The 72,089-nt window shown below is 33.4% G+C and overlaps 6 protein-coding genes across 8 annotated transcripts in view; 5 read left to right on the plus strand and 1 right to left on the minus strand.

The window, feature by feature from the left end:
• Window positions 1-9,183: 9,183 nt before the first annotated feature.
• On the plus strand, window positions 9,184-10,455 carry LOC21391096 (transcription factor bHLH30). Its single transcript, XM_010109382.2, has 2 exons — window positions 9,184-9,791; window positions 9,885-10,455. The coding sequence occupies exons 1-2, from the start codon at window positions 9,633-9,635 to the stop codon at window positions 10,392-10,394; spliced, it is 669 nt and encodes a 222-aa protein (XP_010107684.1). The 5' UTR covers window positions 9,184-9,632; the 3' UTR covers window positions 10,395-10,455.
• Window positions 10,456-22,010: 11,555 nt separating this feature from the next.
• On the plus strand, window positions 22,011-24,379 carry LOC112093817 (beta carbonic anhydrase 5, chloroplastic-like). Of its 2 annotated transcripts, none has more exons than XM_024173055.1 (10): window positions 22,011-22,236; window positions 22,348-22,493; window positions 22,585-22,649; window positions 22,742-22,885; window positions 22,973-23,021; window positions 23,112-23,231; window positions 23,321-23,374; window positions 23,633-23,715; window positions 23,845-23,947; window positions 24,038-24,379. In XM_024173055.1, the coding sequence occupies exons 1-10, from the start codon at window positions 22,218-22,220 to the stop codon at window positions 24,233-24,235; spliced, it is 981 nt and encodes a 326-aa protein (XP_024028823.1). In that variant the 5' UTR covers window positions 22,011-22,217; the 3' UTR covers window positions 24,236-24,379. The 2 variants fall into 2 exon arrangements, with proteins under 2 accessions (XP_024028823.1, XP_024028824.1); XM_024173056.1 differs by having other exon boundaries at window positions 22,014-22,236; window positions 23,118-23,231.
• A 1,186-nt stretch (window positions 24,380-25,565) lies between these two features.
• LOC21391098 (AP-4 complex subunit mu) lies at window positions 25,566-31,841 on the plus strand. Its single transcript, XM_024173054.1, has 13 exons — window positions 25,566-25,702; window positions 26,226-26,320; window positions 26,770-26,973; window positions 27,441-27,557; window positions 27,638-27,766; window positions 27,937-28,063; window positions 28,414-28,517; window positions 28,621-28,725; window positions 29,040-29,134; window positions 29,731-29,818; window positions 29,964-30,024; window positions 30,160-30,233; window positions 31,536-31,841. Exons 1-13 carry the CDS (start codon window positions 25,645-25,647, stop codon window positions 31,632-31,634), a joined length of 1,356 nt encoding a protein of 451 aa, XP_024028822.1. The 5' UTR covers window positions 25,566-25,644; the 3' UTR covers window positions 31,635-31,841.
• A 7,711-nt stretch (window positions 31,842-39,552) lies between these two features.
• LOC21391099 (AT-hook motif nuclear-localized protein 28) lies at window positions 39,553-40,989 on the plus strand. The gene has a single exon (XM_010109385.2). The coding sequence runs from the start codon at window positions 39,881-39,883 to the stop codon at window positions 40,784-40,786; it is 906 nt and encodes a 301-aa protein (XP_010107687.1). The 5' UTR covers window positions 39,553-39,880; the 3' UTR covers window positions 40,787-40,989.
• A 15,795-nt stretch (window positions 40,990-56,784) lies between these two features.
• Window positions 56,785-63,505, minus strand: LOC21391101 (ubiquitin carboxyl-terminal hydrolase 16). Its single transcript, XM_024173036.1, is given in 14 exon segments — window positions 56,785-57,002; window positions 57,005-57,232; window positions 57,234-57,278; window positions 57,280-57,652; window positions 57,743-57,804; window positions 58,154-58,366; window positions 58,483-58,567; window positions 58,806-58,963; window positions 59,197-59,317; window positions 59,432-59,594; window positions 59,676-59,761; window positions 60,593-60,681; window positions 60,773-62,213; window positions 62,864-63,505. Coding segments are annotated over 14 exon segments (3,453 nt in total). The 5' UTR covers window positions 63,145-63,505; the 3' UTR covers window positions 56,785-56,894.
• A 6,117-nt stretch (window positions 63,506-69,622) lies between these two features.
• Window positions 69,623-72,089, plus strand: part of LOC21391103 (universal stress protein PHOS34) — a 4,205-nt gene continuing 1,738 nt past the window's right edge. Inside the window, exons 1-5 of one of the 2 annotated variants that reach the window (XM_024173051.1) lie at window positions 69,623-69,963; window positions 70,069-70,172; window positions 70,273-70,391; window positions 70,883-70,982; window positions 72,085-72,089. The exon at window positions 72,085-72,089 is cut by the window's right edge and continues 213 nt beyond it. In XM_024173051.1, the coding sequence (XP_024028819.1) occupies window positions 69,753-69,963; window positions 70,069-70,172; window positions 70,273-70,391; window positions 70,883-70,967 (519 nt within the window). In that variant the 5' untranslated portion in view covers window positions 69,623-69,752 and the 3' untranslated portion in view covers window positions 70,968-70,982; window positions 72,085-72,089. The remainder of the gene's footprint in view (window positions 69,964-70,068; window positions 70,173-70,272; window positions 70,392-70,882; window positions 70,983-72,084) is intronic. The other variant, XM_024173050.1, reaches the window with a different exon arrangement.

A 72,089-nucleotide genomic window follows, 5' to 3' on the forward strand; every position in this document is an offset into this window, starting at 1 on the left:
CAATTATTATGATAATATTGAAACATTCGTGATACAAATTAAAAGATATCAAATATTTTATCATTATCAAGTGTCCTTAGATGTTAAAATCACACGCAATACAAATATGAAACTTCTCTTAATTCCTTTAAAGCAATGAGCTAAGCAAATTGAGGAATGCTAGAAATACTATTGGCGCCAAAACAAAACACGATTAAAAAATGGATAAAATAGAATGAGATTTATAAATGAGCTCATTTTTTTTTATTAATTACGATGTTTTAGTGCTCCCACGCATTTATTAATACTCTTTTGACTAATATAGTTATTTAATTAAAATAATATTAATTAATAATAAATAATAAAAATTTAGACTCATGCATTCTGTGGAGATACTTTTGCATTTTCCTTATAAATAGAGTAAAGTACATAATTTATCATAATTTTGTGTTGGTTTATTATTTGGCATTTTAAATAATTGATTCCATTATGGTTTTTTGTCTTCTCTTTATTAATTGAATGACAACTATTTATGTAATGTAAAAACATCTTAAGTGATATTTCTGATTTTTCCCCTTATAAATATCCACTACTCATTTTTAAAAAGATAGGCCTTCCACTTTTTTTTCGATAAAAAATCTTAAAATTTAGGCTTGCAATACATTTGTATCCCATATTTCAAACGTGCGTTCATATACCAATACGAAATTTTTGCACAAGACCTCATATTGTCGTAAGCCGGACTTGGCAGCTGCTTCAAAGCCAAATACGATCGAGCACCGTGGCCTTTTCTTTTCCTTTCAAAATCTCCATAACCACTTCGATTTGTGGAATCATCTTGCGCCGTATGTACGAAAAAAAAATTGAAATATGAAATTGCATAGCATATTATGATATTATCAATTTCAAATAGCACATATAGTTATAGTGATACTGGTAGGGCTGTGTGTTATGGGGTTGAGTTATGAGTGGCAGATGAGGTCATTTCCTATCCTATCCACGACCATGCCAAATGCAGGGGTCGAAACGTCATCCTCAGAACCGAATATGAAAGGAATTCCCTCAAGAAATAAAAACATCAGGGTAATTAGTATTATTGGTCCCTAAACTCTTTAATAGGTTAATCTTTTTTTTTTTATTTTTAATTTTAGTAAAAATGTCCTTAAACTTTGAAAACGTTAGCAATTACCTTTCCGTCTATTGCTTTTAAGTTTCTAACGGAAACGATCATGTACTCCAATTTAGAAGAGCATATTGGTAAAATAATATTAGATTATAATTTAAATAAAAAAAGTTGTAGACCTGATTTAAAAAATAAAAAATAAAAATGTAACTTAAAGAAACCAGAATTAGAGAGAGGGAGAAAGTTAGGGAGGGAAGGATATGCACAACCATGGGCGGAGGGATGCGGCATTGATCTTGTGACGGCATGGAGGGGTGACTGCAATCTCACGATGACAAAGGGAAGGGGACTAGATCTCGCGATGGAGGAGGAAAGCGCTTCGATCTTGCAGCGACGGGGAAGGGGGGGAAAGCAACTAGATCTGAGTGGCTGCTTCTTCTGGTGGCTAACGAGATTTGGTCGGCGGAGTTTTGGGTTCACGGAGATGTTGCCATAGCAATGGAGATAGGCCTTGTGTGATGGAGGGGGAGGTCGCGATGGCTTCACAAGGGGAGTGACCTCGGGGGTCATCGGGAGTACCTACTCTTGACGGTGACGGTGATGGGAGAGAGACGGACGGTGATGGTGGTAAAGGCTGTGGGGTTGACACCTAACGGTGGTGATAAAATTTGAATCAAACAATGCTTGCAAATATTCCTTTTATTAGAACAAAGCTTTTGAGACAATGGATAAGTAATAATGGAACAATTTAAGAAGAATGGGAAGAATTGTTTATATTAGACTAATTTAATCTCCAACAGACGACAAAGAAATTTGTAGTTGTAAACCACAAGTGAAATCCAAGCTCGAACAATCAACTCAAACAAACGACATATTCAGACAGCTATGATTTTCTTTTTTTAGTATAACACCAAGTTGTAGATTAACTATAAACATTTCAATCTCTGCTTTTAATTCGTCATTCACAATACAATAAATTCAGCACCCAATGATTTCCTTTTACTTCTTCTATATATCCCCTTCTGTCTTTGTTTTCTTCATTCGTCTTCTTCTTTTTGTTATTTTATTTTTCTCTTTTGGTGTTAGTTTTTGAGGATATTTGTATCCTTTAATTAAAAAAAAAAAAGAGTGACATGATGGTCACACGTAACTTTCTGTGAGAAATTTAACAAATTTATACAAATTTATACGTAAAAGTTTCAATTGCCAACATTTTAAAAGTTTAAGGATCGTTTTGACAAAATTAAAAAATTAAAGATTAAATTGTCATTTATAAAAGAGTTTAGAGACTAACAGTATTATTAACTCAAAATTATGATTATTATAATTGCCTCGTTACCTGCACCAACTGCAACTGCTAGTATATTACAGAGAGTAATATATAGCAGTATAACTGCATGCAAACGTCTTTTTGAATGATCGGTATAGTAGTACTCTGCTCTTCTTGTCGCTTCTTCTACTACCCATTGAGATGTTGACCTTTCTTATGCATTGCGCATCAACTTAATGTGGGGGTCCGACCAACATCCCCACTGTCACATGATTATCACTTTTTTTTTTTTCTTTTTAATACTTTTTTTTTTCCTTCTTTTTGGTTTTGAGCAATGCTACTTATCCGTTTTTCATTGGTTTTACATGCTTAATTAAGTTTGTATTTTTTCTTTGTGTATGCTTTTCTTTTGGGTTATTTGACGATATTCACTTGTTTATCGCTAGTTTTTAAATACAGTTTTTTACTTTTCTATAAGTAAATTGTCTGTTTTCAAAGTAAATTTAGCACGAAAATAAGATATGAGAGTACTAAGAGGAGTATAACTGTAAAAGAAAGCATATACTGTTTTTTTTTTTTTTTTTAAATACTTGTGAAAAGAAAAAAAATCTTAATTAAAAAAAGAGAGCCCGCTTATTATCATTATTGTTATTGGTTTTTTTAAACAGTTTACGGTGCCCAAAAAAAAAACAAGTTGGAAAACTTGTATGTCTACCTGAACAGAACAAAAAAAGCAGAAATTTGTTTGGACGATAGAGAATCATGCTGTCTGTTGTATAGTTCTGTATTTGTGTCGTAAACTGACCTGGAGGTTGTAATTATTTATCGTCTCTAAATATTTTTCTAAAAATGGTTATTCAGCGAATTTTTTACTCTTTTTTTTCTAAAAATAGTTTGTTTTGGTGAAACATGTGAAAATTTATGTTTGTTTTCTGTATTCGTTATTGATTCTGAATTATAATTCATGATTCTCTATAATATTTTTCATTCACAAAAAGAGCACACATAAGACGAAAATGATTCTTAATCATGGTTCTAAATCTATGAACCAAACATCCACTTACTTCTTGTTCATTTCACCTATTTGAGTTTAGAATTTGAGTTTTATTATAGTAAAAAGCTCTTAGAAAAAATCACATTTAACTTTTTTGTTATAATAAAAAATTTTCACATAAAATCACAACTCAATTCAAATTAAAAACTCGAATCAATGAACTAAATTAGTATGTAAAAATTCAAACCAAAATTCAGAACTGAGGTCTTTGTAAAAATAACTCAATTGAAAAGTTTTATTAGTAAAATAACTTTTTAAAAATTTTTATTTGTAAAATGATGACTTTTTACAAAGAATAATTAGATGGTCATTCTTCATAAAAAATAAAAAAAAATTATTTTACTAATTTCACTTTATTAGATAATCATTCTAACATATTTCTCCACTTTTAAATCAAACATTACTTATGACTGTTCAACAAGTCTCGATTACATTTACAGGAGAGTAATACAAAAACACTATAAAATATTCTTTGACGTGTTTTTTTTTCCTTCTAAACCGCAATTCAGAAAAGAAAAGGCAATTTTAGCGAATTAATTTAAAAAATGATGCGAATTGACGGCTGGAATTACAGCTATATGCACGCAATGACTTAAAAAAGTTACAATTATATTTCATATACTTTTTGTTAATAAGATATTCATAATTTACTCATTTACATTTAGAAAATGATCTGACCACATTAAAAAAAAAAAAACTGATGACTACAATAGGACAAAAATAATATTCATAAATAGAATGAAAAGAAAAAAGAATTTCGAACAAAAAGAAAAGCGAAAACGATAAACGACAGCAGCGATGAGTACACCCATGGATCCTATGACAAGATCCTTTTTTTTTTTTTTTTGTCGAAGTATATACTAGGGGAATATTTATGGCAAAGCTTACAATTTTGCTCAACAGTGAAACAGTTGATTTGAACTGTTGAATTAATTTTGTAAGAGTTAAATTTATATACGTTCACGTTAAAAATTTACAGTAAAGATATTCTTATTATATGTTATAATTAAAAAATTAATCAAATAAATACACCATTTTTACGGGCGGAATAAATTTCACTTCAACATGAAGACTTTTTAGAGAACGTTGAATTTATGAATTTAAAATTATAATTTAAAATAATTTTTAATTTATACATATTTTTTATAAAAAAAATATATTATAATGAGTTAAGATTCATAATTTGGATTATAACACGAATCGCACCATTAATATGATATTCCGACTATTTTTCACTGTGACGCTTTTTGATTAATTAATGCCAAGAAGCTATGAGCCTATCGCTTAGCTAGTGAATGCATGCATAAAACCTAATTTAAAGCAACGAGAGGTTTGTCGGCTAATGAGGAAGGTGCTGTCACTTTTGATTCCCTTGCAAAAGCTGTTTGGCGCCGCCGTCGACAGTGAGTCATCCTGTGACTCTGAAAATTGGTTAGTTGTTTCGCTTTCTCACCTCCCAAACACCGCCATTACCATTTATTTGCATGAATCCAACAATTTCTTTGATTTGTTTGTGTACTTTTCACATATCAGCACTCGAGCATTATTTAACACACACGATTACAGACACGCTTATATTTTATGATATGATCGTTAGTCATATGTTTGCTAATTGCAATTCTTTAAACAACTTAATTCATAGCATATTAGATTAAGAAAGATTATACGTTTCAATGGCTATGGTTATACATATCGTGGCTGACTCTTGAATGATCTCGTCAACCAATTGTATACTCTACACGAGACGTGACATTTTATGATCACTTAAATTATTACACATGATTGTCACTTACTATGGTTATTAGGATTAATCTCATAAATAATCTTTAACATTTTCTCTCAGTTTTATTTTGTCACTTGATTTTTAAAACGTCTGGTTCTTGAGAATTTACTTTCTTTTAAAGAAATTTAAGTTATCTAAGTGTAAAATATTTAATGAAATTTGGGTAAATTAGAAACAAAAATTTATAATATTTAAAATTTAGAGACTATTTATGAAAATTAACTTTTATTTTTTGTATTATGTTAGTTTGAAACTTAAGATGTTTTTATTTTTAATTTATAATTCTTTTCATAAATTTTATTGGATATATTTTTGTTACAATGAAAGTGGCGTTAATGTTGCCATGGTTTTTGATCACACGTGCTCCATTCACTAGCTCATGTGCTCCACAAAAAAGGTGAGCGTCTCTCCTCCACCAAAAGGAGAGGAGCCCGTGTTCTGTCAAGAAGAGAATATCAGAGCGTATTCTTTTCACCGTTTAGGACACAATTCAATTTTTTGAATTTAATAAAAAATATTATAGTAAAAAAAGTTGAATTTAAAATTTTATGAGAAAAAAACAGTAATAAAAGAATTTGAGTAATGGTTAAATTTAAGGATGTAGTTAAATTTTAAGTTACACAGCTTAACTCATTCTAAACATAAAATATAATTTAAATTGTGAGTTTATTAAATAAGAGTTTAAATTGTACTCATTGTTTGAACTGAGTTAAATTAAAGTCTCATTTATTTTATCGATTTGAGTTTAAAATTTGAGTTTTGTTACAGTAAAAAACTTTCAAAAACAGTAATATCAAAATTCATATAAAATCACGTATAAACTCAAATTAAAAACTCAAATAAATGAATTAAACAAATTCTAAATTAAATTAATAAAATAAACTATGCCCTTAATTTTCTCGCACGTGATTGATGACATACTAATTATAGTAGAAATATATTTCGAATCGCGTCTCCATTAAGGGAGGACAGTCAATTCCAAAGAAGGAATAAATCGTTTCATTTATGTCAAAGGCAAACTCCGCAATTAATACCGGTCATCTATTTTAAAATAAAAAATTCTCTCATTTTGAGAGATCAAGGCACACTTTTTTACAATATAATTTGAGTATAATTTTTGAGTTGAATTTGAGTTATAATTTGAGTTAAAATTGTAACTTGAATAATGTTGAGTAAAATTGAATAAAATTAAAACTTAAAAGAACGTGAACTTGAATAAAGTTGTAACTCGAATTGTCTTTTTTTAAATTTTTTTGATAAAAGAACATGCCATAAATAACTTTGTCATTTTCTTGCAGGCTACTGTAGTGCCGTAGGCTAATACCACGTTCGTGCCCCTTTTCTTTTACTCTTCTTCTCCTTCTTAGCTCTTGGCGTTAATTACGTTGTTGGTTAAAGGGTATGATCGGAGTTGTGAGGTTTTTGTTTTTGTTTTTTTGTTTTTGTTTTTTTTGCTGATCGGAGTTAAGATGTTTGATCGGAATTAAGATGTTCGATCGGAGTTGCAAGTTCAAAGACGTGTTTCTAACCTTGGACGAAATCTTGCACTTCATGCATCTAAATTTTTTCAGCTCGATATCCTCTATTTTTTTATTTACATTATATAATGAAGGTGTTGACATGAAAGTTGTAATGTTAAACCAATATATAGGAGCTGTGATTTTTATTTTTTATTTTTTGACCATTAGGAGCTTTGATTTTGAGTCGTGTTTTGTACACTGAAACTGTTTTGTGTTAATGTTCTTATTTATTTATATTTATTCTGTAATATTGCTATTCTTTTATGTCTTTTTTTCTTTTAGAAATTGAGAATATGAGATGGATCCAAGGAACCTATGAAAGTTGATCCAATATTGATCCTATAATATTGCTATACTTTTATGTCGTTAAGCACAAAAATATGACATGGATCCAAGGAACCTATGTAATTGGAGGATGTCGTAGGAATTGGCGCGTATGTACTATATACTATGTAGTATTGATTCTTGAACCAAGTTATCTCTTCATATATTTTTATCACAAATTTGTTAGGTGAAACTATGCAAAATCCAATATATTTTATAATTACTTCGAGAAATATGTTTTTGCAAGGGAATAAAAAAGAAAATTAATATGTTAAGGACCAGCAGATGCCAATTGGAAAACTATAGACACAATAGAGGATTTATTTTTAATCTCTCAAAAACTCAAAATGACGTTCAAGAAAAAAAAAAAAAAAAAAAGAAGCTCAAATTGACGTGATCAATTTTTATAATGTTTTAACTCAAACCCTTCATTATTTGTTTGAGGAAACCATACTGAGGTTTAAACTGTTGAATTGCATTAGAAACCCATTGAAAATGTACTCATTAAAAATAAATTTATACACACATATATATTTATATCTGTATATGCATATTCAATCGTTTTTATTTTATTTTTTTTATCTTTAATTATATTAAATATTATTTTAAAATCATTTTCATTTTTTTTTTCTCAAAACACGTAAAAAGTAAAAACAATAATAATTTCAAACACGGTATATATATCCCTCCTAAAGTATAACATTTAATAGGGAAAACAAAGGCAACGGAATATATGAAATATCAACTGCCATACGCATGTCTGTAAGCATCAGTATGTCCTAGTTAGTTCAATAAAAGATTAGCTCAGCAAGCTTTTCCAGACCATACACTCTCTGCTGTCTGCCATCCTCATATCACAATGAGAACTTGGCTCCCAAAAAATCTCTTCCTATTTTAGCCCCTTCCTGCATCCTCCTGTCTACCATACATTTGAACCATGACTAAAACATTTTTATTATAATATTTTTTTTTATACAAAAATTTAAATCTCCGTCTAAACTTTTTGTTAAATCCTATATACACGTTACTAAAAATTACCGACGACTTTCACAATAGATCCATGGTCACAAATTTAAGCGCTGGATAATTCTGTTGTTTAAGGATTTTAGTGTGAAGGTTTGCATACACCAATTTAATATGAATTTAGAGCGTCTAAACTAGGCTTTCACTTATCAAACATCACTACCACTCAGATGAGTTGGGGTGATACGCTCCTCACTATAGCATAGAGCCCGACAATAAGATCTTCAACAATAGGGTCTTTAACAAACACATCTATTAGTGATAGAAGAGCCCTTTTAACAGTAATTAAAAAAATGTACTAACGTTAATCATAAGACCGGCAATATGGGTCACGACACGACGATACGACTCGAAAACGACACGAATTTTGCGGGTTAGGGTTGAGAAAAAAGAGGTTCGGATCAGAATTGGGTCGACCTGAAATTGACACGAAAAATACGGGTCAATTTCGGGTTGGCCCCGCCTAACCCGAACACGACACGAAACTCGTAAAAAACTAAAAAATACATATATTTTTCATTTCATATTTTAAATTTTATTATGAACTTGTGATATCATGATAGTTATACTCAAAATCTTATACTATTATTTGCTTAATTTCAATGGATGTTATTGTAATTTAGTGTGTTATGAATTTTAAGTTATTTCTAATATGTAAAAAACTAAATAAAAGTATACAATTTTCGTGTCAATTTTGGGTTCACGGGTCAATTTCGTGTCACGGGTCATTTTCAGGTCGTGTCGTGTCAGCTCGTAAAGTGGTCGTGTCGTGTTCGTGTTGCGGTTTTTAAAAAATTTCGTGTCACGGGTCGTGTTCGGGTTGATTAAAAATTTTAAAAAAAATGATCACAACACGACACATGACACGAATTGCCACCCCTAGTTAATCACCTCTTTTCTAAACTTTTTTTTTGTTCACATAAAATAATATTGGAGATTTTCTAATATTAATGTGTTAATAAATTAAATTTTTTTTATATAAATTTAAAAGGGATAAAACTTAAGCTACTAGCAACCGAAAAGGTCTCAATAATTACACTAATCAATAAAGATTATATAAATATATGGAAAGAGAAACTACTACCAGTACTGCATTGTTTCCCTTAAGACACTTTATTACCACTGCAGTCAACAACCAGCTTTTGCTCCCAACACACACAATATCTCCTGACCTTTCTCTTTTTTCACTCCCTCTTCTCTCCTTCTATACTCTTTCCGCTGTTCTTTTTACCACTTTCCTGCTCCAAACTCCCTCCATTTTAAGCTTTGTCGCCGTACTTCTGAAATTTGTCGGCTCAACCCCATTTCTTTCCTTCATGTGAAGCCAGGACTTCCCTTATATAACCCTTTTCCTTCTTTTACCCAAAAAAGTTCTTTTTCTTGATAAAGAATAATAATAATTTGAATCTCTCTGGTTTAATTTTTTTTTTTTTTTTTTGGGTTATATATTGAACCAAACTCTTTAGTTTTGGTATATACACGAGAGTTAAGGAACCACCACAATTAATCAATTATCTTTTGGGAGCCCCTCTAGTTTCCTTCAAGAGGTCAACGGAATGGACGGCGGTGATTCCGTCGTGAGCTCGGCATCAAAGGCTGATTCCGCGAGATCAACGGGCGCATGCAAGAGCCACAAGGAGGCCGAGAGGAGACGGAGGCAGCGAATCAACGCCCACCTCTCCACCCTCCGCTCTCTCCTCCCGAACACAACGAAGGTTTCGAACTTTCTCTTTAGAAGATTGAAATGCAACGCCGTTTCCGGTAAATTCACTTAAACTGCGTGTCGTTTTCTCACTCTTGTTTCGCAGACGGATAAGGCGTCGTTGCTGGCGGAGGTTGTGGAACACGTAAAGGAGCTTCGAAAGAAAGCGGCTGACGTGGAGCGTCAGCACGGGGGTCTATGGTGTGGCGCCGCTACTGGATCGGAGCCCGAGGCGTCGCCGTTCCCGGGCGAGTCGGACGAGGCGAGCTTGAGCTACTGCGACGGAGAAAGGAAACTCGTGAAGGCCACGGTTTGCTGCGAGGACAGGCCCGGTCTGAACCGGGACCTGGCCCGGGCGGTTCGTTCGGTCCGGGCCAAGGCTGTGCGGGCCGAGATGACGACGGTCGGAGGGAGGACGAAGAACGTCATGGTGGTGCAGTTCGGCGGCGGCGGAGGGGAGGAAGATGTGCGGGCCCTAAAACGGGCTTTGAAGGCCGTGGTGGAGAATCGGGCTTCGAGTTCTGGGCTGGGCCAAGTGGTTTCGAGGAATAAGCGGGCCCGAGTTTATGGTTCAATTAATGAGGGTGATTATGAACTCTTATTGACTAATATTTGACTCTTTTTTTTTTTTTGGGATAATCTGTGATCGCCACCAGGAGAGAGAGAAAGAGAGAAGGACAAGAATGTATAGTTTTAAGTCTTTTTTTTTGTTTTTTGTTTTAAAAAAAGCGAGGTGAGGTTGAGCTTTGAAATATTTCCTCGATTTTCTCAATTGTAAGAATGTCGAAGGGTTTGTTGCTTGGAAGTTTGTAAGCTTAACCTTTAGTTTTTGTGTAAAACCATCGTACAAATTAAGCTACCGTATAATATACATTATATATAGAGAGATATGAGCTGGTATTTCCGCGGTTCAAGGTTTATTTTCTTAGGCTATCAAGTGCTTGTCTCTTGTGTGGTTGAGATAATCAAGCTTTATATGTCTCGTTCATTTCACCGATTTATTTAAATTTTTAATTTTAAATTTTTACAGTAAAAAGTTATCAAAAAATATCACATTTAATTTTTTTTATTACAGTAAAAAATTCTCAAAAAATATTATATCTCAACTTAAATTAAAAACTCAAATTCACAAAATAAACAAGATGGGAAGAGTTGATCCTTGGGAAAGCAGGATCCTTGCATATTGATGAACAATATGATCCTAATAATTGCTTTCTTTTCTACATTCCTGTCATTGATCTCCTATGAGTGCATTGCTACCATTTAAATAATAATAAAATAATAATTATGATGATGATGGTGATGATAATTTGACAAAAAATTGTACTGGCATCTGGGTTTTTGATGGTTTCTAAGGATTCAAATTATCGTGGCATCGTTTACTTCACGAATTTGAGTTTTTAATTTGAGTTAAGATGTAATATTTTTTGAGAGTTTTTTACTGTAGTAAAAAAAGTTAATGTGATATTTTTTGAGAGCTTTTTACTGTAGAAACTTAAAACTGAAAACTCGAATCGGTGAAATGAACGAGGCCTATTGTTTGGTTAAACTCCCAAATAACATAGTGGAAGTAGCTCCTTCCTTAGAAAGTGAGCTTAGGGGTGACAATTTGTGTCACGTGTCGTGTTTTGATCGTTTCTTTTTAAATTTATAGTCAACCCGAACACGGCCCGTGATACGAAATTTTTTAAAAACCGCAATACGAACACGACACGACTACTTTACGAGTTGACACGACACGACCCGAAATGACCCGTGACATGAAATTGACCAGTGAATCCGAAATTGACACGAAAATTTTATACTTTTATTTAGTTTTTTATATATTAGAAATAACTTAAAATTCATAACACACTAAGTTTCAATAACATTAATTGAAATTAAGCAAATAATAGTATAAGATTTTGAGTATAACTATCATGATATCACAAGTTTATAATAAAATTTAAAATATGAAATGAAAAATATATGTATTTTTTAATTTTTTACGAGGTTCGTGTCGTGCTCGGGTTAAGCGGGTTTTTCGTGTCAATTTTAGGTCGACCCAATTCTGACCCAAACCTCTTTTTTCTCAACCCTAACCCGCAAAATTCATGTCGTTTTCGAGTCGTGTCGTCGTGTCGTGACCCATATTATCAGCCCTAAGTGTGCTACTTTCAAAAACTCTTTTCTTATTACTTTTTTTTTTTACTTTATTATTCAACGCAAATATCTAACTTGACGAGGGAAGTGATAAATTATTTTTTTTAATGAATTTTCACCGTTAATATATAAATTAATAAAAAGGATTGTTATTATTAGTGCCTTATGAAATTTAAGCTTAAACTTATTTTTGGTTTGACGTTAAAAATTCTCACTTTACTTTTTAAATATTTTCATTTAACTCATTCTATTGTAATTTTTGTTAAAAAAGGATTAAAAAAAGTAAGTAATACAATTATGTGGTCCTTTTTTTAAAATTTATGTTAAAAACAAATAGATAAAAACTATATGGCCACACTCAACTCATTTTTCTGCCTAATTTTTAAAAAAAAAATCTTACAAAAAGATTTAAATGTGATAAATTTAAAATTCAGGAGGCGAAGTTAGAGTTTTTAAAATTTGAGAGACAAAGTGAAAATAACTTTAAAATTCAAGAATATTAGTGAGATTAATCCATTAATAAAATATATAATTGATTGAAATATAAAGGATGAGCATATATACTATTAAGATCGTCCCAGTAATCAATACAAATGTTGTTTTACACGCAAAATTTAAACACTGTCACTTTTTTATTTTTAAAATTATTTGTTATAAGAAAAAATTGAGTTATAAGAAAAACTTTCAAAATGGCATAATAAAGGGAGTTAGAAATTGATAACGGACTAATACTTTGTGAAATTGTTCGTGTTTCTTTGTTGCCTGTAGCAGCGCCAACGTCAAGTTGGTAAAAATTAAAATCTCTTAATTTTCACATTTCTATTATTTTTATGTTCGACAACTATACTTTTGATCATTTTTCCCCTAATAATAAAAATCGCGCAGTTCTTTTTCATTAGTTTACCCCCTTCAAATTTTCTACATGTAATATCAGTTAAGATGGGTATTTTAACCCTTTTTATGGCATTATGAGAAATAAATTTATGCGAATTATTATTGATAGCTTATTGTAATTATGCGTTGTTATATTTGTGAGCGAAATCATAAGGCTGTTAAATTTGTTATAAGCCATTTAATTACGTTTATGAAGTGTTCATATATTTAATACGTAATTTTAAATGATATAGTATAAAATTATGGTTCACAATCGGTAAATAAAAATGTATATGTATTATGATTGTAATTTTTTGTAGGTAAGAATATAACGTCTGTATCGAATATCGATTAAGAAGAGTTTGAAAGTACAACAGACAGTTCTACTGGTCATAGACACTACTACGACCGTACAACATATTCGTCTATCCAAAGGTCATAGGCCTTGTTTGGCAGGGTGATTTTTGAGTTAAAAACTCAAAAAAAGTAACTCGAGTTATAATTTTATTCGAGTTCATGTTCTTTTAAGTTTGAACTTGAGTTTAAACTCGAGTTTAAACTTGAGTTTAAACTCGAGTTTAAACTCGAGTTTGAACTTGAGTTTGAACTCGAGTTTGAACTTGAGTTTGAAACTAAAACTCGAGTTCAAGTTTCCCCTTCAACTCGAGTTCAGAAGCTCAAACTCAAGTTAATGAACATTATTTTTTCTATTCTTAAAAATACTATAACTTTTTCGTTTTAATTCTGATTGAGATGTTTTTTTTTTCTATGCATTGACAACGAAAAGACGAATAAAACTATACCCATATACCCTATTAAAATTTTTCATTAGCATTGAGTTTTTATTAAAATACTATCTAAAAACAAATTCAAGTTTTGACTTATTCAAACACAAACTCAAAAAAGATTCTTATCTCAAACCATAACTCAAATGTACACAACCAAACACAAACTCAAGTTACAACTTCAACTCAAATTATAACTCAAACTCAACTTAAAATCTACACTCAAGTTACCTAACTCAAAAACATCAAAAGAACAAGCCCTAGTTAGCTGGGTTTTGTACTGCCTTACTAGCATATCCAAATACACGCCTAAACAAAATGCTTGGGAAAAAAGATGAAAGATTGTAACCGTACGTTTGGTTAAAGGATCCGTGTTATAGTTCGGATCATAATTTGTGGCTCGTTATAGTATTTTTTCTCATAAAAAATATACATAAATCAAAAATAATTTTGAATCATGATTCTGAATCCATGAACCAAATGATTCTGAATTAGAAAGAGTAAATTGCATTTCTACACCTTAAATTATTCAGTTTTTAAATGTTACTCAAATTTTAAATTTTGGCAAACTATACTATCAACTTTAAAATAAAATACAATTAAAGTCTAATAACTAATTATGTTATCAAATTAACAGTTTAAGACACAAGATTTACACATAACATGTTTGAAAAATGACAATATTTACATTTCATGTGCAAATTCCTTGTGTTAAACCGTCAATTTGATACCAATCGTTGATTATTAGACCTTAATTGTAACTGATTATAAAATTAAGGTGCAGTTTATCAAAATTAAAAGTTGGGGATGTATTATGAAAAAAAAAAACAAATAATTTAAGGTGTGATGGTACAACTTAGTTTTTTAGGAAAAAAAGCAGGCTAGCAGTGGAGAAGCAAGCCAAGCATAATTTGTAGATTGAACAAATACTATAATTGGAGTTTAAAAATTTTAAATTTTCATCCCTTGAAGAAATAAAAATGTCTCGCTTTGCCACTGAATCGAGCCCATTGGCCTAAAAAAAATTGTGCTTCATATCCTATGTGGCTCTATCTTGTAAGTTGATATATGTGTGTTTCTTTTTTTCCCCCCTTGTGATAATAAAAAAGTGTGGTCCTTGATTGAATTAAAGTCATAATTGTTAGGAAACGCGAGTTTTTATATTGTGAGTCACATATTTATTCAATAATTATATTAAATTATTTAATTAATTAAGTTAATTAAGTTATATAATTATGAAAAGTCTAAATAGTTTCTTAACAGGGTATGGGCTAAATGGGTGGATACCCATATTGACCAAATTAAGTTTAATAGGAGTCCAATGGGACAGTATATAAAGAAACTTAGGTTATGGTCCCCAATACGTCAAATCATTCGGCCGTTTTCCTTATTCCCCATCTAGAGAGAAAACACCCCATTAAGGAACTAAGGAGATTTGACTGAGGAAGGCAATAATCGTCGTGCTCATAATCTCAGAGAATATTACTGGAGATTCAAGGCTGCATTAATGGAGACAAGTATTTGTTCTAACTTATTTTCTTAGTAATTTGGTGTAGTGATTCCTAGAACGTGGAATAAGAATTTAAAGATCCTACAAGTGGTATCAGAGCGGTCATCACATTAAATTATTGAGAGAATTTTCATCTCCAATATCTCCGGTTGAACATCATTTGATTGATTCATATGATTTTTCTTTTGTCTATGGAATTTGAGATATGCTTTATTTTGTTAAGAAAATCATGTATATAGATAATCATATGAATTCTTGGTGATTGATTTCGATCAATATTTGTTGAATAATTTTCGGATTAATTGTTATTCACAAAATTAATTATCTGAAAAATTGAAGATTAAGAAAATTTGGTAAAAGAATTAATTAAAATAAAGTTTTTTTTCTTCTGAAATTTTTTTCTCTTTTCGGAGAAGGCTACCGCCGGTGCTGCGGAATCAAGGGCACGACCATTGGGCCGCGCCAACGGGCAAGCCGTGGCTTGTGGCCATGAAAGGATGAAGACCAGCGGGGGCCAAGGCCGCCGCATAAGGAAATATAAAAAAAAAATTTATGGCCGGCAGCAGCATCTGCCGCCGCCGTCACTGTGGATAACCAGTCGCAGCCTTCTGGCTGTGCTGGTAACAGGATAGCTGCGGTGTACCACCACAGCTGCACACAGTGGCGGCCTGGCGGTTGCCATATCTGGTCAAGGGTCGCGACCCTAGGGTTGAAGCAACTCTGGGCTTCGGCCCAGAGTTGCCCAAAAAAAAAAGAAATACACGGGCCCATTTGGGGCCCGTGGCAAAAGAAGGGACCACAAGCCCAATTGGACCTGTGATTTAGCATAAGGGCCGTAGGTTATACGTGCGGCCATAAAGAAGGAATACATTGCTAATTTTGGCAATTTTGCGTTTACTTTAAACCCAATTTTGGAAATTTTAAGGAAATTATTACCCATTAAGAAATTAAGTACAAATTAATTAAAGATTTAATTGAATAAATTGAAACTCTGGTTCTTTATTTTGTTTTATTTGATTATTATTGCACTTAATTGTCTTGTATTTTGAAATAAATTGATTGAAATAATATTGCTGCCAAAGTAACCTCAGTTGTGGATGTTAATTTATTTTATAATATAAAGACGTGTTTGCCTGTTATTTATGCGAATAATGATCGACCCAAAGGAAGGTTATTATTTGGCCAAATAATGGGTATACCTGTGGTAATAAATATGTGACAATTTTAAAGCTCTCTATGTGAGTAATAGTCGGCCCAAAGGAAGGCTATTGTTTGACAGGATTTATTGTCAATATTTGATTACTGCGCGGAGAGTACCACTTACAAGCTAATATTCCTGGTCCAAAGACTAAATATCAGTGTTGTGCTAGGTATCTTGAAATGGGTCCACCTTGCTTCGAGTTATTTGTTTATGTCATGTATGCATTATTTGGTTTGATTATGCTTATGTATGACATAAATGTTGATTGTGAGTATATTTTATCTTGTTCTCTATTCAGTTTCTGCTATTGCTATGAATGTTTATGCTCAAGTTAACAAGATCCCAATCCTGAATGGGACGAATTTTAAAGTTTAGAAAGAAAACGTGAAAATCATTCTCGGATGTATGAACTTAGACCTTGCGCTCAGGACAGAGCGTCCCACTACTACTACGAAAAATCTAAACACGGATAAAATAGAAAAGTGGGACCGCTCTAACCGCATTAGTCTAATGATCATGAAACGCTCCATTTTGGAGGCGTTTCGGGGCTCTATTACTGAAAACACTAATGCCTAGAAGTTCCTCAAAGAACTTGAGCAATATTTTACCAGGAATGAAAAGTCAGAAACGAGTAATCTTCTGAATAAACTCATTTCCATGAGGTATAAGGCAAAGGGGAACATAAGGGAGTACATTATAGAGATGTCTAACATCGCTGGGAAACTAAAGGCACTAAAGTTAGAGCTGTCTGAGGATTTGCTCGTGCATTTAGTTGTCATATCTCTTCTTGCACAATATAATCAATTTAAGGTGGGCTATAACATCCAAAAGGAAAAATGGACTGTTAATGAGCTCATATCATATTATGTGCAAGAAGAGGAAATGCTTCAGCGAGATAAGACTAAAAATATTCACTTGGCATCAACCTCTCAGAATAAGAACAAAAAGAGAGCTATGGATACTACAGATGGAACACCTCAGCAGAAGAAGAAACTAAAGAAGCAGGATAAGGCATTCACCTGCTACTTCTGCAAGAAGGAAGGACATATGAAGACAGAGTGTTCCAAATACGCCGCTTGGCGTGTCAAGAATGGTAAGCTTCTCGCTTTGGTTTATTCTGAAGTTAATTTAGCTTCTGTACCTAAAGATACTTGGTAGGTAGATTCTGGTACTACTACTCACATAAGTATGTCTATGCAGGGTTGCCTGTGGAGCCGACTGCCAGATGATGCTGAAAGATTCATCTTCGTGGGCGAAGGCAAGAAAGTTCCAGTTGAAGCTACCAGAATATTTAGGTTACTATTAAAGACTGGTATCTATTTAGATTTGATTGAGACTTTTGTTGCACCGTCATTTAGACAGAATTTGGTTTCTATTTCTAGTTTGAACAAATTCGGTTGTACTTGTTCTTTCAGAAATAATAAAGTCAGTCTTTTTCATAATTCAAAAGTTATTGGTACTGGTTCTTTAATTAATAATCTTTATTTGCTTGATATTATTACTTCTGATAATGCAATTTTCACACTAGTGCACGAGGTGGAAATAAAAAATTAAATGAGAATTCTGTCACCCTATGGCACAAACGTTTAGGTCATATATCTAAACAGAGAATTGAGAGCCTTGTGAGTGATGGAATTCTTAGTCCCCTAGATTTGACAGACTTTCAAGTCTGTGTTGAGTGCATCAAGGGGAAACAGACAAATACAATGAAATTAGGTGCCGATAGGGCTACAGACGTCTTAAAACTTATTCATACAGATATATGTGGACCATTCCCTACGGCTTCATGGAATGGTCAACAATACTTCATTACGTTCATAGACGATTATTCAAGATACAATTACTTATACTTAATACATGAGAAGTCACAGTCAGTGGACGTTTTCAAAGAATTTAAAGCCGAAGTTGAACTTCAACTAGGCAAGAAAATTAAAGTTGTCAAATCAGATCGTGGTGGTGAATACTATGACAGATATGACGGATCAGGTGAACAACTTCTAAGACCATTCGTTATCTTCCTAAAAGAATGTGGAATCGTCTTGCAATACACAATGCCAGGCAAACCTGGCATGAATGGTGTTACTGAGAGACGAAACAGAACTCTTAAAGATATGGTGAGAAGCATGATTAGTCATTCTTCCTTTCTTGAATCACTTTGGGGAGAAGCACTAAAGACTGCAGTTTATATCCTTAACAGGGTTTCAAGCAAAGAAGTGGCCAAAACCCCTACGAACTATGGATTGGAAACAAGCCTAGCATTAGGCATTTACATGTTTCGGGTTGTCCAGCTGAGGCAAGGCCTTATAGGCCAAATGAACAAAAACTGGACTCAAGAACGGTTAGCTGCTACTTTGTTGGATACGCCGAACGCTCTCGAGGCTTCAAGTTTTACAATCCCACTATTAGGTCCTTCTTCGAGACGGGAAATGCGAGATTCCTTAGGATGTCAAGTTTAGGGGAGAAGATAAAGTAAGGAGTGTTGTCTTTGAGGAAGAAGATTTCGTTTCTCTTCCCAATATTGCTATTGTTAATGACCAGTCTGTAATACCTGCCATTGTTCAAGATGCAACTCCAGAACAAGACAACAATGAGGTTCCCCATGCAGCACCTATAGAGCAAATTCAACAACCTCAAGAAGTGCATTAAGGAGATCCACTAGAGAAAGGAAAAGTGCGATTCTAGATAATTATATCGTCTTTCTCTAAGAACATGAAGATGGTATGGGCTTAGGGGGAAGATGATCTGATCAACTTTCAATAAGCCATACAAAATGCTCAAAAGTGGATTGATGCCATGAATGATGAGATGAAATATATGAAAGCCAATGACATTTGGGATCTTGTCGAGTTACTTAAAGGAACGAAACCCATAGGTTGTAAATGGATATTCAAGACCAAAAGGGATTCAAAAAGTAACATCGAAAGATATAAGGCTTGTCTAGTCGCTAAATGATTCACTAAAAAAGAAGGCATAGACTATAAAGAGACTTTCTCTCCGGTTTTTTTTTGAAAGACTCTTTTAGAACGATTATGGCACTAGTAGCTCATTTTGACTTAGAGCTACACCAGATGGATGTTAAGACAACGTTTCTCAATGACGACATTAATGAGACGATTTATATGGTCCAGCCAGAAAACTTTGTATCTGGAGATTCAAAGTCCATGGTCTGCAAGTTAAAAAAGTCCATCTATGGTCTCAAACAGGCTTCCCGTCAATGGTATCACAAATTTAATCAAATTATCACTTCTTATGGTTTTGAGGTGAATGTGGTAGATGATTGTGTATATCACAAGTTCAGTGGGAGTAAATTCATCTTCCTGATTTTGTATGTCGATGACATATTACTTGCTAGCAGCGATATAGGCTTATTGCACGAAACCAAGAAATTTCTTGCTAAGAATTTTGAGATAAAAAATCTTGGTGATGCCTTTTTTGTATTAAGAATTCAGATACTACGAGATCGCTCTCAAGGTATCCTTGAGTTATCACAAAAGGGCTATATCGAAAAGGTTCTGGATAGATTTGACATGAAGAATTATTCATCATGAGATACGCTTGTAGCTAAGGGAGACATAGATAAAGGAAATGGAAAAGATTCCTTATCCATCAGCAATAAAAAGTCTAATGTATGCTCAAGTTTGTACTCGTTCTGACATAGCATTTATAGTGGGAGTATTGGGCAGATACTTAAGTAACCCAGAAATGGATCATTGGAAAGCAGTCTAATGGGTTATGCGCTATTTGAAGAGAACAAAGGATTACGTGCTCACTTATTGGAGATCAGACAGACTAGAGATCATCAGGTGTTCTGATTCTGATTTTGTTAGATGCCATGACAGTAAGCGATCCACGTCAGGCTATGTTTACATGTTGGCAGGAGGAGCTATTTCTTGGAAGAGTGTCAAGTAGACACTCATAGCTTCTTCTACCATGGTTGCAGAGTTCATAGCATGTTATGAGGCATCTAATCATGGGATGTGACTACAAAATTTTGTCACGGGGCTGCGTGTGGTTAACGATATTAAAAGGCCGTTAAAGATATTTTGTGACAATAAATTGGCAGTGCTATATTCTAATAACAACAGAAGCTCTACGAAATAGAAGCATATAGACATAAAGTTTCTTGTTGTTTAAGAAAAAATTCAGAATGGTCAGATTTCAATAGAACACATCGGGACAAACTCTATGCTTACAGATCCGCTAACCAAGGGATTAACACCCAAGGCCTTTCACGAGCACACTGCTCATATGGGTGTTATTTTATTTGAGGATACTATGGTTTAGTGGGAGTTGATTTTAATTATGGATGTTCTATCACATAAATATTTATTTGTTTATTTTCTGCAGAATGAAGAAGATGGATTTATAGTTTTATAATTTTCCCTCTGAATGTGTTAATTTTAGGTTTGCAATCTTGCATTATGTTTTGAAAATTACGGATTGATCTCATAAAGAATAAAGCAGGACCAGTTGGAAATATGCATGTTGGAGATCACTTGCATGTATTTCCATGCCACCTATACATACTCGATCTATGTCATTGAATATGTTGGTATGGTGACTATGAGAGGTTTAGTTGCATTTGAGGGTGACAAAAGCCGACATGATCTCATGCTAATATAAGATATGGACCAGATTGTATCTTAAGTGGAGACTAAGGATAAATAGCATACGGTTGCGTGCCTAAGGAATTATGTATGATATAATTATTTTAGGAATCATATGTTGCCAAAGTGGGAGATTGTTAGGAAACGTGGGTTTCCTATATTGTGGGCCACATATTTATTCAATAATTATATTAAACTATTTAATTAATTGGACTAATTAAGTGATCTAATTATGGAAATCCCAAATAGTCTCCTAACATGGTATGCGCTGAATGAGTGGACACCCATATTGACTCAATTAGGTTTAATGGGAGCCTAATGGGGCAGTATATAAAGAAACTTAGGTTATGGTCCCCAATACGTCAAATTATTCGGCCATTTTCATTCTTCCCCATCTAGAGAGAAAACACCCCATTAAGGAACTAAGGAGATTTGACTGAGTAAGGCAATAACCGTCGTGCTCATAATCTCAGAGAATATTACTGGAGATTCAAGGCTGCATCAATGGAGACAAGTATTTATTCTAACTTATTTTCTTAGTAATTTGGTGTGTTGATTCCTGGAATGTGGAATAAGAATTTAAAGATCCAACAATAATATGATAATTATCAACAATGATGTTTATCGCTTTCCATTTTTCCAATATGTAGAACTTCACATGAAATGAAAGTAGATCATATAAGGTCTCATTCATTTTACTGATTTGAGTTCTTAGTTTTAAATTTTTAGAGTTAAAAGCTCTTAAAAAATATGACATTTAACTTTTTCTGCTATAGTTAAAAATTCTCAGAAAATATCATATCTCAGTTCAAATTAAAAATTAGAATCTGCGAAGCGAATTCTCAGAAAATATCATATCTCAGTTCAAATTAAAAATTAGAATCTGCGAAGCGAACGATCCCTAAATGTTTACCATACTGTTTATACTATGGTTTTGACCAAGCTCTATTAGAATGCAAATGAGTGGTCCAATTATTAAAGATAAAACATATCCTTAGTGGCTTTCATTGTTTTTCTTTCCTTTATATATATGTGTGTGTCTAGAGCTCCGCCCATTTCATATTCCATCCATAAAAGAAAGAAAAAGTAGTAAACAAAGAGCATATTAAACCAACAGAATAAAGTTCCTATACGTATCCCATAAGTTTGGATGACTACTAAAAACTTGGAACTGGATAAGAATGCCCTTATGCCTCCACGTTTCATAGTCCTTCAAATTATCTTTTATTATACAATATTAACATCATTATAAATTTCTTTCTCGTACGGCAATAAAACAATTCTTGTCTACGTATTAAATACATAGGGGGGAAGACTAGAAATGATCAGGCCAATCCTCCGTAAGTAAACTGTTGAATTCCTAAGTGGTTTTATTTTTATTTTTATTTTTATTTTTATTTTTATTTTTATTTTTATTTTTATTTTTATATGTAATCCATTACAATTTACAGGCTCAAAAGCTCGTTGGATTATGCCTTACTTGGTAGCTCCAAGAGCTTCCTCAGTCTGTAAAGACCCTTTTCACTGCTCAACTTTTTCTGGTTTAACCAATTCCTTTCTGGGCCTTCCCAGAAGATGTTCTGGCTCAGATCACCAAGTAAGTTTTTGCGTGCTCTTCTTTCTCTTGTTTATTTATTCATTTTTGTGTACCTTTAATTTACTTTATTCGGTTTATATGTAAATTATAGAGAATGGCGAAGACAAATTTTGCACAAGTTGAGGAAACCCATTTCAGATTACTGCCTTCTATCAAGTGAGTTCATATTTCTATGATTTATTTTATTTTATTTTATTTTATAGAAGTAAAATAAAGTTTAACTATTTGTCTGGATTATCTATTTGCAGAAGGAACCCCATTCTGAGGTTTGAAGGTCCAAGTGATGATAACTCTGGACTTGCTAAAAGCCATTTAGGCTTTAAAGTTGGAAATTTGGATTCATTTGATGAAATGAAACAGAGGTTCCTGAATTTCAAGAAACGTGTATATTTGTAAGTAGCAGTTTAACTCCTTTTTAACTGGGGGAAAAAAAGATCGCTGTCTTGTGAATAAGTCATGTACTCTATTCATTTGAACAGGGAAGAATTGGAGCATTATCGTATACTTGCCGAAGTACAAGCACCTAAGGTACTACGTAATTACAATATTCAATTTTCTCTTTTTTTTTATAAAAAAATAATGACTTTGGCTAATTCTGTACAAACTCACGAGTTCAAGAAACAGTTTATGGTGATTGCTTGTGTAGACTCAAGGGTATGCCCTTCTAACATCCTAGGATTTCGGCCCGGTGAAGCCTTCATGATTCGAAACGTTGCAAACTTTGTTCCTCCACTTGAAGTACCTCTCTTCTATGCCTTCCTTAATTCACATCATACCTGGATTATTGAACTACGGAATCTTACTGCCTTAACAACTTTTCTTCGCAGAATGGACCATCAGAAACCAATGCTGCGCTCGAGTTTGCGGTAAATACTCTACAAGTAAGAACAACTTCTGGCCATTAAATTATCTTACAGTTGACTTGTTATGTTATGACTGTCAAAAGGTTTTTAAAACAGTTCACGTATGTGCATTTCGTATAATGAAAACCAATTGAAAATCATCTGATCTAACTAGTAAACAACCAAGCGCCGTAAATGAGTTGGAAAAATGACAAATGCTGTCAAGAACTTCATTCCAACTTTCTCTACACGACTAGACTTCTTGATTCAAAACTGTTTTGTCACTGATTTCATCAGGTCGAAAATATATTAGTCATTGGACACAGTAGATGTGCAGGAATTGAGACCCTCATGAACATGCAAGATGATGTCAATTCAAGGTCTGATTATAGAATTCCTGTGTCTAGTAATAGTTTACTTTTTCTTTTTTTAAATAGTAATAGTTTACCGGTTACTCTCTAATAATTACTTAACTATATATATATATATACACACACACATATATATAGCTTTGTTCACAACTGGATGACCAAAGCGAAAGCTGCCAAGTTTAAAACAAAAGTAGCTGCGCCACACCATAGTTTTGACAAACAATGTAGACATTGTGAGAAGGTGAGGCCTTCACAGGACTCCTACATTAATGTTGAAACATATTTCTAATTAATTTTACCATAAAGTTTAATCCTGCTCATTTTGTTACAGGAATCGGTCAATATTTCGTTGCTTAATTTATTGACATACCCGTGGATAGAAGACAGGGTGAGGAAAAACCAGCTCTCAGTCCATGGTGGGTATTATGATTTCTTGAATTGTACATTTGAGAAGTGGACTCTTGATGTCAAGGGTAGCGACATTGATGGTGGTAGATATTTGGTCAAAGATCACGCATTTTGGTCTTGATTTTGTTGCTTAATTTCTTGTCATACTGTGATGTGGAAATGGAGGTTTTTCTGGTAAGTAGGGGAACTGCATTGTAAACGGAGTCCAAATGTATTACAAAACAAATTCACACTTGTGTGGTGTAACTTTTTTTCTTCTTTTCCCTATTGTATATTGTTATTCTTTATGGAAAAAAAAAAAGAACACTAAAAGCATATGCTTCGTTTTTAAATTTCAACAGGTTGGAAAAAAATGGTATTTCAAGAAGTAAAAAAAAAAAAAAAAGATGTTAGACTCCAAGTTATATTGTAGGAATAAACCTAGAAGGTAAGCTGATTACTCCATGATTAATGTAGCCTCTGTTTATTTCACTAGTTTAGTTCAGTTCAACTAAGCTTGAACGGTGGACGCAGTTTGAATTAACACTCAGTTCAAATTTTATTTTCCATTTGAATTAAGTTAAACTGTCAAATTTAAAGTTTACTTCTCCTTAAGTTCAATCATTTAAACTATTTTTGAATAGTAAAAAAATAGAAACTCTCTTTGCTTTTCATACTTATTAAACACAAATTCAAATTTAATTATCTGTTTAGATTAAAATTTTAATTATATATTTAAATGTTAATTTAAACTATTTAAATTTTTTTTAAATAAAAAAAATTAAAATCAGCAAAATTTGAACTAAACAACTAAACAGCGGCGTTATTTACGGTGGACCAGTTCCACGTACGAAGTGCAAATAATATGTCGTTTTTTTTCCCCTGGAACGGCAGGAACGTTTAGGCAGAAAACGACCAAGTGTTCCTGAAATAGGTGAGCGACATCCAACTCTTTATCGTTTGTTTGAAGTGAAACTCAGAAAACGGGCAGATTTTCACGACAAACCATGCCATTACCGTAAAGTAAATGTCAAACGACATGAAACTTCCTTATGACAAACAATGTCGTCTTGATCTGAACGACAGAAAAATTAAAAAGCTTGAAACAGATAAAAAACTTTCAGCGAAAGGACATTTTCATTTTGTTTCGTTAAGCGGCAGGAGACTTGTGCAATCTTGTGGACAAATTATGTCGTTGCTTTGTTGATCTTAATCTTAACCACAAAAAAAAATTTCAACTTAAAACGACACAAAACTTTTCACAGAAATGGCATTATCATCTAATTCGTTAACTGCATGAGACTTCTATACGACAAATCAAGTCGTTTTACAGGCAACAAATAGCATTGACAAAAAAAAAAAAAAAAAAAAAAAAAAAACGGCAGGGGCTTCCTGTATCCGGAAGAGCAGCAACAGTGTGTTAGTTTAGTAGTCATGAAAAATATCCAATAAATCGAAGAAGAAGAAGAATCCAAGCGCCAGAGCTGAGGAGATAGATTCTGAAAAGCTCGATTCGAAGTAGCAGAGAGAGAGAGAGAGACAGCCATAACTATGATCTCGCAGTTCTTCGTGCTTTCCCAGCGAGGCGATAACATCGTTTTTCGCGACTGTGAGTTTCTTTCTCTTGAATTTCAATTCCTGATTGATCTCTGCTCGATCTAATTCTTTCCTTACCGTTGTCTAAATCGATTTTGTAGTTATGATTTTTCGCGCCGATCTATGTTTTCTCAAATGAATTATAGCTCATCTTTACTTAAAACCATCATTTTTTCAACTCTCTTAGTCAACTCAGATCCAGAATCTTTATCATTATTTTCGTTTTAAACCATATCTTTCTATCTATTTTGTATAATTGGTATTTGTATGATTTCTATGGTTGCTCTTTGGAAGTGAAAAGTGAGAAATTGGGGAAGAGGTTAAGCAGAATTTATATGTTGATTAAGGAGTGTGATTAATGAATCTCCTCGCATAATTAATCCTCAATTTCACTGATTCCCAAGCTAATTTATTGTTTTCAACCGGGAAAATGTTAATTAGTGGGACTTTTTTCGTCGATGCAGATCGAGGTGAAGTAAAGAAAGAAACGGCGGATGGGAAAATGTTAATTAGTGCTACTTTTTTCGTCGATGCAGATCGAGGTGAAGTAAAGAAAGAAACGGCGGAGATATTCTTCCGCAAAGTGAAGTTTTGGAAAGAGGATGGCCAAGAGGAGGCTCCACCTGTCTTTGTAGGTATTATCTTACCAAATAATGTTGATTTTGGTCAATCAAAAACTACCCTCTGGTTGCTCTTTACAGCGCTTTAAAGTATGTCTAGCAAATTGTAATACTTCCAATAGTCTTTTGATGGGAACTTGGTATTCTAATTTCCTCAATTTCCTTTGCTCTTTTTTTTTTTAATGGAAAAAATCAAATGTTATAAGATATAAATTCACGTGCTTAATATTTTATATTCAAATGAAGCATTTTAATTTCCAGTATACGTCTAAATGGCTATAGTATTCTCAAACTTTGCTTGGCTAAGAGATTTTAGTTCTACTAACCATAGGCAGAAACAGATTCAATAAGATATATAGCTGTCATAAAATTACTTACTGACATTAGATTGTGTTATAAAGTGCTCCATTCTTATATTTTCTCGGGTTAATTTTTTTTGTTTATTTGTTTCAATTGATAGAACGTGGATGGTGTCAACTACTTTCACGTGAAGGTTGTGGGATTATTGTTTGTTGCAACCACAAGAGTTAATGTTTCCCCATCTCTTGTCTTGGAGCTTTTACAAAGAATTGCCCGTGTCATCAAAGATTATGTCGGGGTTCTCAATGAAGATTCATTACGAAGAAACTTTGTACTTGTCTATGAGTTGCTCGATGAAGTCATTGTAAGCACCTATCTTTTGTTTTGCCTTCTTATGTTTGGTTCTTGAGCATATGTTTTACTTCATCCCAGATGTGCTAAGTAGTTTTTTGGTTAGAGTGGATTCTATAGGCCCCATTGAAATTTGTGCTGCTTATAGTCTTGGATCATCAATTGCCCTTTATCTTGGCATTTAGATCTAGCAAGATTTTGCATCTTTCTCGTCGATTAGCCGTTTTCCTATTTATTATAGCAATTGTGCTTTCCGTGACCCATATAAGTAGTGATTGTAAGTGAAAAAATGTGGTTGATTTGATTTGCTCTGAAATGTTCAAGAATACAAATCAGTTCCACTTTTTGTTTGACTGCACTGTTTTGTTTCCTTTTTTATTTTATCGGACACTAGTTACTTATTGTGTTATTCATTGATTGATACATAGAATTAGAAATATATTGGCTTGAATGTAGCTTGATATCATTTTCTTCTGACAGGATTTTGGCTATGTCCAAACGACATCAACTGAAGTGTTGAAGTCCTATATATTCAATGAGCCAATTATTGTTGATGCTTCCCATTTGTCTCCTCTTGGTCCTGCTGGCCTTTTTATGGTCTGATGCTGCCTATTTTGTTTAATCAGTTAATGTATATAAATGACTGTTGACTTATCTAAATTGTAATATGCTTGCAGCAAGGAACCAAAAGAATGCCAGGGACTGCTGTCACAAAGTCTGTTGTTGCAAATGATCCTGGGGGTAGAAAAAGAGAGGAAATATTTGTGGACATAATTGAGAAGATCAGCATCACTTTTAGCTCTAGTGTGAGTAGATGTCTCTACAGTTGACTCTAGTAGTTCTAATTATTTTGTAACAGTCCAAATGTATTGCATTTCCATTCTTTGTCTTTCTCAAAATCTATTAGTAAAGATTAGTTCTAATTAACTTTTCTCTGTATGTTTAGCGCATGACTTGTCATTTTTTTTTAAACCAGGGATATATACTGACATCTGAGATTGATGGCACGATTCAAATGAAAAGCTATCTTACTGGAAACCCAGAAATCCGATTAGCACTTAATGATGACCTGAACATAGGAAGAGGCGGGAGATCAGTATATGGTACTTTTCTTTATATAAGTTATCTGCTCCAATTGTGTTTAAGTTTACTTTCTGCAACATAATTTAGATAATTGATGTGCTTTTGTAGTTGTTGAGTAGATATATGATCAACTATGATATGCTGATATTAAAGATTTGGATTCGGAGAAAAATCTTGTTGTTCTTATGGTTGTGCTCTATGTTATAAATTGCTTGATCATAAATATGATGTGCTAGCTCTGTATTGTTTGATAAATAATCTTGCTGATTCTTGTCAAGATCTATTGTTCTTTTCCAATATTCTTGCGAGCCTTTTCTTTTTTTTTTTTCCTTTCACCATCTCATCTGAGAAGGCATTTCTTTCTCAACAGACTATAGTAGCTCACTTGGCTCAGGCTCTGTGATACTCGATGACTGTAATTTTCATGAATCCGTGCGTCTTGATAGTTTTGAGGTAGACAAAACCTTAACGCTGGTAAGTGAAAGATTGACATTATGAGATTAAGATCTTAATTATTTGCTACCTGACTTTTTAAAGCACTAAATAGATTTGGCCATACTTGTGTAATGTTTGCTAGGTTCCTCCAGATGGTGAGTTTCCTGTCATGAATTATCGTATGACCCAGGAATTCAAGCCTCCTTTTCGTGTTAATGCTTTGATTGAAGAAGCAGGAGCCCTTAAGGTGAATACTATCTCACCATTTTTTATTTTTTTAATTTGAAAGAACATATTCAGTGTGACATAAAACTGGACTATTGATACGTTGAGTGGCCTGGTGTGATGGTGTTATGGTCACCTTCATTATATGCCTCTTACGAGTCTAAATTATTCATTGCAATGCAATGTTCAAACTTAATATTTTATTAAATGATTTCAAGACGGTTAGAAAGATAACACGTTACTTACACAGGATGAAGGGATTGTTAAAAGATATAGGCCATATTTGATGTCATTTTTATTTATTTTTTATTTTTTATTTTTGAATTGCAATTGCAGGCTGAAGTGATTCTAAAAGTATATGCCGAGTTTCCCTCTAGCATTACAGCAAACTCAATTGTCGTGCAAATGCCACTTCCTAAATATACTATGAGGTAATTTATGTATTTCCTCGTTTATCTGTGATGTTGACAAGGTTAAGGTTTGATTTGCATTGCTTAGGTTCTGCTAATTAGGTAATAAGTTTCTAGAGTTTGTACATAGAACTTTTGTTTTAGGAATTTGAGAATGAACTAAGTGAAGCTAGTGGAACTAACCAATTACGTGTGAATTGTATATCAAAAAGACCTATTCTATAGTTTCATAGACGATGCTCTTTGGATCATCTAACCATTTTAGAAGGAGGTTTGGCCTTGTGGATTGCACGAGTAACATCCAGTTATTTAGACTATTAGTGGCTCTTGTGTTGATTTCTCGTGAAGAAACAGTTCAAAGTACATTTTGGAAAAAATAAAGGGAATTGTAGAGTTTTAAAGTGCATTTCTGAAGTAATTCAGACAGCAGAATATTGAACCACATATGAAGTAGACCATGTTTCTTGTCGATTATTTACTATTTCTTTGAAGGTAACTATTTGTCCCGTATCTCAAAAAAGTTTCATTTATTTGCATCTTGAATCCCAAAAGGAAAGCGGGACAATTTAATCGCAATATAAGTTTGTGCTTTACCTTTCCAATTTTTGTTATTTCAGAGCTAGTTTTGAGTTGGAACCTGGAGCTGTTGGACAAACAACAGATTTCAAGGAAGCAAATAAGAGACTTGAATGGAGCTTAAAGAAGGCAATATTTTCTAATCAATGCTTTTTTGAGTTTTCAATATTTATATTTTTTGTAGCTAATCAGATAGTGGGAAACATTATCCTCTTACTACATTTACTGTGCTTCACTCGAGAAAATGAGTACTGACACGTGCCATGAAAAACAGATTGTTGGAGGATCTGAACATACGCTGCGAGCAAGGCTAACATTTTCACAAGAATCACATGGTAGGTTTATGTTATTAGTTTAAATTAAACAGCTCTCTTGGTGGTTTCGTTTGGCTAAGTATATCTTGGATCTTTTATTTACACCTGTTCGTTATAATTTTCAATGTTTTTGTTATGTTTTTCACTCAAATACAGGTAACATAACAAAAGAATCAGGTCCCGTCAGCATGACATTTACAATACCAATGTATAATGCCTCAAAGCTTCAGGTAATGAACGTTTTTAAGATGACGTCTATCCAACCGTAAAACTGCCGATTCAAGTAATAGCTTAAATATAGTCAACAGTATCAGATCTGTTAACTACAAAATTGTATAATAATAAAAAGGGTTTTCAGCGCTTTTGATCCTGAACTTTTAGGGAATTGGCGAGTTGCCCGTGGACTTTTAGTTTTAGTAAATTATCCCCTAAATTTGATAAAATGTTGGAGCGGTTCCCCAAATCGATGAAGGATGTTAAAAATAGAGATGCCAATTGGGCCGGGCCGCCCATCGAGCGTGATGGCACGGCACGAAAAAATTTGGGCCGAGCACGGCATGGCACAAGATTTTCATGGGCCGTGCTAACCACGACATGAGGTGGTGGGCCGTGCCGGGCTCATAGTTTTAAGTAACACGGGTCTAGCACGACATGGCACAATGACAAGCACGAGCACAACATGAGCACGAGCACGACACAACCCATTGAGCACGATGGGCCGGCACAACGAATATAATTTTTTCTTTTGGTTTTTTTTTGGTTAAATTTTACGTTATTTTACTATTTATAAATTAGTACTTATGATGACATCTAAGATTTTTGCTCTTTTTTTTTGGCTTAGTAAATTTTTTTATTTGAAAGTGTTAGGTGATTCAATGGTTCAATGGACTGGCCTAATATCTATTGTGTCAAGCACGATAAAGGCACGAGCACATATGGGCTTGGGCCGGGCCGAGCCTATGATAGGTGTTCGGGCCCATGGGCCGGGCCGGGCCTATGATTTTAAATCTTGGGCTGGCACAAGCATGACACGAAGTTTCGATGGGCCAGGCCAAGCATGGCACGAAGCATGCATGGACCTAGCCGATCATGGGCCGGGCCGGCACAATTGACATCTCTAGTTAAAAATTTGAAAGGAGACACCTGTGTATGCATCATGATGTGCTATGTTGTCATTTGAAATTTGAATCTCTGACTTCAAACGAGCATGCGTGACAGGTGCAGGGGAGTTTTCAATTAAATTTTTACAGTCATCATCAATTTGGGGGCACTTTGCAACACTTTAACAAAATTTAGGGTATTTGTCAAAATTAAAAATTTAGGGACAACTCACCAAATTTGAAAATTTCGGGTGCAAAAGTACCGAATTCCCTAATTAAGAAAAGGTTAATAAAACCTAGATGTTTTGGACTGGTTTGATCAGTTATTCAATATATGCGCACGGACCTAGACGGGTTTTGCTCAACAACATTCTTCATGGATTGTTAAGATTTTGGAGAGCTAAATTGTGCTATCTATCTTCTTGGATGCAGGTGAAATACTTACAGATAGCAAAGAAATCTGGAACTTATAATCCATACAGGTGGGTGAGATATGTTACTCTGTCCAATTCCTATGTTGCTCGTTTGTAAAATGGTCAAAGCTTCACCTATTTGCCCTGCTTTTCTGATGACTTTCGCTACATCACCTATGATGATTGAATTGTATTTTTGATTAATTATTTTGGCCATTTGTAGTTGCTTTCCGTTAGCATTTTGGTCAACTCCTGCGGGAGTAGACTCATTCTTTTTTGTTTTTTTTTTTGGTATCCTACTGAAGGAAACTCTCTCACAAAAAAATGCGTGACTAATAAAGATTATTTCAAGCCGAAAAGTAAGAAAATTTTGTATTTAAATTTACTTTGACTCAATTGTGCCAAATATGGCAACTATGACCAGCCATTCCAACGTGCTAGAAGGTAATAACGATGTATTAGGGTAGTGATGACATTTCGTGATGTTGACTTTGACGAAGATGCCTGCCAAATATGGCATGCCAATGTACGAACCTGTTTAACAATGCTGTCTCGTAATCAAAGAGTGAAGACATGGTATTGTCAATTTTGATGTCTTTTTTTGGGTTTAGTTGGACGTGTTGATTTCTGAACAAGTACTACAGCTTTTTTCTCCGCATGGTATTGATCTCTTATTAAAGCCCTCGTCAAGTACTTGGGTTCAAATCTTGTTAATTTCAACGTATGCTGAAAAAAAAAACAAAAAACAAAAAACAAAATATCTCTCCCACTTGAGCAATTTTGACCTGATAAGGTACGTCTGGGATTGATTTATCGTCTCTGAGTTGTCTGTTCTAATGTTGTTGCCATCTATTGGGTTTGGACATGAGAGACGTGCTGAGGCAGAACTAAATGCCACTTCGGGCTTCGGATAACTTTGTTAAAGTGAACACGCAAAATTAAGGTCCCGTTTATTTCACTGATTTGAATTTAGAATTCGAGTTTTGTTACAGTAAAAAGTTTTTATAAACTCACATAAAGTCACATCTCAACTCGAATTAAAAACTTGAATCATCAAACTAAACGGGCGCTAAGTGAATAGATTGGCACAACGACTTGATATTGTGGTTCGGTAACTGTCTATATCTACGGGGCTACACCCAGACATTGAATTATCCACTAATTCTCAATGATTACAAACACCAATTTGACTTATACAAATAAAGACTCCTTCTTTGAATTTTTTGCTGTCGTGTAGAATCAACTAGATGACCTGATGCATCACTCATTTTTAAAACTGTACGGTGAAATCCATTCGTCTAGTAAGTCGTTTTCTCCCGAAAGCTTTAAATTCTTCTCCTGAAGAACGATAAACTGTTGAACTCCCTTCAACACTGCAAACATCTTCTCTCGAAAACTATTACTTCTTCTTCTGAAGAATGATAATGGGAACTTCTCAAAATATTACGCGTGAAACCCATAAAAGCCAACATAATGAATGATTTTGAGTTCTATTTATAGAACTTTTATTTCTTATCTTCAAGTTGGCACAATCTAATTCTATTTCAAATTATCTCCACATCTACATTATCTTCAAGTTGGTATTCGCCAAATTCAAATCTCTAGATATTATTTGGATAATAACCACAATTTAAATCTGAATTTACTTGGCATCTATGCAAGCTTCATATACCTTTTAAATTCGATTCTAAATTCTTCTAGAACATATCTTCACCATGCAAGCTTTCTCTCCCATTTAAATTTAAATTCACATCTCTAAAAATCTCCACGTGCTTTATCAAACAAACTCCACAAGCACATTCTCTTTTTAAATCTTCAAATTCAAATTAGCCACTCATTGACAGATTCAGATTTAGCAAGTTTTCAAATCCGATCTTCTAACAAAATATCTTCTCAAATTCAAATTCGGATTATGCAGTAAAATCTCCAAATCCGATACACTTGATCTTCCACGGTTGACAACCTACAGAATTTGAAATTTAATTTTCCTCCAAATCATATTCAGATTATGCATTGCAACTTCAAATCCGACTTGACTTGGTCTCCACCAAAATATCGTTCTCATTCAAATTCGAGTTCTACGTTAGAGCTTCTCAAAACCATATAAGCAACAGCCCACAATCTCCACGAAATCCGATTCATCTCCATTCGAATTATCACACAAAATCTACGCCTATTCCTGATAGAATCTCACCACAACTTCAAATAAAAATCAGGTTCAGAATCTCCACACAATCCGAATCTGACTCAAGTCCACCAAGAACTTGTTTTTGAATTTGTTTACCCATAAATGCCAACTAGATAAAAACCTTACACTTAGAATTTAGAGATTATGTTAGTGATTATCTTTTTTTTTAAGTATTAGTTATTAGGAGATAAATTCTTACGAAATTTATGATAAAAGATGTTAAGTGAGAACAATTTAAAATTTATGAAACAAAATAAGAGTTTTTAAAATTTAAGGGGCAAACAAAAATGACCTCAAAATTCAGAGGCATCGGTCAAAATAATCCCTAAAAAGAAAAACAAAAACAGAATATGCTCCTAAAAAGAATCTCTCTCTCTCAAAAAAAAAAAAACCCGACCATAAAAAATAATAAAATAAAAAGTTTATAAGCAGTTAAATTTTGAAGGACAAGCTATACAAACTCCTATTTAAAAGACATGCTTACAAATTTGGAAGGAGAAAGAATCAAATTCCTTAGACCTTTCTAGAATCTACTTGGTTTTAGAGCTAGCTTTGACGTAATAAAAACGATGTCCGCCTAGCACTAGTACTGATTAGTTTACAACTCCTTCAGATTACATGCATGGCAAGTAAAAAGAAAAAGAACCATTCCAAATCACTAGTATTATCTTTTTTTTTTATCTTATTCATTTGGCTTTGCTGCGAGCCCATGCTTTACACAGAGAGAGAGAGAGAGAGAGAGAGAGAGAGAGAGAGAGAGAGAGAGAGAGAGAGAGAGAGAGAGAGAGAGAGAGAGAGAGAGAGAGAGAGAGAGAGAGAGAGAGAGAGAGAGAGAGAGAGAGAGAGAGAGAGAGAGAGAGAGAGAGAGAGAGAGAGAGAGAGAGAGAGAGAGAGAGAGAGAGAGAGGGAGAGAGAGGGAGAGAGAGAGAAAGAGAGAGAGAATAAATAACATATTAGCATTAATGACTTCTTTTTCTTTTTCCCTGCTTGGAATGAGCTGCATTCATGACTTGACGAAACCCTCTTACGCTATACGGCCGATGATGGATTGGACGAAGTAGATTTTCTTTAAGAAGCTGTAAAATTTCTTCTTTTATAGAAACCAAGGAGAAGCATGACCTAGAAATTTTCACTTTAATTTGCTTTTTCTCAGGAGAAGGTTAAAAGCAACTTGTATATATATACATATATATGTTCGTTAAATTAAGACAACCCTTTTTTGTTATTCATCTCCCATAGAGCGACTTTTACAAACTTGGATCTCCCTTTTAAATTTAAGCTCTTCCTTTCAGAAATACTTGTAGCTAGGTATACCTAGGAGCTGTCTGATCTCCGATTCTTTTATGTATAAAGTTCTTAATTCTTTCAGCCTTAGGAATTGTAACTGCTCTTCAAATCCACCAATTTGGACCGACTTTTTCTTTCTCTCTCTTTCTTTTTGGGAGCCTAAATCAAGGTCGTACTTACTTATGGTCTAAAAAGTTAAAAATATGTATAATTCTTCAAAACACATGATATTCTATTAGTACATTCGTCAACAATCAAGATTTTTTTTTTGTTTTTTTATAGAGGTGTGAATTAAATCAAATTTTCAAACAACTATCTTTCTTTTTTCCTTAGCAAAAAAAAAAAAAAAAAAATATCTCTTCTTTTTTAGTCAAATGAACCAAGTTTTTAATTGTGTTTAACTCACCTCTTAAAAATGTCAAACATTTAAAAATGTCATGATTACACTTTTTAATTTATATTAAATGTTATTTTAAATATGATTTAACTAAAAAGTTAAATAAAAAATTTAAAAAAATGCCTAGATAAATATTTCAATCAAAGAAATACTTCAATTATTTTGAGAGTTTTTTAATTTTTAAGATTGATTTTATTTAACATTTAGTTTAATAATGATTTAAATTGTATTTAATAAAGATTAGCGAGTGTAATCTTTGTACTTAAAAAAAATTAATTGCGTCAAGGTATGTTATGGGTGTGTTTTTATAAACGTGAGAGGTGTTTTGAGTATTTACTTTTATAAATGGGTGAAAGTGATATTTTGATAAGACAAATGAAGGTTTTGGATTTATCCCATAAACTATTACAGCATTATGTAATTTTCCTTTTCATTTTCTAATTTTTAGGATTTTATAAAGCATTTCCTGTTTCACCAGAAAAGACAAATAGCAAAGATTTTTCTTTAGATATGGATTATAATAGTGTTTGAACTTTGAAGTTCTCAAAGTCATATATTTTCAATTCTATGCGAAGGCTTGAACGATATGTATCATTAATTTAGCAAAGCTCGTAGTAGTTGGTTAGTAGAAAAGGAGGTAAAGTGAGCAACGAAAATGGCTTTTACAATTCGTTGGTGGGATTTTTCTTCACGGGAAAGTAATTTGGAGAAAGTTTTGTCAAACTACAACAAATAAATTTGACTTTGTTGATAATATAGGTGCAATGTTTCTTGTGTGTCGAATCCTACAAATCATATCCCGATATGATCATATTTGAAATATTTAAAACACCAAAACGCATAGTCTTTCCTATATAGCCAAGAGAATTATTGAATTTGTAATGTCAAATTTACCTGATTTCTTTTCCTAAAACACCATATTATTGTTTATTTTTTTCATTGAAGTAATATATATTGTCAGAAATTAAAGAGATATGGTGCAATTAAAGAGCTAGATGATCATTAATATATGTGTTGCTATCACACTAATAATTCCAAAATCCAACAGTCGCTCTCATTTTATTTTTCTGACGCGTTTTTAGATTTAAATTAAACAAACTATTGACTGCCTTTTATTTGATTGAATGCAATTACCTGTAATTGGATTAATGAAGCCATATTTTTAACGTGGGCAAAGAAAACACTTGATGATTTTGACTTGACTTTTCACTCAAGATATATAAAATACTTTTATATATATCTTACACGACAGGTCTCATTTTTAAGTCGTGTTCACTTGCCAACGGAGTAAGAACCATGCAAACTACTGGTCTTCACTTCACTTAAAAACAAAAATAATAATAAAAAACAAAAATAAGAAATAAAATTTGATCACTTTGTTATAATTGGAAGTATTGGTCATGCAAGATAAAACTGCTTTTGCTTCATGAAGTCACTCTTTTCTCTTTCTATTTTGCTTGGGATTTAATTAACCTTTCTTTGAACTTTTCTTGTCAATTTTGTAATTTAGATATTTTCGGTGGCCACCCAAAATATCGTCAAGTTACTTACAAAATAAGTAAGGTAAAAAAAAAAATAAAAAATAAAAGCATATGTAATGGAAACTAAGTTTCCATGAAAGAGTAAAATTGGACAATTAATTGTTATAAGAACAAATATTGGCTAATACTGAACTTCAAAAAATAGGAAAAAAAAAAAAGAAGAAGAAGAATATAAAGGCACGAAGCTTGTTATTTAGCTGCCATACGTCACTATTGTGATCGCTATTTTATCACCGACTTATGAGTAGCCAAAAGGAAAATAAGATTATAAAACATTATTGTTGACGGTGAAAATTCGTCAATAGAAATATAATAAGTTTTATAACGGTTTGTACGAGTTTTTATGATCAAAATTACAGTTAAAAGTAGTTAAAAAGTAAGAATATACAAGAATTATAGTGGTTCATTTTTTATTCAAGTGCTACATCTACTGTGCGAGCTGGAGATAATTCACTACTTCTCAGAAAGAATTACACACTCTAATTATTCTGAATGAGATTTAAGGATTTTTCTACCTACAATCCCTTATTTATATCGGTGACCATCATCCCTACTGATTTTCTTATTTAATTCGGGGATATTTCTGTCATCTTTTAGGATAGTTTCTCAAAATATGGAAATTACAGTCAATCATGACGATTTCATTGCTTAAATTTTGTATATTTGAATTGCAAGTAGTAAATCCCGGGGCAAATCTGACATATATCTCGACTTGCATAGATTCGACTTCATAAGCGCTCTTAGAACCATCTTCGCCTATAATTGTTGGTGCAGTCGACTTCATGTTGTCTGCATCTCTTTAGAGCATTCGACCTCTTATATATGCCACACCCTTAACTAGCCATTCGACGTAGCGGCTAGGGTTGAGCTGTCATCGATTATTTAATACTCTCACTTATGACACATGAACCCTATTCAATGTTTATTTTAGGGTTCGAAATTTTATCCTACAATAATTATGTAACAAGGAAAGTTGTTTTTTTAGTTTTTTTGCTCAATATTATGAGACAATTTTCTTCGTCTCTTCTATTCAAAAAAATATTGCAACTAGTGGTAAATATCTGCTACTAAATCTTTGTCCATCAATAACATCCATTTTTCTTTGGTAATAGTACCTCTAAGTATAAGTTAGATTGTCAACATGTTGCTAAAATAAAGAAATAACAGTTCTAGCTTCTTGGATACGAGCATGTTTCTTAATTTATTTTTGCCCCTTCTCTCTCTTTTTTATAATTTCAATCTATTTCACTTTTTTTGTTTTTTGTTTTTTTTTGTTTAGATTTTTCCCCCTCCTCTCTCTTTGTATAATTTCAATCTGTTTCTCTTTTTGCTGCTTAGATAGTGCAACTTGAGATATATACAGCTTTCTTCAATAAATGAGCACACATGTAAAATCGGTTTCCCAATTACTTCAAAGCTGAAATCACAAGAGATTAAAATAAGAATATTAATGTTAACTTAGCCAACCATATCGAATTAAGACATGACAAAAAAGCAAAGGATTTATGGAGCAATTACCACATGCCTCCAACTTCCTTATCATCTAAAATATAAAGAGATTTAAATTTTTTTTTTTTTTAAACGCACACTTTACGCACATTATATTATCCCAAGTAAATTTTTTAGTTGATCGATTAAATTTTAACGTTCTGATTTTAAATAATTCATGTAAAGTAGTCTATTCATTAATCAAGGGATCAAAATATAATTAAATGATTAAAAATGCTTAAAATGACCCCCCTGCCGTAAAGTTTTCTTTAGAAAACCATTTTTTAATAAATGAAACTGACAATTAAACAAGACGGCACATATTAACTAGATGATTAGGGTCCACTTGGTGGTAGTCAATTAGTAATACTTATTATATTTATTGATTTCCAAATTGGAAAAAAAGCCAACGAACATCGACATTAGCAATTTTGGTTTAGGACAAAATCCAACAATGTGGTGCCCAAACCCGCATTTAGCAAAATGATTAGTACAATTAAAAGCTTTGAAAACTCCTTTAATCAAGGCTTTTTTTTAAAAAAAAAAAAAAGGGCAAAAAGGAAAAATAAAATGTCATGGTCTAGCTCATTGTTTAAAAGTATAGAAAGTTGAAGGAAAACCCTCTCGTCAAAGTAAGTGAGCCGGGATTTTGGACAAATTCCATTTCATCAGAAGAATTTATTAGAGCTATGCACTCAAACAAAGAGCAAGTTGCTGAATTGATATGTCCTTACCTAAAGAGAAGTCCGAAGTGAGAAAAACGAACAAAGAAGTGATCAAGGATTATTACGAATGATGATCATAGAGAGAGAGAGGATAAAATATTTAAATGGCAATCCCCCATGACCCAAAGCAAGAAAATCAACCAGTCATTATCAAATCCACTCGGTCGGAGAAGGCCCTCTAAAACAAAACATCATTTTCTCTTGCTCAAAAATTTTAATTAAGGAACCCCCCCCCTAAAGACAAAGGCGGTGTAAGCTTGAGCTACCCAATTCTTCATCCACATCCTCTCTCTCTCTCTCTCTCTCTCTCTCATGTGTGATGTGTGGACCCTACTTTACCTCAGCGGCGCCATTAGTCTTTACTTGGTTTCCAAGCTCACCCACCACCACCTCTCTCTCTCTCTCTCTCTCTCTCTCTCTCTCACTAGTCTCTTTAAAACGGCTTCATCCCATTAAATATAAAGAAAATCTTTAATATCACCCCTTCCCTCTTTCAAAAATCTCTTTCCTTCTCATCCCTCTTTTCTCTTTCTCCAAATCTTAACCCCATCCTTCCTTCCCCTTCTGCTTTAGCAACTTGTTCTGTTCCCCATTTTTTATTCATTCATTCCCCATAACACCAATCCCAAATCCTACCCATCACCCACCAATCACACAACACCTTAGATACATACCAAAACAATATATATATTATATATATATATATATTATTTAAAAGAAAAAGAGATAAACAAAACCATGAAAGGAGAATATCTAGAACCAAAGAATGAAACTCGCAACAATATGTTCTCTAAGCTTCAACACCACCACCACCACCAACAACTTCACCCTTTTGCCAATCCTTTCCAAGTGATCTCCCGCACCGAATGCCAAACCTCCGAGGAGGCTGACGACTCCGCCACGGCCCAGAAGCCCACCTCCTCCGATCCCAGCCCACACCCCGCCCCAGGAGACGGCGCCACCATCGAGGTCGTCCGGCGGCCAAGGGGTCGCCCCCCGGGCTCCAAGAACAGGCCCAAGCCCCCCGTCATCATCACCCGCGACACCGAGCCCGCCATGAGCCCATACATCCTCGAAGTCCCCGGCGGAAACGACGTCGTCGACGCCATCGCCACGTTCTGCCGGAGAAAGAACATGGGCCTCTGCGTCCTCACCGGCTCCGGTACCGTCGCCAACGTCACCCTCCGCCAGCCTTCCACCACCCCGGGCGCCACCGTCACCTTCCACGGCCGCTTCGACATTCTCTCCGTCACCGCCACTTTCCTCCCTCAGTCGGCGCCTCACGGTTCCTCTGCCCTCCCCAACGGCGCCTTCACAATCTCCCTGGCCGGCCCCCAGGGCCAGATCGTTGGCGGCCTCGTGGCCGGCGCCCTCCTCGCCGCCGGCACCGTCTACGTAGTCGCGGCTTCGTTCAACAACCCGTCCTACCACCGGCTTCCTGCTGCGGAGGACGAGGGGAGGAACTCGGCGGCGACGGCAGCGTCTGGAGAGGGACAGTCGCCGCCGGGATCTGGAGGCGGCGGGGACAGCGGAGGCCACGCGCCGGCGGACTCGTGTGGGATGTCGATGTACAGCTGTCAGTTGCCGTCCGACGTGATTTGGGCTCCCACGGCGAGGCAACCGCAGCATCCGCCGCCTTACTGATTGATCGTGTCATGGTCGTCATGGAATTAGTCTGACTTTCTTTTCTTTTTTTAATTAATTTTCGTGAATTATGTTTATTTACTGTGAATTTGGAGAAGCTTTTATGGTTTCCTTTTTTGGCATGTTTTAATTTCTTTTTGTTCAGTTTTTTTTTTTGGGTGTCGACGTATTAATATAGTGTTAGTGTTAGATTTGAGGAAAAATGATTATTAATTAATTAAATGCCCAGGGAGTTCGGAAGTACACTTAAGTGGGGTTTTTTTTTTTTTTTTTTTTTTTTTTTTTTTTTTTTTTTTTTGGGTTGTTTTTTTTTTTTTTTTTGGGGGGGGTTGTTCTTTAGTGATGTGATTATATCTATATATTGGTGGAGCATTGGTGAATAAATTGCTAGTAGCCTAGTACTAACTATTTCCTTTTTCTTCCTTTTTTGGGCTTCAAGTACTAGTAACTCAAAACTATATATGTATACATTGTTGTTTTTTGTTTGCGTGTGATTTGTGAAAGCATAAAAGAGATGTATAGCTCTTCTTCAATCATATACATGATACATCGAGAGTCATATACACATAATATATATAATATAGTATAATATATATAATATTTTAATGGCTGGTTGAATGGCACGTCAAAATCAGAAGACAAAACTTGTGGTTGGGTTTTGTTTAGGGGGAGAGGAGTAATTGGGTCGGTTGGGTTTTTGGGGATTGGCTTTAGAGTTTGGGATAAATATTATTATTCATGATTACATTTACGAGTCACTGTAAGAAGTCTTTCTTTTTTCTGCTGTTGGCTGTGGTGACAGTTTTAGCAGCATTACCACTGGTTCAAGATAATGCCTCATTGATTATGCTTTTGCTCTCTCTCTCTCTCTCTCATCTTTATCCATATCTGTTATTTTACACAGCTTAGCTTTGTTTCTTTATTTGGATAAAGTGTGTGCTTTGCCGGTGTGAATGTGTGATGAGGTTCTTTTCAGTGCTTCAAGAGGAGAGAGAGAGAGAGATTTGTTTTTTTTTTTGTTTTTTTTTTTTGAGTTATGGGAGCAACTTGGCTTTATTTAAAAATATGATCCGGAAACTCTATAAGATTAGAAGCCCCACTGAATTTCTCCTTTTTTTTTTTTAGGTGGGTGTTTTGGAGATCTCTCTCCATACTCCATATTGCTTTCTATCTCTGATCTAATCTGTACTTTTGGTTTGTCTCTTTCTCTGCTTCCCTATCCTTTCTTTGATGGGAAAAAAAGAAAACACAATTATTGAAAGGCAAAAGATAAACGCAACACCCCCTGAGGACCCCCGTCCCATCTTTCCATGCCCCTCTCTATTTTCGGTTGAGATTTTTACTTTTTTTTTTTTGTGTTGTTGTTGTTGAGATTTCTATTTGATTTGAAAAAATAAATTATGTCTGTTTTTAATAAATAAATTCATATTATATTTTAAAATTTTAACGTGATTTTAATTCAATTTAATGTTCAGGAAAAGTGCATTACTCAGATGCTACAGAAGGAACTTTGTTTTTAATTTTTAGTTTTCGAATTTGGATTTTAGAAATAGGAAGTTCCATGATTGGAGTTTAAGCTGTTCTACACCGAAGCAACAACACTCGTGCACAAACTTGGGCTCCTCAATGACCACCTTGTCGTATTTCTCCAAATGTTCCCTAATCACCACAAAAGTTATAATATATGGTCTGTTTATTCGAGTTTACAATTTGAATTTTATTACAGTAAAAAATTCTCAAAAATAATTTCATTTAACTTTATTACAGTAAAAAATTTTCATATAAAGTTATTGAGTTAAAAATTTAAATTAACGAATTAAACGGATTCTATATGTTTGTACTTAAAATAATGCGATAAACTAATATTCCAAGTACTTGAGTTTAAGCGTGGTCCTAGACTGCCTAGTTTTTGATAGAGACTTGGCAAATCTCTAGTGTTACTAACCAGATTTGCCGCGAGAAGTTTTTTGAAAAAGAAAGAAAAGAATGAAACTTTTATTTTTTTTTGAAAGTGTTATTTTATCCTACTGAACGGAATTGCTAATTTAGCAATTGAATTAATTTTTTAATACTTTGATCTATGAGTAGGAATAATTATGTGACACGCGTTATAAATTTTTAATTTAGATGCATAGTTGAAAAACTAATGTAATGATTAAAAGAGAAAAATTTTTCAATAGTATAAAAAAGCAGTTAGAGCTCTCCAACAAAAAGAAATGGAATACCCATATTGATTCTTACTTCTATGATCATTCATTTTTGTATTTATTATTTTGAAAGTTGCCCTCGTACTATGTAGAATAATACTGTTTAAAATGACTATTTAAGATGAGAGTTAACATATAGTTTAATGTACAAAAGATGCTTAATTAACGAAATTTAAGCTTAGTGTTATTCAAAACACAAGGTTTAAGGAACCCACTTTCAAAAGTAGATAGCAACAAAAGTTGGAGAGGAGAGAATTTACAGCTTACCTTTTTCCTCTTTTGTTTTTGTTTATCTTTTTATTTTTAACTTGGACGTCTTGAATTGGTGAAAAAAAAAAAAAAAAAAAAAAAAGGTATTGGAATCGTTTTAGTTCACTGTAGTGTGGTTCATCAATAGATAAGTGGTGTAAAGGGTGAGCATTTGATCCTTTCGTTGAATCAAGATGGTAAAGAATAAGCTAGGGAGTTGAAGAGTGGTAATTGCAACACTTTTTTTTCCCCCCCTCCAGTTGTCTAATTTTAGAAATGGGACCCGCACCCGCTTGTCAAGCAAATGGGAGTTTGATGACTCAATTGTCTAGATTTTCAAAACGGGGGGTTGGATAACTAGAAAATGGGAATTGGGGACCCAGTTATTCTCAAATTCTCAAAATAAAGACCCAAATATCCAAGGTATTGCGAACCTAGATACATATGAGCTAATTGCATTGTTGCATCCTAAATTTTGGTGTTTGACATCTTAAACCTGAGCTTTTAATGTTAATAACTAGGAGTTTAAGGCCCGTTCATTTTACCGATTCGTTTTTAAAATTTGAGTTTTGTTACAGTAAAAAGCTCTCAGAAACAGTCACATCTAATTTTTTTTTTTTTTGCTACAGTAAAAAGCTATCACATAAAGTCACATCTCAACTCGAATTAAAAACTCGAATCAACGAATTAAACGAGAATTTCAAACTATGTTACAATTGTGATCCTATAACTAATGATCGTCATTTGATGGATAGAAATTGCTCGAGATTTTACACAAATGCAAACACAAATTTTGGACTTTTATAAATTTTTTGCATTTTGAATCCTAATCATTCATTAATCGATTTTCGTTATTAATTAGATTGCATTGTCAAAAAAATATAAAATTTAGGATTTGGGGTGCAACAAATAAACTGACTATAAAATTAGGGCAATTTACTCACATAAAAACCCCTACTTTTATCCTGGAAGTTTGCCAGTGATATTTTTGCCTTGTTTTTTTTTTTTTCTTCTTTTTGAAGTGATTTTTGCATTGTTTTTGAAGTCACAAAGCTTCAATCATATGTTTTCCTCATTCACCAAAATTAAATAAATAAAAAAAACCACATGTTTCTCTTTTTTAAAAAGAAGAAGAAGAAACAAGAAACAAAAGATAAGGAATAAAACACACACACTCTCTCTCCCTCTAAAGCAATTCAGTATAAAAAATTGCGTTGCTCAGTTCACATAAAAAATTAGAAATATTCGCACCAAATGATAATTATCATTTAGAGTAAAGCCACTTCTTATCAATATCAACTTGTTTGCGCCCATTAATAAAAATAAAAAATAATAACTTGTTTGTGCGCACGAAGCTTCTTACATCATTTTTCTCTTCTCTTCTTCCGGTCTTTCCGGGGGTTTTTTTTTTCTTTCCCATCATTGCAAGCGTCTTGCATCATTTCTTTTAATGTGAACAGAGAGGAAAAATAACTGAAATAAAAAAAAAAAAAAAAACTACATCATCTCAATTATTAGAGAAAGTTAATATAATTACTTTTATAGTAATTTTGACTTTATTTGACTATTTTCTTTTTAAGAAATCTTTTAATTTTAGTTTTAGTTAACATATCTGGTCATGCATATGAAATTTCTATTCACGTAGAGCCTCATTCACAGTACTTTGTACCATTAAATTCCCTCTCTCGTTTTTCTAATAGCCATATTACTAAACCATGTTAAATCTCTTTTATCTTTGCTCCTTCTTTTTGTCTTCTTATTTAACTATTGTTTGGTAATATAACAAAGCTTAATACTCTATGCGCAACGATTATCATTTATGCGCAACAATTGTCATACTTGCGCTCTCAACGATTATCATTTATGCACAATTAACTCCTATGTCTTCATTTTCTCATAAATAAAAAAAGAGAAATAAAAAGTTCTGACAAGATTAAAATCTGATATGCGATCGTTCCATCTTAGGGGGCATATTAGAAAAAGTTGACATAGTTACCTTTATCAGTAATTTTGATTTTATTTGTATTTAGTTTCTTTTTAAAAAATCTTTTGATTTTAGACATGGATAACTTTACTTGCTTACTTGATTATAATCTTGTAATTTCTAAAATTAATTTTATAAATGCCACCTGAACTTTGTACTATATTTTATATGCTCCTGAATTTTGAAAAGGGTTCATTTCATCCTCTAAAATGCAAAAAATGGTTCAAAACACCTTATGAACTAATGTTAGTTGACAAAAAGTAATTTAGGGGGCAAGTTAAATTTAAATCAATAGTTCATTAGACATTTATAAAAATATAAGTAGTGTTACATCATCATTTTGTTTGTTTCATAAATGCAGGAAATATTTTAAACTAGGGACTAGGGTACATAATTTAGATAGTAAAATGAACCATTTTCAAAATTCAGGGAGTACGTTGAAATAAAGTATAAAATTCAGAGAGCATTTATAAGATTAATTCTTATTTCTATTTATATAGAGCCCCATTTATAGTCCTTCTTTTCCTAATTCTTGAGTGTACGTATATTGTCAAACTACGTTAAATCTCTTTATCTAATTGTCTTCTTCCTTTTATTTTCTTATTTAATTATTGTTACCAATCTTGTTAGCAACTGAAAGAAATATCGTTCAATTGCAGATTTTCCACCCAATATTATTGAAAACATAAGAAGTTAGAGGGAAATAAAAAGTTCATATACAAGAAAAATGCCAAAGAACTAAACAAGCAACACAGGGAAAATGAGAAACCGCCTCATCCGACGACAAAGTTCAAATTGCACTTCTTGATCAAAAGATAAAATGGTCGACCATCTCTATCTGAATAACAGGAGCAGGTCTGCAAAACTTCAGTTCTAGTATGCCCAAAGTGATGCCAACTTTTATCTTCCACTTTGAAGACATGATATCGGCGATGATTAGATACAATTCTTATGATATGTTTGGTTCACGAGTTTAATCAGTGATTCTGATTCTTAATTTAAATTTTGTGAGAGAAATTTATTGGTGGGAACTTCTTTTATTCAAATTTTTTGCGAAAGAAAAGTATTGTAGCAGAATCAGAATCATAGATAAAAACGTGTGAAACAAACGTACCTTAAAACTTCTTTCCATCTAGCTCTAAATTTTCATGACTTAGGATCATCTTATTAGGTCGTTCAACGACATCAGTAGAATCACATCAATTGGAACCACAAAGATTTTACAATTCCTTTCAATTGCTAATTCGATAGCTATGATAATTCCTTCCAATCTGCAAGAGGGATAAGCCAAAAGATCATAGTTAACATTTAGTTGCTACATTATTTATTTATTTATTTATTGCTATTATTTTTCTTGGCTATAGTTGCTAGATAATTACTTTCATAATACATAGTTTTACCTTTTTCTCCCAATATATAATATAACTAACGAAATTAATTCAATTATTCCAGCAAGTATATTGTCTAAATTGTGGTGGAGAATATGTGTATTGATGTGGATTGATCAATTAGAATCTTTTTTGTTTGAGTTTATTTTGAAGTTGTAGGACTTGATTATATGATAATAAGCCTCGTTCACTTCGTGGATTCGAGTTTTCAATTCGAGCTGAGATGTGATATTTTTTAAGAGCTTTTCACTGTAGCAGAAAAAGTTAGATGTGACATTTTCTGAGAGCTTTTTACTGTAGAAACCTAAAACTGAAAACTCGAATCGGTGAAATGAACGAGGCCTAAATGGTTCAGACAACTTTTTTTTATTGTACATCTATAACTAAACTGTATCATTTTATTTACTTTATTGTAAAGTGTTATTTTATGATTTATTTTCTAGAGGATAATAGTGTTAGATGAATATTATTAATTTTTTTCCAGCTGATTGTCATCGAGCTATTTCCTTCTTTTTTTTTTTTCTTTGAAGGATATGAAGCATTGTAATTCAATATTTTCATTTAACTTTTTTCTTGCAATGTAATGATATATACAAACAGGAGCATGCAGACACATAATTTTTTATTTAAAAGATCTTATTCGACAATGTGGTGGGTCATGCACCAATTAATCACCGTAATATTAAATAATTGATCACTATAATTCATATACATTGAACATACGTTATTGATAGGTACACGACATAACTAACTGATTGGAGTGTGATCCGTCCAGAAAGCAATAAAACAAAAGTGTGATCAGAAAAAAAAAATCATTAGGTCGAAGATAAAGAAAATATTCTTTAAACTAGTAGTGGGGCCAAAATTTCTCTGCAATATTAACTTGCATGGCAAACTTTGTTTTTGTTTTTTTTCTTCTACTAGACATGGCAAATCCGTTTAGCTATAGTGCTACCAAAAGTGGAACTGGATACCCCATATATATATATATTATAGTTGCAATATTAAATTCCATATATATGTATTCTGATTTAACACAAGTCATTCTAATATTATTAAGTACTTGCTTACACAATGATAGACAGCAAGATCTCTTTAATATGGGTCATCATCAGTGGTCCGAGTACTGAGCATGCGATCGTGCGTGTTTGTGTATAAGAACTATTATAACGTGGTAGATTGATCTAGTTACACATGACACACACACACACACATATATATATATATATTTTACATTTACCGGTTAGCTTAATTAATTCACAACAAAAAAATGGGAATGAGACATATACACACACTCTTATCCAGATAGAGTACTAGCTAGTTAATTTCATACTTCGAAGTTTCATTGGTGATTGATTACTTGGTAATAGTTTCTAAGTAATACCTAATAGTAGAGTACCTTTTCTTTGATGAAACTTTTTAATTGATGTTGTATAATATTTAACTTGCTATGGCATACTAAGTAAGCAATCATGATATTATTAGAGGGACACATAAAAGGAGACTTTCATAAAAATAGAATTCATTATAAAACTGTTGATATATAAGATCGAGAATGTGACAGTCATTAATCGTTTAAGGTAAGAGGTCTAAAAAATGGTAAGTTGTGCAGTCCAACATCAGTTGTGGAATAATATAAGTGTGGTTTATAAGGAAGAACACCACCTCCTAATAGTATGTGGCCTTTTACCTATTAGGGTGAAGCTCAAAAACAAAACCGTATGGACTCAAACCTAAAGCGGACAATATCATATTAAATGGATGTGTTGATCGTTACAAGAAAACTTTATTAGTAATTAATCAGTAAATCAATCCTCATGCACTTGTAAATGGTGAAGTGGGCAAATAGGCCCCTTTTGTGTTCTCTATTAATATAATGACACATGATCAATTATAATATTTTAATTGACATGATTTTTTTAATTGATGTAATATAATATTTTAACTGACATCATATATATTAAATAACGTATCATGTGACATTATAAATAAAAGTATATAGGAGTTGAATAACTCGTTTAAGTATATCATGTATTTCTTTATTGTTAGTAACGAAAAAAAAATGTATTTTCTTTATTAAACAGACACGAGAGACATGGTCGGTGATCGTGCGCAGCTATATGTCGGGGTGTATTAAACATATACAAAATGCTTCTTCCGTGATGACAAAGTGAAAGTAATTGATTCAAAGTCTATATGGTGAAGTGTCCTTAAATGTAAGCACCAAAATTTCGACAATTACCACACAACGACACATAGTCCTAAACAGAAGTACTTTATTTTCCGCAAAGCACAAAACAGACAAGAAAATCTCACAATATGATCTGCAGAAACAGCTAACATGCATGCTTTGCTTTGAATATAATAAATATTAAGTATTCTTCACAAACCATGGCGCCTCCATTATTGACTATTTCATAAAAACTCTCCTTTCAACCACCAGCTCGTAATGTAAACCATTTAATCATAATCATCACTACACCATGTTTCTCTGCATGACCCTTTTAATCAATGGTTTTATGAACCACCACCTTAAAATTTAAACTCTATGGGCAGTTCACATTTTCAATGTGCACTAATTGATGCATGCATATAATTTCATTTGGTTGCAATGATAATCGTATAAATTTTTTTGTCTTTTTCAATATTTCAAAAAAAAAAAAAAAAAACTTTACATGAGGCTCGGACACAATAATAGGTCTTTACTGTTAATTAATTTAATCAGGTGGATTCCACATATCAATGACACTAACAAATTCTCCTTTTTATCTCGCTTTTCCAATTTCAGGATTTTTTTTTTAATTTCAATTTTCAGCGATTGTTCTATCTGCTTATATATATTCGGCGCGTGCATATATATATATATATATATATATATATGAATTAATTTTAAAAATTCTTCCTGAACTATGACCCTTATAACACGTTGTCTTTTAAATTTTAAAAAGTAACATCCGTCCCCTCTTAACATTGTTCTATTAACATTTTTTCCCTTCTGTTACAATGAGTGATTGAATTTGTCACGTGTCAAGCACATGACCTATCTGAGGAGGGTAATTCTGGACTAATTCTGAAACCAGATCTCTTGCACAAAAATTTTCTCCACTATCAAGCCACTTTCACAAAATTAAAACTGTTTTGAAACCAACAATGAAATTAATCTACCAATGAAGAACAATAGAGCAAAAGAAAATCTAAAATACAAATATTAAAAAGCCAATTGCATATAATAAGTGAAAATAACAACCACAAAGAAAGAGAAATGGCTCAAAAATTAAAACTCAGAAATATCAAATAAGAAAAAAGGGGTAAAACAAGAGGAATTGGATAAAGGAATCCCTAACTTATGAAGATTATAACAAAAGTATTGCGAGGTGGAGAAGAAAAATGTGACTCAAAGTTTGCCCTATAATTTTACGAGAGAACAAGAGAAGGAGAAGAAGAAGAAGGAGTCTCGCGTTATCCAATGGGCTTAGAGAGAGAAAGAGACTCACACATATACCATAGAAATTAGAAATTGAAAAAAAATGAAAATTAGAAAGAAATAAAGTTAGAGAGAGATAGACAAGAGAGAGAGAGGGAGAGAGGATTTTCTTTATTTTTTTTATTTTTATATTTTCATAGGGTATAAGCGTAATTACACTTTTAATTCTCACTAAATAAGTGACACGTGTAATTTCTGTAACTCATTATAACAGAAGGGAAAAAATTATTAACGGAATAAAGTTTAGAGAAAATGAATGTTACTTTTTAAAATTTAAAGGATAAAGTGTTACAAAAGAGAGAAGTTTTGAAATTGATCATATATATATATATATCTATATATATATATAGACACACCTCATCATAATGAAGAACATTGTGGTTTTCAAATTAGGTAATTAACTAAAGTAATAAGATGGCATGAGGATGTTGCATTCATAAAAAAAAGGGGGTCTTTCCTTTGCCTTTCGCTTGCATTTCCAGCAAAGTAACAAAAAATATTAGATTCTAGGTGGAAAAAAAAAGAGTAACAAAACCCAAACTTTCATGGGGTCAAAAGTGACCAACCGCCAACTTGAGTAACGTTTTCGCAAGAAGCGCCAATACCAAAACCTCTGCAAATATATTTTGTTTTCACTTTTCAGTTATCAATAAATCTCACCACTATCTTATCGTGTTAGATCTTTTTCCCGAAATAATCGTTATATTATTGCTGCAAAAGTGCCTGGTGTGACACTAATCCACGTATAGCTTTCCAGCAATATCGAAATAGATACATTTGTTTCGATCGAGAATGCACCTATATATATATATATACTTATACATATATGCACGCATTATAAATTCTTCTACTAATAGTTAAATTAGGCATATGCATCCAAGAACAAATATTCTATCTAGCTAAACAAACGTGTTCTTGTTTCTTACGTTAAAGAAGCAGAAATACAGAAGGGAATGAATTACAACGTTTTATAATTCTAAAATGAGTAGAAAATTTCAACTTGTTTCGTTCACCATAGTTGTTTATTGTATAGATTTTTAGAGTACTAAGTATCCTTTTGTATAGTCCTTTAATATATAAAAAAAAATGTCAGAATAATGAAAAATAAATATATAGAAATTAATACAATATTGCATGGTTTGGATAGTAGTTAATGTTCTTATTCAATACAAGAGTTTCTCTAATAGGATCAGAAAAATGAATCTACTGGTACTTTCATTTTTTTTTAGCCATCAAATATGCATCAGATTTGTTTGTTCTAGATATTTTTTTAATCTGATTTGATTTTAACCAAATCTAACGGTTAAAAAACTGGTCATGTCAGTAGAACAGCCTACCAGAGAAACTCCCATTCAATATATGGTCTTATTATTACTAGGATTATTGTTACTGATGCCCCATGAACTTTAAGGTCATTCTCAGTTTGCCTCTTGAACTTTAAAAACTCTCATTTTGCTCTACAAACTTTGAATATTTTCCACTTAATTCTTCTGTAGCAATTCCTATTAAAAACATATTGAAAAAAGAGAATAACGCAATCACGTAATTTTTCTGTTTGAATTTTTGTTAAAAAGAAACATATAAAAACCACATGACCATACTTAACCCATTCTTTTTTTGTCTGATTTTAACAGGAATTACAAAAAAAAAAAAAATATTAAGCGAGAACAATTCAAAGTTTCAAAGAAAAAAGTGAGTTTTTTAAATTTAAAGAACAAATTGAAAATCACCCCAAACTTTAAAAAACACCGGTGAGAATAATCCTTATTATTATTTTTATCATCAATCCAGTCCATTTTTATTGTTAGCCACTAAAATTTATAGGTATACATCCAATTAGTAAATAGTATATATAAATTTTATTTTTCTTCAATACATACGTACGGTGGAAGATCTTTATACGGTCACGTGAAAACGTGATCATGAAGTTGATGTACTCTTTTTTTTTTTTTTTGGTTAATTGATCGTGATTTTGGTAAAGGACGGTCATGTCCTTTCTCGAAGGGTAATGGCCTCTTATAAACATGCCAAAGAAGATATACCCACAGGACACAACTTGTCCATATATGGTTAAGAAGCACGCACTTGTCCCTTACTTATATATCCCCATTCCATAACTTGTTCGGTTGCTTTATTGGACCACCATATCCAATAATAAATATTCTTTTCTTTTTTCTGCCGTTTGGCCTTTTAAAAAATAAAATAAACTGCCGATTGACTTTGAGCTCATGTGTAAAGAAAACCAATTGAGCATAGAATTTTGTTGTTTGAATAATGTTAATCCCAACCCAAAGAATTAACTTATATGTAACTATATATGTAGAAGGGGTGTTATGGTCGGTTTCATCAGTTTGAATGAGCTTAAAATTATATATATTTAAGCGAAACCAAAAAAAAAATTAAATCATATATAAGTAGGCCAGTTTGAATTTGTAAATCAAATAATTCTTGATGTAGAGAGATTTAAGTTGATCATACAAAACTAGCTTTTAAATTAAATTTTTCTTCCAAGTTTTTTTTTTTTTTTTTATAAAAAAAAGTAGTATATTTGTAAAAGAAAAACTAAAGAAAATTGAATAAAATACAACAAATGAGGGAACCTCTGGCTCTAGGGATCACCTAGCCGTAAATATTGGAACATACAGTATAAGTACTCGGTCCAGATTGACCAATTTATACATCCCCGTTCATGTAAACTTATAATTAATTACTTATCAAATTTTTGGTCAAATATGCCAGAAATTTAATGGATATATATGCATATGTCATGACAGTTTCTCAAATCAAACAAATTCTAAATCAAACAGTTTGAAACTGTTTTCACCCTTAAAATAGTACACTTTTTCTAGGTAATTAACATTAATCTATGAGAAAATCATTAGTTGCCTGGAAATTTACCACTAAACAAAAGTTGGAGGCTTGGAGCATCACGGACGTTATTCCTTCTTTCTGTGATGATGTTAGATTATTCGGAATTTGCATGCATAAAACCCTATCTTTTCAATCACATAGTTGCTGACCTAAACTAGCATATATATATAATGGTAGGTGACTAATTTATTGATGCCACAAATTCCACAAACTTTATACTTTTTATAGCAAAAGCCAATTATTACTGTTATTTTGCCTGAGTTTCTCTCCATTGTCATGAGTTAAAGTCACAAGTATTTAACACATATTCTTTTTTCCGTTCTTATTCGCAACCAGTCAACAACGCGTTATAGTGCTAGCTAGATGATTTCTGCAAAAACTATTAAGTGAAGAGACAACAAAATAAAAAATAACAAGAATAAATAAATTGGCATTAATCCCACATGATTATATTTGACTAATTAATCTAATTAGTGAAGTGGATAGTGACGAAGAAAAAACAAAGACAGAAATCAATTAATTACAGATCGATATGATCCCTTTAAATCAGGTGGCTAATTAAAATGGTTTCTTGAGTGCATGAACATGGACACCAGGAGACTCAAGTTTCTCTCTTTCATCAGCCGAAAAGAAGAAATCACTAACGACAAAAGCTAAAAAAAAAAAGAGAGTATTTATAATGAAATTAGCTAGAGTTTAAGAAACCCATATATATTCCACAAAGTGTGTACATATATAATGAATTTATGTTTGTCTGTTCCTGCTTTGTTCGACACTTCCACAACAAAAGGGATTGTGTTTTTGTACGTGTATTTGCGGCTGCTAATTAGTCATAATGACACTTTAAAATGATTTTAGTCTTTTTTGTTTTTTTTTTTTTACTTATTCAGTTCAAGTTATAAAAAGTGACTTATATTTTCAGGCATGCATGGTTTATTTTAACGACACATGCATGAGTAGCTAGCCAAGTTATGTTATATTTATATATTAATAATACAAAAAGAAGCATTTTTTTTTTTTTTTTTTTTTGCATGCAGTCAAAGAGAGAGGGAAAATGACGGTAATATTGGATTTAATTAATTTGTGATCGAAAAGGGTGATAATTTTGCTTGGAAGAACTAGAAAGTTCGCTTTATCTGGCAGCAACTAGCTGATGGGGAACATTTGGGGCCCATTCTAGTGTCGCAGAGTACAGAAGGAAAAATTGAGATATTAACTAAGTTTGGTAAGATTGAGATGGATATTGGGGCACCACTAAATGCTATGTAATATTATTTTCAAGACATGCATGCATGCAGAACCATAGCAATTAAGATTTATATCTGCCCGTAGCAGCAAAAAGATATAAGAAAAAAAAAATGAATTATGTCCGTATATATGTTTTTTATATTCAATATCAGTCTATATGTCCTGACTTTCACGATTATATCAGACTGGACTAAACTTGAATAAGAATTTAAAAAAAAAATAGATTAATGAATATTAATATGGGCTATTTGGCTATTGGGAGGTTGACATATTCATTATTATTATTATTTTTTTTTTTTTAAAAAGGAACGCGTTTTAGGTTGTCTTTTTCCAAGAGAATGATGATCTACTGACAGAGACTTAGGATTTATGAGATATATAGTCAAATAAAAACACTGCCAGTTTACTATTTATCTGTTTAAGATACCCTTTTTTTAGGTTATTTAAGATACCTGTTAAGTCCTTAAAAAGACAACCAATGAACCAAATGTTTTTTTTATTATTATTTTTCTATGAAGGAGAAAAATATTACTGTTTTCTGTAATTATGAAACAATGCAACTATCCAAAGATTCATTAATAATATGAATTAAAAGGATGACTGCTACTTCAAGAGCCACTAGTTATGTATACGTTAGGTTAACAATAATACGAGTCGACCTAAGAATATTGGCATGGTGTCCATTATTGATTTATTTCAAATTATCTTCATTTTAAAAGCCCAATGAATTCATTGCACTACCCAATAAAACTCCAGTAAATATGAATGCACATCTGCCAGGAAATGAAAATTGAAAATCATGACAGAGAAATTTTGGAGGCAGACAAAAAAGTCAGAGTCATCCGCAATCAAATTGGCAATCTCAAAATGACAACATGGGTCCACATGAGTGAAGGGTTGGGGTACAAGGCATCAGAGTGTCAAAGGCAAGAAAGATATCATTGAGAAAGTACACGTGTACGGCCTGGATTGTTCCTCAGTTTTTAACCCCCTCCCTTGGTTGCTTGGCAGCTGATGAGCTAGTGGTTTCTGATAAGAATTTCAAGCCGAAAGAAGTCTTCCTGTAAAAAGAAAAGAAAAAGGGAATAAAAAAAAAAGAAAAAAAAAAAGAGGAAGGAAACGAAATGATAGGGAATGTGAGATAGTTGTCCTGTATTGCTGATAGAGTAAGCATTTTGTCTAGTGATTGGAGCAATTTTTTCATCTTTAACGTCCCACTTGGTTCTCCTTTTTCCATTTTGTCTTTGATATCTCTATCTATACTCTTCAGTATATTTTGCTATGGGTGTTTGTTCACTTGTGAAGAAAGCATATATGCAAGAAGAGGAAACCCAAATAGACCTTTTGCTTTTCGGTCCTGACAAGTACTATTGGCAAGAACTGTTCGGTGTTCATACTTCACACATAACTCGGATATATACATGTACCGCATTGAGAATAATTCAATTTCTTACTAAAACAAAAACTGGTCAAGAAAAGTGGCCAAGTTGCAAGAGCTCTATCATCAATGGACGTCTTTTCCTTTTACTAAAAAAAAGAAAAAAAGAAAAGCCAAGGATAGGCCTTATTCAACGGTCCTGTTTAAGATAAGTATGCGATACTTAGGACTTGTTCGGTTGTATTTTTGAATTATGATAATTTGAGTGTAAATTTTAAGTTGAATTTAAGTTATCACTTGAGTTGAAGTTGTAACTTGAATTTGTGTTTGGATGTGCACATTTGAGTTATGATTTGAATTGAAAATCTATTTGAGTTTGTCTTTAGGTGGGTCAAAATTTAAATTTATATTTAAATAATATTTTAATAAAAACTCAATGGTGATGAAAAATTTTAATATGGTATATGAATGGAGTTTTATTCGTCTCTTTGTCGTGAACACATAGAAAAAAAATCATCTCAGTCAGAATTAAAACAAAAAAATTATGATATTTTTAAGAATAGAAAAAATATTATTCATTAATTTGAGTTTGAGTTTAAGAACTTGAGTTGAAAGAGAAACTTGAACTCATATTTTAGCCCTAAACTCAAATTAAAACTCGAGTTCAAATTCAAATTTTATGAAAGAACATGAACTTAAATAAAAATTATAATTTGAATTTAAATTTTTTTTGAGTTTTGATCAAAAGAACAATTATTCACTTGCAATGTGAAGTGTGAGTTTTACTCGAGCTTGTGAATGAATTTCAGCTTCAAAAGTACAAGCTCATTTTAATGGCGATAGTCCATAATAAACAAATAAATAAGTATTTGTACCGTAAATAAGCTTATCCATCATTTTAAGTTTTAGTACACTTTTCAGCAGTATTTGTCCCGTGAGATGGCCTCTTTCTTAAGAATTTTAGGTCTCTTTCATTTCGCTGATTCAAATTTAAAATTTAAATTTTACTACAGTAAAAAGTTCTTACAAACAATCACATCTAATTTTTTTGCTACAGTAAAAAACTCTCACATAAAATCACATCTCAATTCGAATTAAAAACTCGAATCAGCGAACTAAACGGGCCCTAATTGTTTCGTAAAAAAGAATAGACAATTGAATATAAAAGATAACTCAGAGGAAAGAATTTAGGGAAAAAAAAATGAAAGCTGATTTATATAAATGAAATCAGCAGAAGGGTGAATTACATACATTCCCTCAAAATTTTCTTATTTACCGCTCTGTACCTAAATATTATAATCAAATGTTCACTGTTCTTTCCCTGGTGAATACATTATATTTTACAGGGTTTAAAGAGTCAGATCCTAGTCTCTCTAAGTCAGTCTTAAGGGTACTATTACTACTACTTCTCTGCTAGCTAACTTTCTACGTTGCTTAGTGGTGTCAGAATGCAAAAAGGGATTAGTTTCTTCGCCTCGAAAATTCACCCGCTTGCTACTCCTGCTACTTGGCCCGTCCCAAAGACCACCGTCCTCGGTAGCTGCACAATCAGTTTTAAGCCCACTGGTTACGGGAGCAACTGAATCGTACTGGTCCATATCAGAAAGATGCAAATTCTTTTGAATACGAGTGAGGGGAAGAGGACGATGAAGAAGTGCCAGTATCACAAGAGTTCCTCCACAGGGCTACTCCAAACTCGTCCGGAATCACCAAAAATGTAATCCGACAAGTCGTCTGTGCTGGTAGAGTCACGGGTACTATCCGTACTGCAAGAACCTTCATCAGAGTTGTTGCTGATAAGGGAAGAGTTGTCGCTCGATGAATCCTCTTCTAAAATCCTCTGCAACCGATGGTATCTTGCATAAAATGAATCGTAACTGGCAGAAACACCTGGAGGACTTGAACTGGATAAGAACTGGGCAACATTAGGATTTGTGGTGGATTTTGATTTCAATGCAGTGGTCTTTCCACCACCAATCCAGGAAGGTGTCACTCTAGCTTTGGGATCAGAAGATACTATTCGATTCCTTATCAATCTCGGGGCCCTTGGTGAGCACCTGTAAATCAGTTAAATTAGACTGTTGGTCACAGTAAAAGAAAAAAATATACAAATGTCAAAACATTTTTAAATTCGAAAGATATCTCACCTCGCATAAAACAGCATGTATGCTCCTTTGCTCAACACCTTCTCAAGGTCCACAGGCGTTACCTACCCAACCAAAGCCAAGATAATGGTTAGAAAAGATGAATTGGTAATATAACTTTGTTGGCTGTAAGATGCATAGACCACACTAGTCAAAGGAGCTAAACACTGGAAATAGCTTTAGTAGCTCCGGAAAAGAATTAGGCATTAGCTAAAGTCCCCAATTGCACATTTTGCCTGCACATGGATTTACAACTAGCTTTTGGAAGCATAATAAATCATGATTCTAATAGACCAACCAAATTTATCACGCTCGCTCTCAAGAGATTTAGCTTGATGAGTTTTTGATATTATTCTCAACTCAAGTAAAATTGGGAAATCTAAGAGGGGTGAACCATGGTTTCTGAGAACATACTGTGCTATCATCAATCTTGAACCACTTGTTGTGAGCATTTTTAACATAGCACACGTAGTGACCAGAAAATGCAGCATTCATAACATCCAAGTGAACGACCACCCCATAAAGCCTGTAAATGGCCAATTTGTCACTTGTGCCACTCATAAATGGTGCCAAGTTCAGGATCTCTGGAAACCGAATTGGCTTATTAAGCTTTCCGAATTTTCCCGACTGCAGCAAAGAAATAAGAACGTAAGAACCTAAAAGCAGAGAGTGGATGGTCAATTTAAATGAATGGACTACCTGAAATCAGACAGTGGATGGTCATTTTAAAATGAATGGATTACCTGAAATCGCTTTAAAGCAATCGTGAGGACATTGGGTGCCTCCAGTATTGTCAACTTCTTTTTGGCCTTCTCATAAGATTTGCATCTGATTAAAATAGTCAATCAATAAAGTGACCATATATCATAATGATAACAAAATATATCGTCAATCTCTTTCAAATTTCCACAACTATATTACAGGGAATAAAAAAAATAAAAAAACCAAGTTGTACTTTTTTTGGGGAGGTATAAAAAGGTCTGAACTTTCTTAACCTGCCACATATGGTAACAAAAACACTGAATAAATAAACAGAATAGGTATGCTATAAAATAACCCAACTAACCTGCCACAGTGGTACTTGTTTTCACCGTCCAAGATCTCAGTGCTTGTAAATTTTCGAAGGGCTTCTTCCAGGCTCCCTATATCCCCTTCAATTTCAACAGTCAGGTCCAGCATACCTTCCTGCCTCTCAGACCTGCCTTGGCACTTCATGCATTTTATCTACAAACAACATGATCCAATTCATAATCAAATGATGTCACTCGGTAGATTTCAAAATTTTCCAGAACACGCTGAAAAAAAAAATAGTTAAAGATAATTAAGTGTCTAGGATAGGCCCCTGAGGGCCAAGCACTATGGACTTGGGCCTGGGGTCCATGCCCAACCTTAAAGTTATATAGTAGAAGGGATAGGGATGGGCCAAACTGGGCCGCCCATGTAGACACCTCTATTACCTTTGAACGGAGGTAGCCTCCAAAAGTAAGGCCTAGCAAAGTTGTCTCTTCCTCCAAATGACCTGATGCACCAACCCTGGCTTCCGCCAGGCAAATAGATTGCATCGCGTCAATAGCATACCTGTCAGTGCACTCATTAATTAGACTGAACAATAAAAAAAAAATGGAAAGAAGAATAATAGAATCTTGGCTTCTACATTTTGTATGCAGATGCCAAAGTAAGCGGGTACTTTACCTTAGAAACTCATGTGCATCTTCTTCCCTCCCATTACCAAGTTGACTTCCAATGTTCTGGAGTCGGGACACTATTCCAATAGGAGACAATGGAGATTTCTTTTCCTTTGCCTTCAAAATTAAACCTTCAAATTCACATGTGAAACACCATTCTTTCTTTATACCTGAAACGAAGAAGAAAGGAACTTTATATCACAAAAGAAACAAAGATGCCTAGATAAGGGAAAATGTGAATAGAGACATACAATCTTTTGAGTGAATTCCTTGAAGGAAATAGGCAGTCAATGGAGGCGTAAATGCCAAGCACTGGAGTACAGCATTGGCATAACAACTGGAAGCAGAAGAACAACTTGTTAAAGAAAAGAAAATTCCAAACAGGAAATCCAGGAAAAGATGACTGAATTTTAAATCTACAAATAATGAACTTTTAATCTTCTTCCAGAAACACTGAAGGTATGTATATGCCTGAAGCTTGATAGTTGATACATTAAAAAGCGTATTTACACAGTACAAAAAGGAAAAATTTGCATGACAAAATGCATACAGATGGGATGCCAATTAGGGTGAGAACAATACACCACGCAAGTTGCAAACCAATCTTTTGATGTTCACTTAAACAGATACTACTAAAAAAATGCTCGAAATTCCATTCATAAATGGGTATAAATAAATTACAAACAACAAATACAGTGATTTTAGTCGCTTGAAAGTGCAAAAACTAAGTACTCTAATGTACCAGGAAAATTCTATGTGCAGGTGATGATAATTGAAAGAGATCTATCATGTACATCACATTGTCAGATACGCAAATGATACAACTTAAAGAGTATCCTCAAACAGCAATATAAGTAAACTCAACCGCCATGCAATAATCTTCTTAGGTCCATTCACCACATATGTGCAGAAGACTAATAGATCAGATTGGAACGAAGAAATGAACATGGGAGTAAGACTGCTATGGTGAAAGGAGTCGAAGTAGGATATACAAATCCAGAAAATAAACTAAAATGTTAGCTTATCTATTATCTAATAGCATGAGAAGGCAAATTTAACCGTTATACCCACAAAACTTCAACAAGAACTCCCTAGAATAATTCAAGTAACCAAGACTAAGCGCCATATAATGTCAGGTTCCCATCTAATTGGTACTAATAAATATTACCTGTTCCCACAATTTATAAGGCCAGATGGTTGAAGCTCCACCTTGTTCCAATTGTATAGCTTGACAAATGAGTCGTAAGGAAAAAGCCCCTGCAAAGGCAGAAAAGATAATCGACTATATTGTTATTGTTTGGTATATGTTGTTACAGATATAAATCCAAAAAGAAAATAGAAGCAAAACCTTGTCAGTGTATCGTCCAGCAATCTCACTTCCATGCGCTAACGGATATTGTTTTGTTAGTTTGGAATTGGATCCTCTGAACTGCTCAACAACTTTTTGTACAGAGGTTTTTAATCCGTTCCTGACATTTGGATAATTTGAAACCTGACCTGAAACAGTAGCACTATCCTGACCAGCATCATCTCCGGCTTTGGACCTTTTAATGGAAGAGTCCTTCGTGCCAGAAGCTAAATGAGTACTGGATAATAAATATCCATCATCCTCAGACTTCATAGGATTTGAAGTTTTGTTGTTACTAACAACATGATCCAAGTCCAACTTTTGAGCTCTTGTGGATGGCGCGATACCAACATTTGATGAATCTGCACATTTTGAAGCTCCTTCTTTAAGCATTGACTTGGCTTCCCTTGAATTAAAGTCATTTGAAAAACTTTCACATCCATTGTCCAAATTCTTGGATGCTTCACGATTCAAGGATCGGCAGGCCCTGGTTTTTGGTGCATTAGAATCTATACTTTTAGATAAAGATGATCCACTAGTATGCTTCTTAACACGCAACTCGTCTGTAAGAGCATCCTTTGATAGAGCAACGTTCTCTGAAGAGCCCTTAGTGAACAAGGGAGGAGCAGTACGTCTTGACAATTTAAATGAAAAGTGAAGGGAAGTTCCACCTGATACCTTGCTGCTACCGAGTCCACTGGAATCAGATGTGTCATCATGATGGGTATCATCTGGGGGGCTAATAGAATCTAGAGCTTTCTCCCAAAATCCAGAAGAAGCTGCAAGAGGCTGAGCTGGACCATCATGTACACTACTATTACTAGGATGTGAAGAGCAAGTCAGTCGACAACGATCTTCTCCTCCATTGCAACTAGATTCAGTTTCATTTAACTTACTTACAGTAATACCATTTACAGCGTCAACCAATCTAGCAAACTTTGGAGATAATGGCTGAGAATTATCTTCATTTCTCACATGAAGAGTGGTATGAAGTTCGTCAGAAGAACTATCAACAGATAAATGTCCATCTGAACTCTCTGTATCAGCTGAACTAATGCTCTCAGTGACAGAAACATCATCAGCCAAATCACTATTGGTGGTTGAAGTAGAAAACCCAGAAAACGATGTAGAGCCTGATTCAAAAGTAGAACTTACCCCTTTCCCACTTGCAATAGACTCAACCTCACTACCCTCTTCCTTCTCATATAGCACTTCAGCAGAGCAACCATTATTTGTGTGTGCAGATTTTGAAGGGAATGCTTGAACTGGTTTAGCTCGTTCAATGCTTTCATAATTCTCACTATAAACTTCAGAGTGCTCTTCTTTGTTCAACTTTTGGCTAGAATCCTTTCCTATGTCATTAACGGTCTGAGTTGGGCAAGCAGGACGACATTCCTCCTTGTGTCCTTGTCTCCAGTGCATAATTTGACACTTGCCAGAACTAGAACATTCAAATTTGACGTTAACATCTCAACACTAAAATTTATATGTGTACATACTTATGTATTAAACCTCAGAAATAAAATAAGAAAGACGCATCGTCTATCAGTAAGGACCCATAAACCCAAACTCAAAAAGAGCTTTATTGTCCTTCTACTCTAAAGGATATAATGACTAAATCATGAGAAGTTCTCTAGAATGTGACCATCCTTCATCAAGTGTTGCATTTTCATAGAAGTAAAACTATTGTCTTCTATTTTCACTCTGCCTAGCCAACATTTTCACCTTATGCAAGCCAGACTGAATATCTTGGTCATACATTCCATTCCCTTTCCCAATTTGAACGGGAGATAATTATAGTCTAAAACCAAGATTCAGCTCAATCACAAAAGACGATTTGCAATCATTCATTTAAGAATCCTCTTAATCAAATCCAAATATCAGCTCCCTTATTAAACTTTCCCCAAAATTTTGCTTGAAATTCAACATTAAGGATATCAAAATTATTCTCTCGACACGAGAAATGCCCCAACCGGAAACCTAATCCTAGGTAACTGAATAATAAAGGACACAAAAAATCGCACAATTGCATAACCAAGACATGAAATTTACCAATAAAACGAAAAAAAAAACAAAAAACAAAAAACATACCAGTAACGAACCGCTTTGCATCGCGCGCAACGTGTGGTAGTGGGGAAATAACAAACGGCGCACTGGTTCTGAGCAACCGCCGCAACAACGCCGTATTGGGCGGACGCCTCGAGCTCGGCCCTAGCGGCTTCCTCGGACGCCAAAATCAAAAGCCTCCTAATCTCTTCCTTCCTAGCTAAAGCGAGCCTCCATTTCCGCCGTACGACGAATCCGATCAGCGGAACCACCAGGCAAACCACCAGGACCAGGCTCTGAAACCCTAGAACCCCGGCAACAAGCATTTATCCCGCACCTAACACGCATCCAGCAAAATTCACAAACCCTAGGCTCCTAATCCCGCCAAAAACCATAGATATTCTCCAATTACGCTTCCCGTCGTCGCCGGTGCCAGAGATTCCGCATGCAGGCCACCGCCGAGGGAAGATCAGCACCGAATCGGAGCCGTCGGCGATCGGTAGCTCATCGGGAAACTTCTCAAAACGAGTTTCCAATTAAAAACAAAATTGAGCAGCGAAAAAGGAGATTTCAGGTGAGAGAGAGAGTGCCGAGAGTTTGTGTGAACTCGTGAACGGTTTTTCTTCGATTTCGAGCTTTGTGTGGAATTCGGGCAAAAGACGGAAAAAATAAATAGATTTACATGCATTTCATTGAAGAGAGAAAAATATGTGGCAAAAAATAATAAATTCGGGATAACTGCATTTATAAAAATTATAAATAAATAAAAAGTAAAAGGAATGGTCGGGGAAGGAATTTTTTACATCGGAAAGCGTTAATTCTTCGTTCATAAAATATTCGGTTCGAACCGGGTTTGGTTTTTTGAGGGGTAAAATCGTAATATTGTGTTTTCTGTGACGGTGGTTTGTCTTGTTGTGGGAAGGGAAAGATGCGGGGATTGGACGGTTGCCTGGTGACGCATGTGAGGGTGGGGGAGGGTTGGGATTGGATGGATATGGGGATCGGACGGTGCAGATTGGTTGGTGAAGGTTTGATTCTCAGATGATGATGCTTTACTTGCTATTTGTCCTTGCATTGAAGGCTGCATTTTTTCGTACCAGGATTCGTCATTTGGAATCAACTAGTACACAACTTATTTCCTTCCTTGGTATACAGCTATAAGATTTAGGTCATTTGTGTGAAATCCATTTAATTTTTTAGGTTTTTTTTTTTTTAATTTTAAAGTTTTATTTGATTCTTTTTTTTTGAATTTTTTCTCAATTTAAAGGCGATAAATTTGAACTCTATAGGTAATCAGATGTCTAATTATAGCTAGACTAAACCTGCAAATATTTAAATTGTGAATAATAAGTTATTTATTATGGTAATAAGTATTGTTAGTTTTTAATTGAATTATTAACCATAACAGTATATAATAAAACAAATGATCAGTTGTGTGATGATAGTTACTCATGAGCCGTGAATCATGATTAGTGTAGTATAATTGCTATCTGATTAGTGATGGTAGTTATTGAGCGCGTTTGGAACTCGTTTTAAAATAATTTTATTTTTTATATAAAAATAAAAATGAAAAGGTTTTTTAATCTCAGACAGAAATTAATTTTGAAAATGCGTTTGATAGTTTTATCAAGAGATTATTTTTAGTACAAAAAAAACCTATTAATGTCTCTCTCTCTATGCTCGAGAGAGGAGAAAACGAAAAAAAAAATGAAAAATGACTAAAAGTCGTTTTTCATTTTTCTCTCATTTTACACTAAATTAAAAAATCATTTTCATTTTTATTTTTTTTATTACGCCAAATTTTTATTTTTTCTTTCTAAAAAAATATAAAAAATAAAAACGAGATCAATTTCAAACATGGCCATTAAATCTCAAAAAAAAAAAATGGTTGGTAGCTTTTGGTGATATTGAGAAGGCATTTACTTGGTAGTGGTACGAATGAGAAAACAAACTAGAGACTGCCCCACCCAACAACAACAACAAAAAAAAAAAAAAAAAAAAAAAAAAAAAAAAAAAAAAAAAAAAAAACCATTCAATTTTCAGAAACATGTGCATGCAAAAAACTTGTACTCACATCACAAATTAAAAATTTGCAATTTCTGCCGCCATGTGAGAGTAAAACAAAATTAAATACTTTTTTTTTTAAATAAAAAAGGGGAGAGAGAAATAACATATTAACATTGCATGGTCGGTTGTTGTACTTGTATATTTTTTGGTTTAACTTCTTGGTTTTGTTCAAACTTCAAAGGATGAGTAGGATTAGAGTAAGCATGGCTAATGACGCAAATAGTTTCATGAGTGAGCGTGCGGTTTTGTCAAAGTTGGAAATATATTTCTCTTTAGCATAAGCTTTAGGACTTAATTTAAAAAATAAAAAATAAAAAAGCTTTAAGTTTCAAATAATGTGTGGCTTTGACAAAGGCGGCAGAGAGTACTATTGCTAACTTCTCTAGAAAGTGAAAGGGAAAGTTCAGAGCAGCCATGATCAATTTCTCCAACGCTCTTGTAAATTTCCCGTGGTGATTTTCCCTTTCTTTCCACCTTTCAAACTTTACGGTAAAATTTTGGAAAAAACGAAAAAGAAAAACAAAACCGAAAGAAAAAAAATAAACATGTGTTGCATATTATTCTAAAATTAACTTTTGATGTCTAAATACCTAACAAAGAATTTTCGTTTTTTTTTTTTGTTGAAAAAGAATTTTCATTTTTTTTTTTTTTTTTAGAATACGAATTTTTGTGTTTTGAACTTTGAGGGATAATAAGATATAGACATTTATGAAGATATGATGTGAAACTTGGTACTCTCAGATTTTATTTTATTCAGGTGTGACAATTGATAATTTATAGTTCAACTCAAAATAAACGAAAAATCCAAGGGTAAAAAATTTAACTTTCCCGTCAAGAACATTGCTCACCTTCAATTATCTCAAAAGATTGCAGTTTTAAAATTACCAAGTAAATAATTAAAAATACGGATAATTAGTATTTTTGTCACGTCCTATAAATAACTATCTTTTAACTAGTTTTGACATGCGATAAGGTTCTTTCTAATTCTACATAAATAAATAAATTAACGTGATAATATTCGTGTAATGATTGAATAAAGAACTTAAAAAATATTGAATAGGTGATCGTTTTTAACTTTTTATAGATGGATTATGCATTATTTCAGAGTTACTTTTTATTGGGTTCGATTAAACAACTAATCCCACAAACTACCCACTTTCTGTATATGGGAAACTTGGGAAGCTTTCTGAATAGGTAGAGCCTAAGATTATGCCTAAAAATGTTAATTAGCTTTTATTTTGTTAGCCAACCCCACGTATTAACCTTAATCTTTATTACTTTATTCCACCAAACAAAGGCAGAGCTATTTAATATAAGTTTTAGGCCCCACAAAATGTAATAGAGCTAAAACCATTTGATAAGCAAGAAAGTGAAGTTGTGGGGAAAGTTTTCTTCCATTTGCAAAAACCAGTACAAATTCCATTTTCTCCAGCGGCAGTTGCACGTTCAGCAACTTCTAAAATGAGCAACTTGTTGAACAAGGTTTATTTTTTTATTTATATGAATCTTAGTATGTTATTAATGGCCCATGGGATAGTCTTATTTGTCTTCCTATGTAGGGTTATAGGTGGAGAATACTAGGTTCAGAAAAATAATGGCAAGAGAAAGCGAAAGCTCCTCCAAACCTCTTCCACATTTTAACGTCTTATTAAAAGAGATAAGTTCTTTAAACAAATAGAAAAATGCCACTTGTCAGTCTTCTTGACTTACGAGTTATATATGAGAATATACGTACACAACTAAATGAGTTTTTTTATTTATTTATTATTTTATAAACAACTAAATGCGTGTTTTGGTATTTTGATGGATACCACTCATTAAATAAATCAATCGATCAATCTAGAGACAATATAACAACTAATGGGTGTGTTTGGAACTCGTTCCAAAATAATTTTATTTTTTATATAAAAATAAAAATTAAAACGTTTTTAATCTCAGATAGAAATTATTTTTGAAAATGCGTTTAGTAGTTTTATCAAGAAATTATTTTCAGTATAAAAAAACTCATCAATATCTCTCTCACTTTTTTTTTGCTCGAGAGAGGAAAAAATGAAAATAAAAAATGAAAAACGTCTAAAAGTCATTTTTCATTTCTCTCTCAATTACACTAAACCAATACACCATTTTCATTTACGTTTTTTGTCTTTATTACGCCAAACGTTGTTTTAAAAAACGTTTTTATTTTTATTTTCTCGAAAAACGTGAAAATAAAAACGGGATCAATTCTAAACACAGTCAATATGTTTGTGGGATCCATAACTTTGAATGGTATGAGATTGAAAATTGGGATGTGAAGTATAGTCATCTTCCACTACATATCTAAATATTCGTATTCATTCAGCTTGTTTGATACACGCATTCCATGCATGAATGCAGAGAAGATCATGAGCATGTGGTGGTCCATAATTTTCAAAGTAGGTTTTGATGTAGTGGAGGTTACCTAACATGAAATTTTTTCAAAAGCCCTCTTTAATGTCTTCATTGCCCTTTACAAAGGACTAGACAAAGGAGACAAGAAAGATTCCCTTTGCTCCAATAATGGAAGTAACCAAAGGATTGTTTGTGAAACACTTAAATAAATATTATACATATAAATAGAAATCTACAAATATATATATATATATGTATATAATTCACCTTATATAATTGATTAAGTACCTAACTAAATGCCACTAGTAGAAACTCCCTAAAATGTTCTTAACTTTCGTTCTATTGGAGGAGGGTTAGGTAATGTGATGCGTTTTCTATTTCTAATTGCAATAGCAAAATCATAAAATCGAGGTTAAGGAGACCAATTTTGACATCTTCAAGCCAAAGATTAAAGTGCACATGGCAACTTTGATTTCTTTGTACGTCATGCTTGCAGTGAGAATGCTCAAGAGTGGAAAAGAAAAGAATTTGCTGTAGTAATGCTTCCAAAGGCTTTAAGAAATGGCAAAAAATTGTTGGAAGGTTCAAGAAAAGTATCAACCTCTCTCATAATTTGCCAATTCCTTGTAAATGAAAGTTTCACTTTCCGGTGAATCTATAGAGCTAACATGCCTTTTTGTTTTCATCTTCCCACTTTGATTCTTGGTTTCTGCTACAATTTAAGAATGTTTATTTACAAAAGTTACGTCCTCTTAGTTGTTGCCAATAAGAAGAAAGATTAAAAGATACTCTCATATTTAAATTTGAGTACCATATTATGATATACTGAAATCACTAACTTTATAAACCGATTTAGTATCACCTTTGTGATAATGCAAATTTTTGTAGACTCATATTTAAATTCGAGTTTTTGACACTTTTATTACTTAAATTGTTGTGAATTAACAAGTTACCTTTCGAAATTTGAATTTCCGAAGTTATTTCTTGAATCCCAAAACGATAGTTGTTGCTGAAATTTTGAACAGAAATGCCCCATGCACGTCATATAATGTGTTATATTATCATCTAAAATTTTTAACTCTACTATTTAAATGAGCTCACCTAATATGGAGAGAGTATTTTCGTCCATATTTTAGTAACCGATATCAATTTGTGATATATGTAAAACCTTATTATATTTATAAAGTAATTTAAAAAATTAAAGCTAAACTTTAAAGGTAATTTGGTAAGATTATAAGTCTAGAAATGAGCAAAATCAAATATGAGTAAAAAATTTGGTAATAGTTTGATGTTAGCTATTACTCGATGGAATTTAGTGAGAGAAGTTTAGGCCCCCCGTTCATTTCGTTGATTCGAGTTTAGAATTCGAGTTTTTCTACAGTAAAAACTCTCACAAACAATCACATCTAACTTTTTTGCTACAGTAAAAAGCTCTTACATAAAGTCACATCTCAACTCGAATTAAAAACTCGAATCAACGAACTAAACGGAATCAATACCAAACTATTGTGTTAATGCCACATTTTAATGTTTGGGGTAAGAAAATCATAGTATAGTATTTATCAAATTTAACGTAAAAAATAACATTGTATTAGAAATTGCTCAAATATTAAAATTTAGCATTGTAACCGGGATGTTCTTAAAGAGTATTTTTTTTTCAAATGTTAAAATTTGTTATTTGCCTAATGAGTTTGCTTTAAATTGGAGATGCTCTATCCAATGCTCTTCATTCTATTAGAGAGAAATTCGCACCCTAAGTAAAAAGGAGACAAATATCTCTTGGAGTGTATAAGTTTAAATTTTTATTTTTTACTCTTGATTAATACTCTTTTTGATCAAATAACTAATTATTCAAAAGGGTATTTTATCAAGAGTAAAGGGTAAAAATCCATAGAGCGAATGTAGTAACTAGCATATTATGAAACTAAATGAAGTAAATAACAGATTTTAAAATTATTTGAAGTAAATAGCAGTTTACCGTATAAATGGTTCATTTACAACTAGTAAAAAGATTTTTTTTCACATAAATTTTCTTTTTACGACTAATAAAAAGATTTTTTTCTACACAAATAAATATTTTTTAAAATTTGTTACCACATAAGTTATTTTTTAGCAGTCGTAAATGAATCATTGACATAGTAAAGTGCTATATATTTCAAATAGTCTTAATTTAGTTTGAAAATTATGTATTATAATTTCTCAAATCCTCTCGGATGCTCTTATAACACGCAGCCCGCAGGCCTTTACTGTACAGTCCAAGCCCAACATTGACGTGAGCCCATTTCTAAAATGTGGCCCATGAATGCTCTATCACACGAGCGGTTTTTGGCGCGCCACACTACTGACAGAGCCATCTCCTTCCGGGGAGAAAGTCAGAAATCAGAGTTGAAGTAAAACACTCTACAAGACTCCATCAAAAACCAACAACAGACTTTCATACGCTCTTGGCGGGTCAAAGAAAAAGCGAAGTAGGTGCTCGGGTCAAACGTCAACCATCATGTCATCTGGAAGCCTGCGGTGCGTGATCGTGGCCGTCGATGGCAGCGAGTCGAGCATGGATGCGCTTCGGTGGGCCCTCGACAACCTCAAGCTCCAATCCCCTGCTCCCGACTCCACCTCCGGCGGTTCCTTCGTCGTGCTCCACGTTCAATCCCCGCCATCTATCGCCGCCGGCCTCAATCCCGGCGCTATTCCCTTCTGTGGGCCCAGTTAAGTCTCTTATCTGTCTCCGTCGATATCGCGGAGTATCAAATTCATTGAATTTACAATTTAGGGCGAAATTTTGTTACTCTGCAATTGAATTGATTTTTCAGGCGATGTGGCGGTTCCGGCGATAATGGCGGCGATCGAGGCGCACCAGAGGCGGATCACGGAGGCCGTGTTGGAGCACGCTCTCAATATTTGCTCGGAAAAGAATGTTAGAGATGTTTATCCTTCATTTTTCAAATTTCGTTTTTTTCTTCAATCGATAAATTTTGGAGGATTTTACTTCCTGTGTTATTGAATATCATTATCAGGTGAAGGTGAAAACGGAGGTTGTGATTGGGGATCCAAAGGAGAAGATTTGTGAAGTTGCTGAGAAGTTGAATGCCGATTTACTTGTGATGGGGTCCCGTGCTTTTGGTCCTATTAAAAGGTTACTTTACTGCTACATGTTATGCCATGCATAGAAATCTCAAGTTTTAAACTCCGTTCGTTTCGTTAGTTCGAATTACATTTTAAGTTTTTTTTATACTATGCTACAATATTTTCTTCGATATGAATTCAATTAAAAGTTCTTAACTCGAACGAGTTTCGAAATGCACAATGAATTTTATCTTTGAACTATAGGTCAACTTCTATTTTGGTACGAATTATGCTCAAACATGTAAAATTGCAAAATGTAGTCTCACTGAATTGTCGAGAGATTTTAGTAGTTAGATGGAGGAAAAGATTAATTTGAGACAAATTAATAGATTGTGGATCCCGACGTTTATATATATATATATTTAGAAGATCCAGACGTTTATAATTAGGTACCAAAATAAAAATTGACTTATAATTTAGGGTCTAAAAATAAGATTAACATTTAAGAATCGCTTGTTTGTGATATTCTCAAATCGTATGCTGTATTTGTGTGTTTTTAAGGATGTTCTTGGGAAGTGTAAGCAACTATTGCACCAATCATGCTCAGTGCCCGGTCGTAATTGTCAAAGCCAAAGACACTGCTTGATAGCTTAAAAACAAGGTATGCACCTTGGAAGTTCCCAAAGTTTTCAGTGGCATTTTTACTTTGTGACTGACCCAAGTGCTTTCCTTTTGTCCTTTACAATTTATGGTTTTGTCAATTTTCCCAAAAAAGGATTTGTTGTTTTCCTTATAAGAAACCATTTGGGGTTATGCTTTTGTTTGATGCGGTTTGTATATTTAGGTAGTAGATGAAAGAAGATATGTTTATAATTTCTGCTGCCACCATTTTTTTGGGGTCAAAACTCAGAACTCAAAAGCGAGTGTTGAATAGATAGAGGGATTCTGACTTGTCATTTTTATGGTAGGGCATGGAGAATTGGCCATGGAAAAAGCTAGAAATACACCAGTTCTGAAATTTTTTTTTTTTTCTCTTTTAGTCTTAGGCTTGACTAATGTCAATTCCTAAAATTTTCCCAAACCTATCCTGCTTTCAGAATGTAGTTTTTCATCAGAATGTAGTTTATCTTGCTAACTACCTTATTGAAAGAAAGGAAAAAAAAAAAGAAAGACCCAAAACGGTTATCTGCTTTTTGCTAACTAGCTCTTTTCCATCACTATCTAGACTTGCCATTCCAATATCTCCAATTCTCCATTGTCGACTACTCGTCTTGGGATTTATGAACTGAAACTTATTAGTTCTTCTACATTACACATTTATTTTTATTTTTATCTTTCAAAACAAATTTTAATTTGTTTATCCTCGTACATATACAGATAGATAGATACATTTTTGTTTGAGGAAATGCAAATCAATGGAGGTTTACTGGTGATTTTCTCTTAATTAATTTTGAATTTTAAGATGGTAGTAGATATTGTATTCCTGCTTCACCTACAGGACGCTGGGTGACATTAGCAAACTCGTTATAGAGCTTGCAGTATGTGTGACCATTCTACATTTGTTGCCGTATGTAAGATCACTCAACTAATTCTCCCATTTCCTCGGCCAAAAGAATAAAAAGAAATGGAAAACAAAAAAAAAAATTTTGGAACTTTCAGTACTAGTACATTAAGGCTCCTCGGCTCCACACCGGAGCCAAGTACATGTACCCAAATAAGATGGCTTTGGCGATATGCATGACCGTATCCCTTTCAAATCTTAGGTTAA

The sequence above is a fragment of the Morus notabilis genome, unplaced genomic scaffold (assembly GCF_000414095.1).
Source record: "Morus notabilis unplaced genomic scaffold, ASM41409v2 Scaffold1103, whole genome shotgun sequence".
Classification (NCBI taxonomy): Eukaryota; Viridiplantae; Streptophyta; class Magnoliopsida; order Rosales; family Moraceae; genus Morus; species Morus notabilis.

Bases quoted from the DNA above. Each gene is read 5' to 3' on its own strand.
- LOC21391096 (XM_010109382.2), top strand. From the start codon at position 9,633: ATGGACGGCGGTGATTCCGTCGTGAGCTCGGCATCAAAGGCTGATTCC. The intron at 9,792-9,884 runs GTTTCGAACTTT...CTTGTTTCGCAG, and splicing joins TCCTCCCGAACACAACGAAG to ACGGATAAGGCGTCGTTGCT.
- LOC112093817 (XM_024173055.1), top strand. The intron at 23,022-23,111 runs GTACTACGTAAT...CACGAGTTCAAG, and splicing joins CCGAAGTACAAGCACCTAAG to AAACAGTTTATGGTGATTGC. The intron at 23,232-23,320 runs GTACCTCTCTTC...TTTTCTTCGCAG, and splicing joins ACTTTGTTCCTCCACTTGAA to AATGGACCATCAGAAACCAA.
- LOC21391098 (XM_024173054.1), top strand. From the start codon at position 25,645: ATGATCTCGCAGTTCTTCGTGCTTTCCCAGCGAGGCGATAACATCGTT. The intron at 28,064-28,413 runs GTACTTTTCTTT...CTTTCTCAACAG, and splicing joins AGGCGGGAGATCAGTATATG to ACTATAGTAGCTCACTTGGC. The intron at 30,025-30,159 runs GTAGGTTTATGT...ACTCAAATACAG, and splicing joins ATTTTCACAAGAATCACATG to GTAACATAACAAAAGAATCA.
- LOC21391099 (XM_010109385.2), top strand. From the start codon at position 39,881: ATGAAAGGAGAATATCTAGAACCAAAGAATGAAACTCGCAACAATATG.